This window comes from Pantherophis guttatus, chromosome 14 (genome assembly GCF_059756535.1).
Source record: "Pantherophis guttatus breed Tessera chromosome 14, ASM5975653v1, whole genome shotgun sequence".
Taxonomy (NCBI): Eukaryota; Metazoa; Chordata; class Lepidosauria; order Squamata; family Colubridae; genus Pantherophis; species Pantherophis guttatus.
Genome location: NC_142076.1, coordinates 4,736,986 through 4,803,100, shown reverse-complemented (window position 1 = coordinate 4,803,100; position 66,115 = coordinate 4,736,986). Strand labels below are relative to the sequence as shown.

At 44.7% G+C, this 66,115-nt stretch overlaps 1 long non-coding RNA gene across 1 annotated transcript; it reads right to left on the bottom strand.

The window, feature by feature from the left end:
- Positions 1 to 9,152: 9,152 nt before the first annotated feature.
- LOC148112088 (uncharacterized) lies at positions 9,153 to 12,877 on the bottom strand. The gene is made up of 3 exons (XR_015729874.1): positions 12,677 to 12,877; positions 10,459 to 10,723; positions 9,153 to 9,479 (listed from the first exon to the last, which is right to left on the bottom strand). It is a non-coding gene; the product is annotated as an uncharacterized LOC148112088 (long non-coding RNA).
- Positions 12,878 to 66,115: the final 53,238 nt, after the last annotated feature.

Sequence of the window (66,115 nt, the reverse complement as noted above, 5' to 3'; positions counted from 1 at the left end):
GAGGGAATGAGGATTTTGCAGTATCCTTCCCCTGCCACACCCACCAAGCCACACCATGCCCACCAAGCCATGCCCACAGAACCGGTAGTAAAAAAATATTGAATTTTGCCACTGGGCTTCAGGTAGGGTTGTATCAAGTGAGGGTTTTGTAATTGGTCTTGTGATGGGTCAGGTGTGAGTCATCAGTGAGATAATAATTTCAATATTACAATTCAACAAAATATTTACCATGTGAGATACAGTGATACTTGGTACTCACTGCTTTGAAATTCATTGAATTTGTTACTCAGTGCATTTTGACATGGAAATCTTGACCCCATATTCATCATTGGTTTGGTACTCAATGCACAAGCTAGAACTTATTGGTGTCAGCTGCCTTGGGACTCACTACATTATTTCTTATGGGAAAAATATTGTACTCATCGTTTTTGGTACTCATTGCTCCTCCTCCCCCGGAACCAATTAACGTTGAGGTGCCACTGTAGAGTAAATAGGATTTGTCTCTATCACTTGGTTAGCCTGCGAAGTGTTTGGTAAACACCCATTATTTCAAAGGCTATGCCCTGTGGCTAGGAATAAATACATAAATAAATCAACCTGGACTTGGAACATTAGCAAAGTGCATGCAAATTATGGTTGGCTTTTAATTTCACCCTCATGGTGAAGAATTCCTACATCGGAGAGAAATGGGGGATAGTTCTAATTCATTTCTTGTTGCTCAGGGTAGACATGAAAAGAAGCTTCATGTCTTAATTTTGGAGTAAAATCCGAAATTAATTTACTAGGACTACATAAGAGGGTGCAAAAAGGCCCTTTTAGTAACTTCAGAGAAATAAAGACACTCCAGATGGGCCTTTTAATGTACAATGCAAATAATTAATTGTAGAAATCTTACAGAACTTCAAATCATTCCATCTCCAACAATAAAGAGGACATATTCAAGCTTCAATCCAGCCATGTTGCCAACTCGCAAAGCATCCCTTGCCTGCTCTCGAGTTGCAATAGGCCAGGGGGGGATGGGAAACCGGCGAAACGGCACAGCAGCCAAAGACAGATGCACCTTCCACGCTTATCTCTCTCAAGGCTGTATCTCAGGGTTACCTACAGCAGCCGAGGGGAGTAACTTCTACAACCCTTGAAATTGCTCCATTGGCGAATGTGATTGATGACACACCCTGGGGGAGGGGGGAAACACGGTCATAATTGGAGTGTAAATTACGTAGGGTAAGAACTGGCTACACTTGGGAACATGCTGACCTGAAACTCCTAATAAATAACTGGATTTCTTTTGAAGCTTGCCTCCAGACTCATGATTTAATTAGAGCATCCATCGGAACCTTGGCACATGTTTTATCTGAATGGAGAACTTCCTCTGAAAGCGAAGCATCATTCATGATAGTTATGGGTGATCTAGGAGCCTCCACATTGTATGAGGTGTGGTAGAGGTATTTCCACATCCAAAGAGATCAACATTCCTCAGTCTCTCACCTATCCTTCCATATTGCTCATAACCATGCACAAACGTTTTGCATACATTGAACATTTCACAAAATTTCTGAGTTCCAAGAACCCAGGTAAAAAGCAAAGAAGTGAAATAACATAAACCAACCAATTAGCTGTTGCCTGTTAAACTGCTAAAAGATCAAGGAAAGGAGAATGAGCAGTATTCAGAATGGAAATTATTTGTTAAAGGTCTACTTATTTGGGAAGGAAGGAAGGCTATATGGTCCCGGGCATGGCTGCCATTTTGTCCTGCCCTGCCCATTTGTGGATGGGGACAAAATGGTGGCCATCAGACAAATGCTTTTGGTTTGTTGGCTTAAGGAGGTCTGCACAACGCTGCACCTGTTTGAAAAGCACCTTTGGGACAACCATGACCTGGATGATGGAGAATCTCCATAGACAATCAGAGATGTCACGAGTGTTTCCAGGATTGCTGTGGCTATCTGCCTACTCACAAACAGTATGGTTTTAATCAAGCCATCTGCTGTTGGCAATTACCTGCAAGCCTTCCCCGCCCTAGTTAATTGCAGGTTGACTCCCTATATAAGCAAGGACCTTTTGCTTGCTACTCGGGCCTAGTCTGATCTAGGCCTAAATGCACAGCTCCTGCAGGAAGCTTGTGGCAACGCCGCAGATGGGAGAAGAATGCAGATAAGGACTCCAGACGCCGCTACAGAGAGACTCCCACGGATGCTTGCCTTTTGCTGTTTTGTAGCATGCAAGCTATCATCGGGACTGCTGTTGCTGGACCTTCTTCCCCCCACAAGCTTCAAGCAATGTTTGCTGTTTGAACTGTTTTTACTTCAGGTGACTTTCAGCTGTGAAGCTCGTGCTGCTCCCATTATGATTGCCTTGATGATGTATCGACGCCGAAGCTGCTTACCTTCATGCTAGCTTTATTCTTTCGTGAACTTTTGGTATTGTGGAGAGGGATCTAGGGAGATAGCCTTGTTTCACATACCCAGATAAGACTTTGTTTTTAATGTGTTTTCTTAAAGACATAGTGCTTTTTAAATGTTTTAAAGTAAATTATATTTTTACACAAGATGCCTCTGTCAGAATCATTTCAGTCTCAGTGTGTTTACTCATGAGCTGGTTCACGGTCCGGGGTACCCCTCAACCCCATTTCGTCACAGTTGGTATCAGAGGATGGTTTAACGAACTTACGCTCATGTGGTAACGCGCTAGACTGAATGTCTGCAGTTGAATAGATGTTGACTAGGGCAGCAGCAGCAGCACAAAGTATGAAGTCACAAACTGGACTGTCTGGGGCTCAGGCCAAAAATGTTTTGGCTGAAAAACCCCAAACTCTAATTGACTTAGAGAATAGTGGAGCTATAAGTTTTGGAGCAGAGGCCTCAACTCCTGAAGGGCCTAAGATAGTGAATAAACCATCATCACCAAAAGAGGTAGAGACTGGAAGAACGCCACTTCAGATCTTGAAAACAAATACAGAGGTGGATGATGAGTTTAGGAAGGCAATCCTTCAGTTTTTAGGTTTGCCCACAGTAAGTCAGAACCCGACTGCTGATTCTAGTGAATTATTAAAGAATTCAGCCGTGAAAGGAAAGAAGATCGAAGTCCTACAAAACACCGGATCGGTAAGAGACTTTCAATCTTTTCCTAAAACCCCCACCTCAGACCATAAGTGGGTAATGGGGGATAACAGACTGCCTGATTCAAATGTTCCTGCTTCTTTGTTAAACCAGCATGGCCAAGTTGACATTGCGCCACCTGCTGTTGAAGCCATCATAGATCAGGCTATAAAGACTTTAGCTCCCTTGATGACATCAGTGACTTCTGCTAAAAATTTAAGAGACTCTCATGTTGAGCGTAAGGTTGCAAGTGTGATAGAGACTTTGGCAACCATTTTAGGCGATGGTTTGCAGGCACCATCGGCTCAACAAATAGGAGCTGCGCATCTCAAAGCCCCCCTGATGTCTGCGACTAATTCAGCGCACGCCACGAGTGGGATATATCCATCCGTGACGACATCGACATCCAGGACGGTTCCGGAGGCTACCTCAACTGAAGATAGGAATTTGGGAGCGCGTCCAAAAATTCTTAGAGATGTGCACCAGAGAGGACCCTCGAGTTTTTGTGATCAAGCCAGGATGAGTTTTGCATCCGCACAACGTGAAGTTTTAATCCCTCCCATTGGGGAGGAACGATCGTCAGAATGCCAGATGGAAGACACTGTGCTGTGTGCTTCCATTCCAATGCCTTATTGCCCGTTCCAGGACGGACCACATTTTGAACATCAATTAATGTCTATTTCCATGTTTAATAATGTACAGGTCCTTCCTCCTAATTTTAAAAGTTTAAGTGTGGGTGGAGGAAATTTTAAGGAATGGGTTAAAAGTATTCAAGTAATTTTAATGAAAGAAAATGTTTTATCGTTGCTGTTAAAACCCCCACCTAGACCATGGTCCTTAGAAGTTGATATTTTACACCATAAGGCCTTTTGTATTTTATTGATGTCCATTAACCCTGCACTATATCCCAGTATACCTAGTAACCTGACCGTAACAGAAGTTTGGGTGAAACTACATAAGCTATTTTGTTCAAAAAGCTCCCATGTTACAAACAGAGTTTATAGGGAGTTCTATTCCGCAAAATTGAAGGCGGGAGTAGATATTAATGAACACTTATGTGAGTTAAACAGGTTAAGGCAGGAATTGATGTTGAGGGGGGAAACAGTGTCTGAACAAACCCTCATTACTGTTATACTCAATTCCCTTGACCCTAGCTGGGATAATTTTATATCGCAACTGGATAATGTTAGTTGTAATAACTTATCTTTAGAAGTGTTATCTGGCAGACTGATTGCTGAAGATAACTTGCGAAAATGCAGGGCGGCTTTTCACAAAAAGGAAAAACCTTTAAGAAGGCCCGATAGTTCAGATAGAGCATATACTATCGGAGAATGCTTCAATTGTGGTTCAAGAGAACATTATAGAAGGGATTGCCCACAAAATGTGATTGCTAGGGCATGTTCAAAGGCACCTTCTGATAATAAATGTAAAAGGAGGCCATTGCCTCCTGGTAGAAAGCCAAGTATAGATGTTCCTAACCACAGAAGGGGTAAAAAGCCAAATGGAGGCAACAAAGGGAACAATCCCAGGTTTAATGATAGCTCTGTAGGTATAGTGGAAACTACTGAGTCAGAGCTTACAAGGGAACAGCGAGAGCAACTATGGTTAATGGACAGTGGAGCCAGTAACCATGTTGTCAGTGACCGAAGGTTGTTTGCTAATATGAGAAGGCATCAATCCATGGTCAAAGTTGCAAACGGTAAAAAGGTGAATGTTGTTGGCATTGGAGATGTTTATATCCCTGGGATAGGGAAGATTCACGGAGCATTGTATGTACCAGAGATAGATCATAATCTGCTAAGCCTGATGAGGATATGCGAGAACCCTAGAGTGGAGATCCTGTTCTCAGGTGGAACAGCTGTGATCAAAAACAACAAATGTGTGATTGGGGAGGTTTTGAAGATAGGTGGCTTGCCTTATTATTCCCCCAATACGAATGCTGAGTCCTGCAGCGATAGCAATTATACTATCTCGTTTGGTAGTAACAATGAATCACAGTTAGAACTAGGTGATGAGGATCAAGACTTTCACCAGAGGAAGCCTTGTAAAGACAAATGTAAAGTTAATAAAAAGTTTTTAAATTTTAACTTAGAGTCAGATAGTAGGAAACCTGAAAATGCTAATGCAATTGCTACAGGTGAGCCGTTGCACAATGAATGTGCTCACTTGATGCATCGTAGATTAGGTCACGTGAGTTTTCCTATAGTAAAGAAGGTAACCGAACACTCAAGGGGAACCAAGATCAATGACTGTAACACATTCCTAGACTGTTCAATTTGTAGGAGTGCAAAGTTGAAGGTGAAATCTGCGCCCAAGAAGTCTCAGAGGTACTCTGAACACCCGTTTCAGCTCGTCCACATGGATTTGGTGGGTCCATTTGCACCTTCCGTGGGTAAGAGACGGTACTTTCTTACCATAGTAGACGACCATAGCAGATTTGGATTCGTTTTTCCCCTAATGTCCAAGAGTGTAACGTTGACTAAGTTTAAGGAATTTTGTAACTTAGTCCAGAACCAGCACCAGGTCAGAGTTAAGAAGATCTTAACTGACAGGGGGACTGAATTTAATTCCAATCAGTTCTCCAGCTGGTTAAGGAGTAAGGGTATAGTCCACTTACGCACCGCGCCTTACTCTGCATTTCAAAATGGCGTCGTAGAACGACGCAATGGCATGTTACAAACTATGATGCGGTGCGCCCTAGAGGATTCCGGATTAAACTTCGCGTATTGGGTAGAAGCAGTTAGATACGCGAATTACACCTTGAACCGATTGTGGTCTAGTGTAGTGCAGAAGACCCCATACGAGGTGCTATACGGCCATAAGCCTAGCTTGGCACACCTCCACGTTTTCGGGGTGATGGCCGATGTTCATGTCCCGAAGGAGCTCAGGAGAAAGGGAGACCCAATCTCTGTTAAACTGAGATTTGTTGGTTATGAGCAGGGCTCCAAGGCATTTAGGTTTGCCTACCCTAACGGGAAATTAATGATATCAAGGTCTGCCACTTTTTACGAAGGGGCCAACTGGAGTAAGATCCATGCCAATGAGATTCTTACTCGGAACCCTTCCCGTAGTCGTCATAGGCAATCGGAGGATGTATCGGAAAACCTACCCGAGGATAGGGATACATCTGGTTCTGGGAAGCGTGCATCCCAGGCACCCTTGAAAGGGGTATTGAAGCGCAAGATGGGGGTAGCCAGGAAGGATAGGCGCCCAGCTTCTGAGACGCATAGTGATAGTCACGAGGTAGATGACTCATCGGATGACTCTGATGTAAGTGACTCCCCTAAAGGCAGACCAGTTAGGGTTACCAGGGGCAATAAGCCTAAGAGGTACGACGACTTTGTTACCTCAGTCGACCAGGTTTTGGCCACCCCTCAGAGATATGAGGATGTGTTGGCCTTACCTGACCATGAACGACAGAAGTGGCTGGCCGCCATGGATACAGAATTAGACAGCCTGAGAAGGCTCGATGTATTCATGCCAACAAGATTGCCCAAGGACAAGAGGGTGATCGGCACCAGGTGGCTTTTCAAGCAAAAGCCCATTGAAGGTGGGGGCTTTATAAGGCGAGACTAGTGGCGCAGGGATTTTCGCAGAGATTCCCTGACGATTCTGAGGACACCTTCTCGCCCACGGTGCGCCCTGAGAGCGTGAGAACAGCTCTCACCATCGCTACCATGCGAGGCGAACATGTATATCAGTTCGATATTCAGACCGCGTACCTGCACGCCCAGTTAGACAAAGAGCTGTACGTGAGGATTCCTCAGGGAGTAAGCCATCGGGAAGACGATGTGTGGTTGTTGAACAAGAGCCTATATGGCTTAAAACAATCTGGTAAGCAATGGTACGAGTGTCTCACAAAAAGCCTGAGAGAGATGGGCTTTTTACCATCGTCGGCTGATGAGTGTGTTTTTGTCAAGGAAGATCAGGGCATTAGGGAAACAGTACTGTTGTACGTCGATGACATACTATATATTTGTAGATCAGAGAACAGGCTTAAGAAGTTCTCTGAGGACCTAAGTAAGGGTTTCGCCCTAAAACCATTAGGTCACATTAGCAAATTTTTAGGGGTGCAATTCGTAAAAACCGAGAAGGGGTTTCGGCTCTCTCAGGAAGATAAGATTCAGGAATTGCTTAAAAAGTGTAGCATGGTAGAGGCGAAGCCATGCGATACCCCTATGGCAACAGACTTCCTTAAGAATATGTACACTGAGAGTACGGAGTTTGAGGATAAGACCCTTTACAAGTCCGTGATTGGGTCGTTGTTGTACATTGCAAATTGGACTAGACCGGACATCAGTCTAAGTGTAAATGTGTTATCTAGACATTCTGAACATCCCACACAGTACCATTGGAGCGGAATCAAACGACTCCTGAGATATTTAAAAGGTACTGTGAACTATTCATTGTTATTGGAACCAGAAGCAACTAGAGAATTAAGATTGAGTTGTTTTTCGGATGCCGATTGGGCAGGGGATGTTAGATCTAGAAAAAGTACCTCGGGGTACATTGTATATCTAAATAGTAGCCCCGTGTATTGGTACTCTGGGAAGCAGAAGTTAATTGCAACCTCCACAGCGGAAGCTGAGTATGTGAGTTTGTCCAAAGCTTCCAATAACCTAGTTTGGTTTGATGATCTTCTGGTAAGCTTATGGAGGCAGCCCATGCAACCTATAAAAGTCTATGAGGATAACATGGCTGCCATTAACATATCGGAAGCCGATGCTGTAGGCCAGAGATCGCGCCATATTGATATACAAAACAAACATGTGAAGCAATTGGTGAAAATAGGTTTCATTAAGACTGTGTATTGTGAAACCAAGGAACAGGTAGCGGACGTGTTTACCAAACCGCTGCCCCGTGACCAACACCTCTATCTTCTGGGAAAAATGTCGATGGCTATGTGAATGTACTTACCATTGATGTATATATGTACCCAATGTAGAATGTATGTTTGTTAACCAGTCAAATAGCCGCAGAGAAGGGGATTGTCACGAGTGTTTCCAGGATTGCTGTGGCTATCTGCCTACTCACAAACAGTATGGTTTTAATCAAGCCATCTGCTGTTGCCAATTACCTGCAAGCCTTCCCCGCCCTAGTTAATTGCAGGTTGACTCCCTATATAAGCAAGGACCTTTTGCTTGCTACTCGGGCCTAGTCTGATCTAGGCCTAAATGCACAGCTCCTGCAGGAAGCTTGTGGCAACGCCGCAGATGGGAGAAGAATGCAGATAAGGACTCCAGACGCCGCTACAGAGAGACTCCCACGGATGCTTGCCTTTTGCTGTTTTGTAGCACGCAAGCTATCATCGGGACTGCTGTTGCTGGACCTTCTTCCCCCCACAAGCTTCAAGCAATGTTTGCTGTTTGAACTGTTTTTACTTCAGGTGACTTTCAGCTGTGAAGCTCGTGCTGCTCCCATTATGATTGCCTTGATGATGTATCGACGCCGAAGCTGCTTACCTTCATGCTAGCTTTATTCTTTTGTGAACTGTTTTGGTATTGTGGAGAGGGATCTAGGGAGATAGCCTTGTTTCACATACCCAGATAAGACTTTGTTTTTAATGTGTTTTCTTAAAGACATAGTGCTTTTTAAATGTTTTAAAGTAAATTATATTTTTACACAAGACGCCTCTGTCAGAATCATTTCAGTCTCAGTGTGTTTACTCATGAGCTGGTTCACGGTCCGGGGTACCCCTCAACCCCATTTCGTCACAAGAGAAAGCATTGGAATGTTGTAGCTACAGTAGTGGAACAGGAAACTACTAATCAGCACCCAATAAATGAAAGCCAGAAGGTAAGATATTATGTGGGTTTGGCCTGGGAAATAGTACTAGTATTAGCAACTATTTCTTCTATGCCATTCTTGATTCTCAAATCTTTAGTACTTTCTTTCTGGATTAGTGCAAGACAATCATTCCCTGTTAGGCCACAGGTAGATTTCTATGTGATGGTTTCACAAAGTGCATGATTAGAACAGTGTCAGGGCTCAGACAGATGCCCTAATTAAATCATGAGCCTCAAGCCAAGCTTCAAAAGGAATCCAGTTATTTATTAGAAGCTTCATGTCAGCACGTTCCCAAATAAAGCCAACTCTGACCCTATGTAATTTACTGCCCCAATCATGACCTTGTTCCCCCCCCCAGGGTGTGTCATCAATCACATTCACCAACAGAGCAATTTCGCGGGTTGTAGAGATCACTCCCCTCCAGCCGCTGTGGGTAACCCTGAGAGGCAGCCTTGAGAAAGTTATGTCTGGAATGTGCTCCTGTCTTTGGCTGCCATGCTGTTTTGTCGGTTTGCCATCCCCCTTGCGTATGGCAAATCAAGACCAGAGATGCTTTGGGAGTTGACACAATGTTTTATTCTCCAAGAAGTGCCACTGAAAAAAAAAAGGGAGCCGATATTTCAGGATGCAAAACCCAGGACTATTGCAGAGTTCATGAAATAAAATTGCATCCTCAACTCATTTTTGCCTCTTTCTAAACAAAAAACAAAAAACAGCTGCAGCTTATTGATTTCAAGCCTTTAAGTTCCCAAGAACTTTTTGTCATCCAAAATGGTTAAAATTTAAGAACAGGAAAAACCTGGTAAACCTTCTTAAATAGAGTAACATCTGGAATGTATATTTCCTAAACTGAATGGGGGGGCATATATCTATGTTTGTATGTTTCTTCTTCCCAGAAGGCTTGGGAACAGTTCCTCGTGTAACATGACACCTCTCTGCATCCAATAAGGCACAGTTTGCCTAAGAGCAGAGACTTCCAACTAAGAATGTAACTTGGAACTGGGGTAGTTCCCAGTTCAGCCATAATGCTCCTCCCTGCCCTTTGCTAGAAAGCATGCTGGAGTCTGGGACTGTTTAGCTTAGATTTAAAGTGGGAAAGATAATGATAATGGCACATGCAATTAAACACAGGATAACATAAAGGACCAGGAGTGAAATTTAAAATTTGTTACTACCAGTTCTGTGGGCGTGGCTTGGTGGTGGTGGCATAATGTGACTGGCTGGGTGTGGCCAACTTTAAAAAAAAACTTTTTTAAAGCATTTTTTTACAATCTATTCGGGTGAATAGATTGTAAAAAATGCTTTTAAAAGGTAAAAAAAGGCTCTAACGATCACAGCTGTGGCGCGCAATCGTCAGAGCCTTTTTTTTAAAAGCAGGAAGTAATGACACCCGGGTGGGTGGGCGGAGCCTCGGCCACCATCGCTACCTGTTCTCCAAACCCCCTGCCACAATCGCTACCGGATTGCCCGAACCGGGAGCATTTCACCCCTGTAAAGGGCCATAAATGCACAGGGATAGAAAAAGGGAGAGAGTGAGGACAAAGATATTTGTCACAAATGAAGGCAAATATACCTGTCCCAGGTACCAAAGGTGCTTTTTCAGGAGGCAACTGGACTTTCTTGTTTTTTCTTTTGAAGACGTTTCGCTTCTCATCCAAGAAGCTTCTTCAGCTCTGACAGGATACTGAGGAATGGAAGGATTTATGTTCCTTGCAGACAGCTGGTCATTTGCATCCTTTTAGAGGGTTGTTGAGGCTACTTGGAGGTTTATCTGAGTCCTCAGGGTCACCTGAGTAGTTCAAACGGTTCCTGTAGTCTGCAGTTGTCCTCAGGGTCATCTTCAAAAGAAAAAACAAGGAAGTCCAGTTGCCTCTTAAAAAAGCACCTTTGGGACAACCATGACCTGGATGACTGAGAATCTCTACAGACTTTTACCTGTCCCAGGATAATGTTGCAGGATCCAATCTGGGTCCATCACTAGAACGTCATCTAAGCATTTGGACTCGTGCTCACAGGGAACTTCTCTCTACCAGAATCAGGGGTGGGTTCTAAAATTTTTTACTACTGGTTCTGTGGGCGTGGCTTATTTTGTGGGCGTGGCTTGATGGTCATGTGACAATTATTTAGGATTTAGCAGAGGTACTGGTCTACCAGGCTTTTAACTGCTTGCAGAGCTGTACCGGTCTACTCATTTATTTTTGCAGGCACTGATCTACTCATGTATTTTTGCAGGCACCGGTCTACTCATTTGTTTTCTTTTAACACTGATCAGCTGTAGGGTGGCCCTTTGAAGCCCCGTGGCAAGAGTTTAAACAGTTTTTTTTCCCTCTAGCCATCAGCTGGGACTCAGGAGGCAGCAAAAGATTGGGGGTGGGGCCAAATAAAAGGTAAGAATAATGTGGGGGGTGGGGGGGCGGGGGGGGCGGGGGGGCAGAACCAATTCAGTGATGTCATATCGTCACCGCTACCGGCTCGGTGGAACCGGGCGAAACCCTCCACTGACCAGAATGCGTCCTTTGAGCTACTCTGTATGTTACCAGATTGCAAGAACATAAGCAAGTGGTCAGATGAGGAGACCCAAACTCATTGGTAGCTCCACATTGCAGTGAACAAGGACATACATTCTATTTCGTAGCTATTAAGATTGTTGGTTGAGCAGATGCAAAAACAGCCAGGGAAATGATTGAAGCCTGGGAAACGGGCCCTTTGTCAGTCAACAGCAGTGCTGATTTACCTCCAGCTTATCAAATACTTAGGAGCCAAAGACTTGGCAGCACAAGGAAACAACAGTCAATGACTTAATAGTCATCCATCAACACCCCAATCAACATCTAAAAGGCCACACACAACCAGGCACCACATAAATACAATGCATAGGATATCTCAAAGCACACATTCCAGTTGAGAGAAGTTCCCTGAGGATGGGCTCCAGCATGAATCCGAAAGCTCGGAAGATTAAACCCATAATCCCGGTAACCAACCCAGATTGGATCCTCCAAAGGTATTTTTCCTCTCTTGCAGAGTTAAAGTTAGGAATTGGCCGCTAAAATTAAATACAAGGACATTTGAGATCAGTTGCAAGTATCATCATCATCATCATCATCATCATCATCTTATTGGCCAGTTGTCACTAGACATTGCAATGTTGGAGAAGAATGAACGACTGAGGGAGCACCTTGTAACAATACAGTGAAGCTGTTGTGCCTTTTCTGACTGGCCTGTCATGTGATTCCCAAGAAGAGTTGCAGACGATGATGAGTTGCTAAGTCTGCCTCCTGGCGTCTCCAAACACCTTTGGTCACAGGTAGCACTGCAGGACTTCCAGACTATTCCTTGTTGCCAGGGGAGGGATTGAAAAATCTTAGCAACCAGTTCTCTGCCCAGTTGCTGGGTGGGCGTGGCCATGAAGTCATGGCCTACTTGGCTTCCTGCACCACGACGGGGGGGGGGGGGCATTTTCACACTCCCCAGGCTCTGGAGGCTTTTCTCGAGCCTCCAGGAGGGTAAAAACAGCCTCCCCTGGGCTCCGGAGGCCCTCTGGTGGCTGGAAACAAGCCAATTTCCAGACTTCCAGTACTTCCGGTAGGCCCATTTTTCACCCTCCCAGAGCTTCTGCATGGGCCCTGCACTTACCTTGCATCCAAAACAGGCTGCATGGAGATTTCTGGGAGGGGGTGGGAGGGGTCAGCCAGTCCTTGAAACTACCGGTTCGGCGAACCAGATTAAAATTAACATCCGGTTTTCCCGAACCGGTCCGAACCTGATGAATCCCACCCCTGCTTGTTACTCACTGTTTGATCCAAGGACCAGGGCTCCTCAGGAATACAAGGTCAAGATGGCAGGCTTCAGTCTCTGAGTTGCATCTGCCAACTTGCTCTTTGGGATCACCCTGTGGTGCCCCTCTCAAGGGGGCTCTTCCTGGGTGCTGAAGTTCCCCGCTTTTGGGGTTTGAACTGCGTTTAATTTGCCCGTAATAATCCAATCTTCTGCACAGCATGAGTAACCAGAAGATCTGGGCTGTTTGTTTAATTCCAAAAGGAATGATGAGTTACTTACAAGCCATTAGGGCTTTTGCCAAAATCTTAATTCAAACCGCCTGGTTTTTCCATATTTCCCCAACAACTCATCACTTTTTATTGATTTGCCTTTAAAAGGGGTTTTGGCTTACTTAATGGGAAATCATCCCGTTCATTAATTCCTAGGAAAAAAGACAGAAACCATGGGGGGAGGGAAGCAAAACCCTGGACTTACGAAACCTAAGTGGTGGCTCTGGCTCTAAAGTTACACACACACACACACACACACACGCACGCGCGCACACACACACACGCACACACACACACAAATGGCAGGTTCAAAAAACATCTGTTAAGGTTATATAGGGAAAGAAAACGATGGTAAACCAAACCATTTCTGCCATCAGCTTGAAGACAGTATTCAAGATGTAAGTTTATTAATGATTTGCCCAGGCCTTTTCCAAGGGGAAAAAGAGAAAGGGGTTTTATATCAACAGTGGCAGACTTGATACAAAAACCTCAGCTCTCAGGCCACTTACTGTCAGGGTTCCAAGTAATACACCCATAACGAACAGAACTCCGAGGCAGGTAGATTCCTCAAAGAACAGCTTTATTGGATGTATCATATTGGCACAGGCGGGTAAAAACCGACTCTGAAGGTTCCTGCAGTTTTCACCTAATTAAAAGTAAATGTTTTCTTCCTTCTCCAAACAATCACTCACATGGTCCAATCAAGGGCCGTCCGGTTGCCTGGTAACTTCACTCCTCCCCTCTCCAACCACCTGTGGGAATGTCCTTGGTTCCCAGGAAAACATATTTTGTTTTGGCTACAAAACCCCAGCTATGTCTATTCTCCCCTCCTGATCCCTCGGCTCCAATGTGGTAACACTGAAGCATCCAAATGGCCTTGGTCAGGTCAGCTTCAGGGTTGACACTTATTGCTTTGCTGAAATCCCATCTGAAGCAGGGGTGAAATCCAGCAGGTTCTGACAGGTTCTGGAGAATCAGTAGCAGAAATTTTAAGCAGTTCAGAGAACCAGCAAATACCACCTCTGGCTAGCCCCAGAGTGGGGTCGGAATGGAGATTTTGCAATATCCTTCCCCCTGGAGTGGGGTAGGAATGGAGATTTTGCACTATCCTTCCCCTGCCACGCCCACCAAGCCACACCCAAAGAACCAGTAGTAAAAAAATTTGGATTTCACCACTGATCTGAAGCCTTCACTTATGTTAGCATGAGAAGCTCGGCCTTCCATTCCTTGTGGGAGAAGCCAGTTTTCCCTTCTGCTTTGCTCTGGAAAAACCACAGGGAAGGGTCAGTTCCTTTATATTGAGGGGGGGAGACTTGCAATGGATGCAGGAAAAACTGCAGGAAGGAGTTAAAACAGACGATGGTTGCACCTGGGCAATTAAAGCCCCACCTTTTAGCGTGTGTGCTTTATTTGAAACAGATGAAAAGAAGGGAGAGGGTTGACTGCACCGTATCCAGCTTCCAGCTTCACTTTGTGCCCTCTGCAGACATCCCATCCCTGAAGGAAGGGCCTAAAGATGTCCCCGAGGCTGTGAGACCCCAACCTTGAAAGCACTTCATGTAAAAAATGGAACATTTTCTTTCTGATTCTTTTCAATCTGCTTTCGTCTTGTCTACATAGAAACTCAGAATGGGCAGCCGCCAGCAACTGAGCTAGATCAGAACAAAAGATCTGCATGCTGAAAGCAAACCCTACAGAGGCTAGATGCACATTTATGTCATTAGAACAGTACTTAGAAGCTGGTTGCAGCTTGGGTTGAGGGGCAAGAAAGAGTCTAGGTGGTATAGCTCATGCGAAGAACACCTGAACAGCATGGCATTTGTAGAAAGTCAGCACCAGGGGTGGGTTCTACTTATCTTTACTACCGGTTCGCAATGGGATCGCGCGTGTGAGTGCTTTGCTTGTGCACGTGCCTCGCTTCTGCGCATGCGCAGATCGCCGATGACGACATCCGGGGCAGTGGGTGGAGCCTCGCGCCGGTTTTACTACCAGTTCTTGGGAACCGGTCTGAACCGGGGGCAACCCACCCATCCTCCTAGAGAATGAAATATTTGGGGGAATATTAAAAAAGGCAGGATAGAATATTTCCCCTAAAAGAGAAATGGGGGAGAAAAAAATCTTAAAACTAGCCCCAGTCTCCCTGCCCCAAGCCGAAACTGAGCAATCAGCCAATGGAATGGCTTTGCATTCATGAAATGTAGATGCTCCATCATCAAGAGCATCTCTTCAAAAAGGGATTGGACAGTCACTTGTCTGGAATGTTATAGGGCCATGATGGCGAACCTATGACACGCATGCCAGAAGTGGCACGCAGAGACCTCTCTGCTGGCACACGCGCCATCGCCCCAGGTCAGATCTCCGTGGCGTTTCTTTCATGAGCTTCTGTTTCCCTGCAAACGACGAAACAGAAGCTCACGAAAGAAAAAGGTCTTACTACTTACTGCACTGCCAGCGTTGGGATGCCCTGCCGGCCAGCTGGTCTTCATATCTCTGCTGTGCATGCACACATGTCTGTGCATGCACATGTGTGCGCATGTCCATGCATGTCCACACATGCATCCCTGTTTGCGCGCATGTGTACCAGTGGTGAAATGTAAAATTTGTTACTACTGGTTCTATGGGTGTGGCTTGGTGGGGGGGGGTAATGTGAGTGGGTGGGCATGGCCAACTTTTTTTTTTTAACTTTTAAAAGCATTTTTTCTACAACCTCTTCGGCTGAGCTAGAGTTATAAACTAAGGAGTTGCAGCAGAGGTGGGATTCACTTACATTCCCTACTGGTTTGCAAATGTGAGCGCTGCGCATGCGCACGGCCTTCTGCACATGCGCAGTAGTCGCGCATTACATCCAGGCGGGTGGGCAGCTACCAGTTCGCATGATCCGGACAGAACCGGCTGAATCCCACCACTGGTTGTTGCACGATATGTAGGAAAACAGGAAGAGGTTAATAATGATCCAGCCCCCCCCCATCCCCACAGGAATGGCAGTATCACGAGCTGTTTGGGGAATAACGTCCTGACCTAGCCCCAAAACTGGTAGATGCTTCAAGGAGAAACAAGACGGTGAGGTCTTGAGAACTGAGAAACTGCAGTAATGTAATTTGCCTGAGTGCCAAGGCAAAGAAAGTTCATCCAATGTGATTGTAGCCTCTCAGAAGGAAGGATGTATTGATTTCCCCCCTCTCTAATGCCAGGATGTGGCTAGCCTCAGATGCCTTTTATCTGGCCATTGTCGTGGTTGTGTGTTTCTTCTTACTCAAGGTTATTCCTCCTGCCCATTATGTGGGTTGATGCAGTAATTGGTTTAGGCAATTCGAGCAAAGATATCAATTTGTGTTCAGCAACGAGAAAGCAAAGTGGATACATTTTTAGTTTTGCGTTTACATGGAGACAATATCATCCAACTTTCAAAGGTTATATAGATCAGGGGTCCCCAACTCCTGGGCCGTGGACTGGCATGCCAGAAACCGGGCCAGGCAAACAAGAGAAGCCCCCTCTGTGGGATGCAGGCAGCATGCGAAACCACACACCGTCCGGTCCACAGAAAAGTCTCTCTCCACGGAAGCGGTCCCTGGTGCCCAAAAAGTTAGGGGCCTCTGGTATAGAGAACAGAAGAGGAGGTATTAAATGCAAGAACTCCTTGGAATAAACTAGCTGAAAAGGCTGCTAATTTTCATGCTCATTCTTGGAAAACCACCCCCAAACCACCCTCAAAATATGTGACAGAGACTCTGATCTGCAGTCCTATATTTTGACAAAGCAGAGCAAAATGAGATGATGTTTGAAGAAGTGTTGACCAGAGGTGGGTTTCAGCAGGTTCTGACCAGTTCTGGAAATTTTGAGTAGTTTGGAGAACCGGTAGTAAAAATTCTGACTACCCCCCCCTCTATTCTTTGCCTCCCAAGTCCCAGCTGATTGGGAGGAAATGGGGATTTTGCAGTAACCTTCCCTGGATTGGGTGGGAATGGAGATTTTACAGTATCCTTCCCCTGCCACGCCTACCAAGCCACACCCACAGAACCGGTAGTAAAAAAATTTGAAACCCACCACTGGTTCACAGATACTGTACTTGTGATGTGTGACTTAACATAGTCTGGTAAATAATAATAAATAAATAATAAATAATAAAATAAAATAAAATAAAAGTAGGACAGAAGCATCTACTTCTGTCCTACTATCGCAGCACCATTGAGAGTGTCCTGACATACGGCATTCTTGCATGGTATGGGAGCAGCTCTGTAGCGGACAAAAAAGCTCTACAGAGAATCATTAAAAGTGCCCAGAATATCATCGGGCTCCAGCTACCAACCCTGGATGACATCTTCGAATCTCGCTGTTTGAGGAAGTTGCATAACATTCTCAGAGACTCCTCCCATCCTGCTTACAATCTTTTTGGACTGTTGCCTTCTGGCAGAAGATACAGGACAATTTAAAACTCAGACCACACATTTTCTGAATAGTTTTTATCCCAATTAAATCAGGAAGGTGAACTCATCTCAAGACAGCAACTCCAAAATTCTGGCATAAACATCGATTGATGGCCCTATACCGAAATACACTCAAGACACATAGCAGACAAAAAACAATATGGAATCTCGAATAATTTGAATGAATTGGACAAGATTTTACAAGGGCCAGAACAAAAGATGATAACCAAAATATATAACTATCTTCTTAGATATAAATTACTAGAAGAAACAGTAAAAGAAAACATGATAAGGTGGGCTAGGGACATAGGGCACAACATTCAATTGGCAAACTGGGAGAAATTGTGGAAACAAAATATTAAAATGACAAGAGCCACATCCTATAAAGAAAACCTTATAAAAATGTTTTACAGATGGCACTTAGCACCAGCCAGACTCGCCAAAATATACACTGTTGGAAGTGTAAAACAAAAAAGGGGACATATTACCATGCTTGGTGGAAATGTACAAAGGCCCAACAATATTGGCAAGACATAAAGGAAACTATTGAGGAAATAATAAATCAACAAGTAGAAAACACTCCAGAATTCTTTTTATTTGGAATGATAACAACACAACACAACAAAAAAGACAAAATATCTTATCTGACAGCAGCACGATTACTGTTCGCCCAAAATTGGAAATCAGATCAACTCCCAACCAAAGATAAAATAATCTCAAAGATAACAGAATGTGCCGAAATGGATAGATTGACGCTGGAACTCCAGGATAAGGAAGAAAGTGAATACTATCTTGTGTGGCACCGATGGTATCAATGGCTGGAAAGGAAAATCAGTACGAATCTAGATGACAGAAAATAGGGTGAAAAATTAAAAATAGGAAATGAATAAAGAGAAGATGCAAGACTATTTTTAATTTAAAACACTTGAACCAAGAACATATCACTTATTTACTAATTTACAAAGTAATATAATATATATCCTGAAGATGACTAAAATATGTATGTAAAATGTGGTGTGGGTATGTAGGTGGTGGGATTTTGTTTGTCTTTGTATTGTCTTTCTATTATTGTTTAAAATCCAATAAAAAATATTTTTTAAAGAAATGAATAGTTTTTATCCCAGAGCTATCATTGCACTCAACCATGAACCATTGGTGAACTGTTGGACAGCATTACTTGGTCTGTTGTGTGGATGTTTGGGTGGTTTAGGGTCGGGGAATTATGGTGGGTGGGGGTGTGTTTGGGAATTGTTATGTGTGTTGGATCTGGTCTTTGGGTGTTAAGTGAATTTCGTTGTATACACGTATGTATACACTGTGTATACACGTACAAAGACAATAAAGTTATTATTATTATTAAAATAATATTTTAATTTTATTTTATAGAACATAGAATAATAGAGTTGGAAAGGACCTCAGAGGTCTTCTAGTCCAACCCCCCGCTTGAGCAGGAGGCCCGACAAATGGTTGCCCAGTCTCGTTTTGAAAGCCTGCAGTGATGGAGCAGCCACAACTTCTGAAGGCAACTTCTGTTCCACTGGTTGACTGCTCTCACTGTAAGGAAATGTCTCTTTAGTTTCTCTCCCTGATTAGTTTCCATCCACTGCTTCTTATCAGGTGCTTTGGAAAATAGTTTGACTCCCTCGTCTTTGTAGCAGCTCTTCAAATATTGGAACAGTGATATCATATCAATTATATATATATAATTATATATATATAATTATATCCAATATATTTGGATCCAGAGGTGGTATTCAGCCGGTTTAGGCAAACTGGTAGCGGTGATTGCGGATGGGCCCACCCACCTGCCCCGGCTCCAAGTTGTGCTATTTAGGCAGGTGTTTGAGACTGGGCGCATGCGTGGACAGCGCACATGTAAGCAAAGCGAGCGTGTGTGTGCAACGGTGTACCAGTGGTAAAGGTAAGTGAAAGACACCCCTGCTTGGATCCCACTTGATAAAAAGTGTCCATGAAAGAGACCTAGAACAAGATGGATTGACGACATCAGCAAGCATGATGAGCCCAATTGGCAAAGGAAAGCTCAGAACTGTACGGGGTTGGAAACATGCGGAAGAGGTCTTCATCCTGCAGTGGATAGACAATGGCTAGGATGATGATGATGGTTAAATGTATTATATACCGTATTTTTCGGAGTATAAAATGCACCAGACTATAAAATGCACCTACCTTTTTTGGTGAGGAAAACAAGAAAAAGAAATCTGCCGCCCAGCAATTTTGCCTCATTGCAGCAAACAGCCTGCTTTACTTTCATTTTCGTTTTCAGCATAGCTTGATTAGCACAAGGAAAAAAAAATCTCCAGTAAATTGCTCCAGCAATTTACCTCCTTGCAGCAAGCAGCAGAGCCCTGCGCAAAACAGCTGAGAGCAAAACAGCTGTGAGCCGGGAGGCAGATTCAATCAACTCGTGCTAATTAGGCTGTGCTGAAGCTAAAAGGAGCTGCTTTTTCTTGCTGTTTGCTTCAAGGAGGTAAACTGCTGGGAGGCAGAGGCCAAAGGGTGGGGGCCAGTAGGTGGGTGGGGCTACATTCGGTGTATAAGATGCACCTAAATTTTCACCCCTTTTAGGAGGGAAAAAGGTGCGTCTTATACGCCGAAAAATACGGTATGTATATGTATATAGATGTGTGTGTGTGTGCATGTGCATATGTATATGTTTTTGTGTATGTATATAATTAATTATATTTATATAATTAATATTGGAGGGGTATCAATACTGTACTTTTGGCTGCGTCTGTATGCCCACAAATTTGCAGCACATTTGTCCTATGAGTCAGAAGTCAACACCAGTGCTGGGTTTCAAATATTTTTACTACCGGTTCTGTGGGGGTGGCTTGGTGGAGGTGGCTTGGTAGGGCGTGGCAGGGGAAGTATACAGTAAAATCCCCATTTCCTCCCAATCAGCTGGGACTTGGGAGGCAGAGAATAGATGGGGGCGGGGCCAGTCCGAATTTTTACTACCGGTTCTCCAAACTACTCAAAATTTCTGCTACTGGTTCTCCAGAACTGGTCAGAACTTGCCGAAACCCACCTCTGCTGTGAACGGTGGAATCCAGAAGATTGGGTGCCATTTAGTTGTGTCCCCAACTTAGTTGACAGCAAATTGGGATTCTTTGGAGAAAAGTTGAAGGATACCTATATTTTTTGTCATATCTGTAGAGGATTTCTTTTCATCCTCCTCCCTCAATGTGTTTTATTACGCTCCTTAAAAGCCCTGACAGTCAGAAAAACAGTCAAACAGAAGCTTGATAAGAGTAAACCACGAGGATTATAGAATAAAGGCATTTGCAGATGATCTGGTGGTTACCCTATCACAACCAATGGAATCAACAATCCTGATGAATGACATTATACAAGACTATGGTAGAGTTTCAGGTTTTAGACTGAATTCAAAAAAGACTAAAATGATAGTCAAAAATATGACACAAGATCGTAAACATGAGCTTGAAAGGAGGGCAGGTTTTGAAATTGTACCTAAGGTAAAATATCTTGGAGTTCAGGTTGCAGAATCAAACATGAAATTGTTTCAAAATAACTATGAGGTGTTGTGGCGAGAGGTTCAGAAAGACATGGAGACTTGGAAAAAGCTGCAACTGTCTTTACTTGGAAGAATAGCAGCAGTTAAGATGAACATTTTGCCAAGATTTCTGTTTTTGTTTCAAATGATTCCGGTGCTTAAAAGTGATAAACAACTGAAAGTTTGGCAAACTGGACTTAATAAGTTCGTCTGGAACGAGAAAAAGCCGAGAGTGAAATTGAAAATTATGCAAGATGTTCCAGAAAGAGGAGGCCTTAAACTTCCAAACCTACAGTTATATTATGATGCAGCAGCTTTAACTTTAACAAGTGATTGGTTTGGGGGTAAAAAGGCTGGAATATTGAATGCAGAAAGTTTTGATCTTGAATTTGGATGGCATGCTTACCTATTTTATGATGACAAAGTTGATAAAGTATTTAAAAGTCATATACTTAGAGACTCTTTGATGAGAGTTTGGAAGAAGCACCGACTCAAATGGGATTATAAAATACCGCTATGGCTGGATCTTGGTCATACCTTGTGGAATACAAATATAATGTCACTCGGGGGGTTTTTATACAAAGAGGTTCTTTTTACAGATGCGGGCAGATGGCAGCTGAAGACATTGCAGACACTGTTGGATGAAGGGATTAATTTAACCTGGTTACAATATAATCAATTACAATTGAGATGGAAAGAGGACCAAAAAACTGGTATTATGTTGCATGAGGAAGAATTGGTTAGACATATAAGAGAGAAAGGTCCAATGCATATTAAAAGGCTTTATAATGTTTTGCTAGAAAGGGATTCAGAAACGGAATTAGTTAAAGATTGCATGATTAAGTGGGCACAAAATTTTGAAGAACCAGTGATGTTGGAAACATGGGAAAAAATTTGGGTTCAGAATGTTAAATTTACACAGTCGCAGAATCTGAGGGAAAATTTTTATAAAATGTTTTATAGATGGCATTTAGATCCTAAAAAGTTGTCATGTATGTACCCTAATGTTCAGCCAAAATGTTGGAGATGTGAATGTTTGGATGCTACGTATTATCATGTTTGGTGGACCTGTAGGAAAGTTAAGGCTTTTTGGATAAAAATATGGTGGGTCATGCAGAATGTTTTGAAGAAAAAAATTCAATTCTCTCCACAATTGTTTTTATTGGGCATAGTTAAGGGTTTTACACGGGATGAAACAAAATTAATATTGTATATGATAACAGCAGCAAGATTGTTGATAGGTAAATATTGGAAGAATGAAGCTTTGCCTACTATCGAGGAATGGACTTCGAAGATGGCCAGTTTTGCAGAGATGGCGAAGATTTCAGCATATTTAAAAGATTGTTCACAAGAGACTTATGAATGGGAATGGAAAAGGTGGATAGAATATGTTCAGAACAAATACCAAATTAGAAAGTATCAAATAGCTTTTATTTGAAAACAATGTATTAGAAATATTTTAATATAAAGAGACAAAGAGGGAAAATTATGTAGGGGGAGGGATGGGTTCAGGTATATATATCAGTGTTATTAGTTATGAGTACATAATAGGGAAGTCTGGGGGGGGAGGGTTAGGGAGGGTTAGGGAGGACGGGAAGTTTGGGGAGGGAGGTGGGGGGGTGAAAAAAGGGGTGAAAATGTAATTGTAAAACTTTTGCAATAAAAAAAAAAAAAAAAGAGTAAACCACAATTGGCTACTTCACTCTCCTTAGGAAATCAAGAGAATATTTCAGGCAGAGACCCAAATCTTCTTGTCTGATTCGTGGTATCTCAGGGTTTTTAAAACTCTCCTTGATAGCTACTGTAAAGATAAATGGATAAATTACCAGGAAATGCAGCCATTCTAATGTTTCTGCTGAGGGGTTTTTTCCCCAACTCTCTGGAGATTTGGTGGAAATTATTATTTTAGCTGAAGCATTTACATTTTGCCTTTTGCTTTTGTTCGTTTTTTTTCTTTCTCTCTCTCTTTCCAACTCTATACCTTCGGAGTGCATTAACACACAAATTTATATTCTGCAAGAAACGAAACAATCCAGATGAAGTAGAAACAGCCTTTCAGAGTCCTATCTAATCTTCATGGGACTGAGATCACTGAGGGCAGATAACTTAGAATCAGGGGAGTCTCGGGCTAAATCTTCAGTCAAGGTTAAATTTGACAATAGGCCAATTTGGGTTTTTTTTTCTATCCCTTTTTTCCTTTGACCCAGATTCCCTACACTCTGAAGCCAAGTTCACGCAACATGTTTCACTGCTGACAAGTCGTTTTCTTGGTTTGCCCAATACATTTGTCAAGCCGTGCATAACAGGGGCCCAATCAGGGAAGGAAAGATGGTGCAGATGGGTTATTTGTACTTACAATATAAGTATTACACAATACTTGTAATGTATTTTCATGCAAAGTTTAGGAGTAAAGTACAGAATCTCAGAAGCTGCATCCTGCGTCCTCTTGTCTTATGTTCGTGCAAGTGGAGTCCTACAGACACGGATTAACAGAGTTGGAAGGGACCTTGTAGGTCATCTAGTCCAAACCCCCCAAGCAGGAGACCCTACACCATTTCTGACAAATGGCAGTCCAGTCTCTTCTTGAAAGCTCCAGTGATGAAGCTCCCACAACTTCTGAAGGCAACTTCTGTTCCATTGGTTAATTGTTCTCATTGTCAGAAAATTTCTCCTTATTTCCAGGTTGAATCTCTTCTTGTTCAGTTTCCATTCCTTATTCCTTGTCTGGCCTTTGGGTGCTTTGGAAAATAGCTTTACCCCCTCCTCTCTGAGGCAGCCCCTCAAATATTGGAAGACTGCTATCATATCTCCCTTGGTCTTTCTCTTCACTAGACTAGCCATGCCCAGTTCCTGCAACTGTTCTTTGTATGTTTTAGCCTTCACTCCCTTAATCATCCTGGTTGCTCTTCTCTGCACTTTTTCTACAGTCTCAACATCTTTTTTATAGTGTGGTGACCAAAACTGGATGCAGTATTTTAAGTATGGTCTTACTAAGGCTTTATACAATGGTATGAATACCTCACTTGATCTTGATTGCATCCCTCTGTTAATGCAACTTATGATTGTGTTGGCTTTTTTGGCTGCTGCCGCACACTACTGGCTCTTCTCAAGAGACTTTCCAGAGTCTCCACATCAAAAAAAAAATGTTGAGACTTTGGAAAGAGTGCAGAGAAGAGCAACCAAAATGATTAGGGGGCTGGAGGCTAAAACTTATGAAGAATGGTTTCAGGAATTGGGTTTCTCTAGTCTAGTGAAAAGAAGGGGGTACATGATAGTACTGTTCCAATATTTGAGGAACTCCTACAAAGATCAGTGGCTCAACTTATTTTCCAAAGCATCAGAAAGCAAGACAAGAAACAATGGATGGAAACTAACCAAGGAGAGAAGAAACCTAGAACTATGGAGAAATTTCCTAACAGTAACAGCAATCAACCAATGGAATAACTTGCCTTCAGAAGTTGTAGGTGCTCTATCACTGAAGGCTTTCAAAAAGATACTGGACAGCCACTTGTCTGAAATGGTATAGTGTTGAGCAGGGGGTTGGACTAGAAGACCTCCAAGGTCCCTTCCAACTCCATTATTCTATGTTTTTCCTGAGTTTTATACAGCCCAGGTTGAGCTGCTGTCTGTGAGATAAGCTACCAATAATTCCTCTGATTTTTACCTGATTAGAACCAGTGTTGCTCTATTTCTTTCTTTCACAAGACTGAACCCTAAACTTTTCAAAGTGATGAGTTAGCATGAAAAGCCTACCCAAGGTTGAAACTAACCAAGTTTAGCAAGTTGGTGAATGGAGATATACCTTAAATGTCTCTGATGAGTATGCTATACTAATGAGTACAGTAGTGGCCAAAATTGTGGAAACCTTTTGGGAAAAGTGTATTTTCTAAAACTAGCTAATAACACCACTTTTTTTTTTTGAGTAGTACCATAAAATTATATATCAATGGAAAGATAATTTAATCAAGAATGTAATGCAATAACTTTTGTGAAGAATTTGCTATTAGAATAGCAGTTACAGTATAAAGAAGAAAAGTGAAACACGTAGAAAAAACGAGATATACAAAAATTATCACCATGTCAGTAAATCCTTAGTTGGGGAACCTTTAGCATGAATGACGGTCTTACAACGTCTTCCCATGGAGTGAACCAAGTCTTTTAGTTCTGCAGCTATTATCATGTGAAACCAAGATTGAAGGGTTGCTTCTATTAACTGGGTTTTATTGCTGGGTCGCTTCTGACTAATCAGTTTCTTTAGTCAGCTCCATAGATTTTCAATTGAGTTAAGATCTGGGCTATTCCCAGGCCATTCCAGCAGTGGAATAGGATTATCTTGAAACTCCACAAAAAAGTGGTGTTATTAGTGGCGCGATCCCATTGCGAACCGGTAGTAAAGGTAAGTAGAACCCACCCCTGGGTGAGGTCAACAGTAGACAGTCTAAGGTTAAAGTTTTGGGGGTTTGGGGAAGTAACCACAGAGTCGGGTAGTGCATTCCAGGCATTGACCTCGCTGTTGCTGAAGTCGTATTTTCTGCAATCGAGTTTGGAGCTTGAGTTGTATATTTAGTTTATATCTAGATATAACTTCATATCTTATATAAGTATATATCTAGTTTATATCTAGATATGAGTTTGTATCTATTGTTTGCTCGTGTATTATTGCAGTTGAAGCTGAAGAAGTCATTGACAGGTAGGATGCTGTGGCAGATAATTTTGTGTACTCCGCTTAGGTCAGACTGAAGGCAGCGTAGTTCTAAGTTGTCTAAGCCCAAAATTTCAAGCCTGGCAGCATAAGGGATTCTGTTGTGAGCAGGAGTGAAGGACTCTTCTTGTAGAATACATTCTTCTTTATGCCTGGAAGCCATCTAAACTAAGGGCCTACGTGTTGGTGGTGTGAAAAAGAAGTGCAAATGTGAAGAGAGACGGAGAGCCTGGATTTATTTCCAGTTCAGTTTTTGGGCAACCTGCGCAGAACAGATGCTGTACATGCTTCCCATCACCTTCACAGCCTTTAACATCCCAAAATATCCCTCAAGACATGATTACCCCAACCTCAGTATTAGCAGGACATGGGTTCGCTGACATTTTTTTAAAAAATGATTTTATTAATGGAGCTGACCATTAGTAAAACAGGGAAGCTGTGTTAAGGCTAAACTTGAAACCCAGCATACAGAAAAACTCTGATCTGTAGCATTATCTATACAGAGATGATGTCACAGGCCTCCCATATGCTCTCCTGGTGTTCTTCCAACCTAAAACAGATGATTGGCTACAGACCAATAGTTTGATTTAAGGGACCTATCTGGCCACTTAAAAAGGCAAATGTAAACTGGCCTACTAGAGAGAATTTGGGAGAAGATTAACAGAGATGGTAGGATTGATTTTAACTCTTTGCCTTCTGGAAGGAAGGATCAAAAAGTCACGTTGACTGCCTAGTCATGGTCACCACCTTGACTCCCATTCAAACACCACTGCATATTATGGATACACCTATGCCTGGCTATATCTCCGATGGTAGACATTTGTGACTGTGTGCAAGACTCATTTTGTGAGAGTGCCATTTGTCCCCTCATGCTATCACTCAGCTGAACTCCTACTTCCCACAGCACTGCCTTAGGTCTAAGGATGTTTATCCATGTAGTAGGGCATTATTATTATTATTATTATTATTATTATTATTATTATTATTATTATTATTATTATTGTCATCATCATTGTCGTCGTCATTATCTTTCCTATTGGTATCTTATGATTATATTATTTTGTGAGAGCTTATGCACCAGAGACAAATTTCTTCTGTCTAATCACATTTGGCCAATAAAGAATTCTCTTCTTCCCTTCCCTTCCCTTCCCTTCCCTTCCCTTCCCTTCCCTTCCCTTCCCTTCCCTTCCCTTCCTTTCCCTTCCCTTCCCTTCCCTTCCCTTCCCTTCTCTTCTCTTCTCTTTTTCCTCTCTCCACTCCACTCCACTCCAATGTTTTGTTCTGTCCCGTCCCATCCCGTCCCGACCCATCCCATCCCATCCCATCCCATCCCATCCCATCCCATCCCATCCCATCCCATCCCATCCCATCCCATATGTTTGCAATATTTCCCGTATACCTACCACCACCTTCAAAACATACTGGCTACCTGGTGTTTTGGTCCACCAGCAGCCTGCGGAGCTGGCAACAGAGTTGGACAGTGAGGAGGCTGGGGAGAACAATGGGCCAGTCTTGGAGTCAGGGGAAGGCTCGGATGAGGGCTCTGCGTCAGAGGCAGAGATGGGGCCAGGGCCATCTGGGAGCGATGTGCGGACTCTGGAGCCTCCAGAGGCGGACAGCAGAGAGGCAGAGGAACAGGAGGAGCCTGTTCCTAGTGCGCACATGCGCAGAGCTGCCAGAAGGCAAGAGCAGCTAAAGCAAAAAAGACGACTCGGGAGTAAGGCCAGGAGATGATTGGCCCTTCCCATAAGGCTTAAAAGAGCAGCAACGGTTCTTGGGCTCTTTGTAGGAAAGCAACGTTGCTACATTTGTTTCTTGTCGGCGTCTCTGGTTTCTGAACTTCGTGGGGCTTTGCCAAGAAAAGCCTTTGGCAGGGTGCCAAAGAAGACAAAGGTTTGTGATAAGGCTGAAGGACTGTTTATGAAGAATTTGTTTTGGAATTTTTTTGGACTAAGTTGAGAATGAAGTAATTCTCAGCTGTTCTAATAAAATATGTTTGTTTAGGACTGATTGTGTCTGGTAATAACAACTTGGGCCTAGGTCGCAACACCTGGCACAAGACTAAATGAAAGCCACCAAGTCTCCCAGGAGTAGTGAAGCACGTCCACGAAAAGCTGAGAGCAAAATAATGAAAAAATTCAAACGTTCCTTGTACCTTCAGGAAAGTAAAGCAAGTTTTGCTATCAAGAAAAAACAACAACAACAACTAAGAGAGATAATCTCACCTTACAACTGCTTGTCCTACAGTAGGCAAAAATGGGTTGACCGACAGTAGGAGTGCTTTTGTAAGAAGCCAAATTCAACCCCAGACAATTTACTAGGATATATGTAAAAGAACAAAAGGGATGGAAGCCATCTCTAATTGGGTAAAGCCAATTAGCAAACATTAAGGTGTCATTTGTCCTAAGAATTTAAGGCCCAAGAGGAGGGATTTCATTGAGTTGCCTGCAGGCCAGTGGTGGGTTGCCCCCAGTTCGAACCGGTTTGCAAGAACCGGAAGTAAAACCAGCGGGAGACCCCGCCCACTGCCCCGGATGTCATCATCGGCGATCTGCGCAAGCGCAGAAGCGCGATCCCGTTGCAAACTGGTAGTAAAGGTAAGTAGAACCCACCCCTGATGCAGGCCATTCTCTAACATGGAAACTTTTGCATAATGACACAAGCATATGCACATGGAAAACACACTCAGTTCCCCAGTCGGGAATCATCTGTTGGGAAATTATTGTCATTGCTCCGCTTTGTATGAAGATGAAGGGCCCAGCCTGTTCTTCTCTCTCCTGTTTTTAATTGCTGTCGGTTTGAGAGGGATATTTTTTAAATTAAATCCAGGTCCAAAGCTTACACTCATGACATCTGCTACGATCAAAAAACATTCCACATTGTTTAATAGACCCAGCAGAAGACATGGTCTTGTTTCATAACTCTGCGGCCATGGAATAGCTCCAAGCAAGAATCGGAGTTTTATCATCCATTGTAGAAAGGAGGTTGGCCGGAGGCAGAGGAAGAGAAAACCCACAGTGTTCAACCGAAAATACTTTTGAGCAGAAGCGTTGGACAAAGAACCAAAGCTTGCAATTTTGAATCTGTGCTTGTGTTCACACATTGCTCTGATTATGGTTTTTGGGGTTTTTTTAACAATGGATCTTTATTTATTTATTTTTTGCACCAGAATGGCTGCTGGTTCCATCCTAAGCAAACCTCACTGGTCACCACACTATAAAAAAAGATGTTGAGACTGTAGAAAGAGTGCAGAGAAGAGCAACCAGGAAGATTAGGGGACTGGAGGCTAAAACATACGAAGAACGGTTGCAGGAACTGGGCATGGCTAGTCTAGTGAAGAGAAGGACCGGGGGAGACAGGATACCAGTCTTCCAATATTTGAGGGGCTGCCACAGAGAGGAGAGGGTCAAGCTATTTTCCAAAGCACCAGAAGGCCAGACAAGGAATAATGGATGGAAACTGATCAAGGAGAGATTCAACCTGGAAATAAGGAGGAATTTTCTGACAGTGAGAACAATCAACCAATGGAACAGAAGTTGCCTTCAGAAGTTGTGGGAGCTTCATCACTGGAAGTTTTCAAGAAGAGACTGGACAGCCACTTGTCTAGAATGGTATAGGGTGGTTGGATTAGAAGACCTCCAAGGTCCCTTCCAAGTTTATTATTCTGTGTTCTAACATCTGATACAGAGCCATAATTTATGCCATTTGCATGCTGATGTCACCACGAACATGTTGTCATTTGTTTCCTGTAGATACCCAAGAGAGCAGAGCATGTACCAGGCCTACTTGGCTATGCAGGGTTGACCCTTGGTCCTTCTTGCTACTAAGCGGGTTATCAGATAACTGAGTTATCAGATTTAGGAAACAACTCGAGGGATTGTTGTGTTCAGCGCCAAAACTTTGCTGCTTTTAACTTTGACCAACTGCCCTTCCCCTTCTCAATCCATTGACTGTGATCTCCATCATTCCTCAGGGAAGCAAGACCATTAAGAGATTATGGTCTGAGACAGTGTTGGCAAACCTTTTTGGCACCGTGTGCTGGGAAGATGATCTTTCAGTTTCCGGCACAAGTATGTGCACCGGCCACCTGGTCTTCCGGTTTCTGCCACGCATGCACAAGCGAAGACCAGCTGGCAACTGCACACGCGGGCACTGGAAACCAGAAGTTCATCTTCCTAGCAGGCGCATGCACATCCGGTAACTGCTGTTCCGGTTTCCGGCACTCCTACATGTGTGAAGACCGGCTGGCCGGTGCACCAGAACCCAGAAGAGCAATGGGAGATGGCTTGCATGCCCGGAGAAATGGCTCTGTGTGCCACTTCTGACACGCGTGCCATAGGTTCATGGGTCTAAGAGAGTTGGAGTCACTAGATCAGTGACTCCAACTGGGCCGCTAGGATGGAAGTTCAGCAGAAAATGCCAGTGAGCGAAGTCTACCTCTGACAAACAAACCTCTGAAATTTTTGTCTCTTTCCCTTTCCTGTGACTGTGGCTAGCTGCTCCCAATTTTTTTTTCCTGCTGTTTCTTGTACTGGATGCTTGGAAAGGGCAGCAAAAGAACTTGGGTGAGTATTTCCTTTGAAGAATTCTTTGGTTTCCTGTAGTTGATTCATGGAATAACAGAGTGGAAGGGATTTTGAAGGTCTTCTAGTCCAGCAGTCACCAACTGGTGCTCTGTGGACCACTGGTGGTCCATGAGAAAATTTTAGTGGTCCACAGAAAAATTATTTGCATTTTTTATATTGCACTAAATCAGGGGTCCTCAAACTACGGCCCCTGGGGCGGATACATGCAATGAACGTTTGTGTTGCTGCAGAGAGTCTCCCCCTTCGGGGTCTTTTTGTGTAGGTTAGAGGGGGGTAGAAATTCCGACTTGGGGTCTGCTTCAGCCTCCTGGTGCAGGTCTTTGGGCAAAGGCTGGAGGGAAGCACTGCTGTTGGCGAAGAGCCAGAGGGCCTTTGTTGTGACCCAGGCCCAAGTAGTTAGTATTAAATACAAACAGTTTGAAAACAAACAGACTTTATTAGAACAGCTGAGAATTAACTCATTCTCAGCTTAGTCCAAACTAAATTAAAGCAAATTCTTCAAAACACCATTCCTCAGTTTATCACCGACCTTGAGATAATTAGACAAACTGCCAAAGGCTTTTCTTGGCAAAAGTTCAGAAGCAGAAGACGCCAACAAGAAATGAATACAGTGAAACAAAAAGCAATTCTCTCAACGTTGTTTTCCAGCAAAGAGGCCAAGAGCTGTTGTTGGTCTTTTAAGCCTTATGGGAGGGGCCAATCATCTCTTGGTCATCCTCTCTGCTTTATCTGCTCTTGCCTTCTGGCAGCTCTTCTCATACGTGCACTTAGAACAGGTTCCTCCTATTCCTCTGCCTCTCTACTGTCAGCCTCTGGAGGCTCAGAAGTCCACATATCACTCCCCGATGGCCCTGGCCCCATCTCTGCCTCCGACACAGAGCCCTCAACCGGGCCTTCCCCAGCCTCCAGGACTGGCCGATGTTCTTCCTTAGCCTCATCGCTGTCCGACTCCACTGCCAGCTCGACAGGCTGCTGCTGGACCACAACAGCCTTTTTCCAGTGGGACCGCATCATGGCCTGGAACTGGCTGACATTGAGTTGGCCACACCCACCCAGTCACATGACCACCTAGCCACGCCCACCCATCCGGTCATTAGGCAGAGCATATTAGTGGTCCGCGGGATTTAAAATTATGAATTTAGTGGTCCCTGAGTTCTGAAAGATTGGGGACCCCTGTTCTAGTCCAACCCCCTGCATTAGCAGGAGTTCCTATTTCATTTCATTTCAGATAAATGGTTGTCCAGTCTCTTTTTAAAAGCCTCCAGTGATGGAGCAGCCACAACTTCTGAAGGCAACTCCTGTTCCACTGGTTGATTGCCCTCACTGTAAGGAAGTTTCTCCTTAGTTCTAGATTGTTCTTCTCCTTGGTTAATTTCCATTCATTGGTTCATGTCTTGACTTCTGATGCTTCGGTTGTTTGCTTTGCACTGGCCTGGTGCTCATTGTTTTAAATGAACTCCCTGAACCTCACACAAAGATTGTCTCCTGATTTCATCTCCCCATGGCTGAGCTCACCGGAAGCATTTTAGGCTTGGGACAGTTTCTATCAGGAAACAAACTTTGTCCCTTTCCACTCAATTCTGCCCATTGTCTCTTTTCTGAAGTCCAAAGAGAGCATCAACAAAGCATTGCCGAGGAGGAGAGAGGACATAAAAAGACAAAGCAGAGAAACAAACAAACAAACAAACAAAAAAAAACAAAGCAGAGAAACATGAACACTGAAGCAATTAAAAAGAATCTGCTTCCGATCAATCCAGCTCCTTCTCTGTGGCTTGACTCATCCCGGTGGTTAACCCAGATCCAAGCTCTAAATGCTTTTAAGAGGAACTTGGGTTTGTTTTAAAAGCTTTTTTAATTTTTATTTCTTATAAACATACCCAAATGTACAATCTCTTAGCCATTATTAATCATACATATTATCTTTTGACTTTCATATTTCTTCGGTCTTCCTCCTCAAATTTTAAAGTATACTCAGATTGCTCTTCTACCATTCCATGTCTTCCTTATTTCACAACAAACCCTTCCTCTCCTTCTCACCTTCTTTCCCTTCCCTCCCTTCTTCTATTCTTTTCCACTTTCTTCTTTCCTCCTCTCCAGTGGTGAAATGCAATTTTTTTTATTACCGGTTCTGTGGGTGTGGTTTGGTGGGCGTGGCAGGGGAAGGATACTGCAAAATCCCCATTCCCACCCCACTCCTGGGGGAAGGATACTGCAAAATCCTCATTCCCTCCCCACTCCTGGGGGAAGGATACTGCAAAATCCCCATTCCCACCCCACTCCAGAGGAAGGATACTGTAAAATCCTCATTCCTTCCCTGCTCCTGGAGGAAGGATACTGCAAAATCCTCATTCCCTCCCCACTCCTGGGGGAAGGATACTGCAAAATCCCCATTCCCTCCCCATTCCTGGGGGAAGGATACTGCAAAATCCTCATTCCCTCCCCACTCCTGGGGGAAGGATACTGCAAAATCCTCATTCCCTCCCCACTCCAGGGGAAGGATACTGCAAAATCCTCATTCCCTCCCCACTCCTGGGGGAAGGATACTTCAAAATCCTCATTCCCTCCCCACTCCTGGGGGAAGGATACTGCAGAATCCCCATTCCCTCCCCACTCCTGGGGGAAGGATACTGCAAAATCCTCATTCCCTCCCCACTCCTGGGGGAAGGATACTGCAGAATCCCCATTCCCTCCCCACTCCTGGGGGAAGGATACTGCAAAATCCTCATTCCCTCCCCACTCCTGGGGGAAGGATACTGCAGAATCCCCATTCCCTCCCCACTCCTGGGGGAAGGATATTGCAAAATCTCCATTCCCACCCCACTTTGCGGCCAGCCAAAGGTGGTATTTGCTAGTTCTCCAAACTACTCAAAATATCTGCTACCGGTTCTCCAGAACCTGTCAGAACCTGTTGGATTTCACCACTGCTCCTCTCCTTTGCCTTCCCTCCTTCCCCTTCCTTTCCCCCACTCCTCCCCTCTTCCTCCCTTTCTAACCTTCTCTCCTACTCTTGTTTCCCCTCCCTTTCTTCCTCTCCTTTTCCCTTTCTTCTGTCCAAGAGGAACTTGGTTTGAGGGTGAAGTGCAAAGGAGCCATTCACATTCGCTCGGATTTCCGTAGCTCTCCTAAATTCATACCATCAACATTCGGATACTTAAAAGCTAGATGCTTAAGCACCAGAGCCCTGCAGAGATTGATAATGGGGATCATGTAAAAGATTAATCTCTGATCTATAAAAGGAAAAAGGGGGCTGGAGAAAAAACATTCAATTCAATTCAGAAGAGAGCTGGAAGGGACCTTGGAGGTCTTCTAGTCCAACCCCCTGCTCAAACCCAATACCATTTCAGACAAGTGGCTGTCCAGTCTCTTCTTAAAAACCTCCAGTGATGAACTTTTTCAAGAGGCCACTGGACTTTCTGGTTTTTCTTTGAAGACGTTTCCCTTCTCATCCAAGAAGCTGCTTCACTCTGGAGATGAGATGGATGAGAAGTGAAACGTCTTCGAAGAAAAACCATAAAGTCCAGTGGCCTCTTGAAAAAGCACCTTTACGACAACCAGGAGCTGGATGACTGAGAATCTCCATAGACCTCCAGAGATGAAACACCATTTCTGAAGGAAACTTCTGAAGGAAAACCATTTCATTGATTAATTGTTCTCACTGTTAGGAAGTTTCTCCTTAATTCTAGGTTGGTTCTCTCCTTGGTTAGTTTCCATCCATTCTTCCTTGTCCTGCCCTCTGGTGCTTTTGAGAATAAGTTGACCCCCTTTTCTTTGTGGCTGTCCTTCAAATACTGGAATACTGCTATCATGTCACCCTAAAGGTAAAGGTAAAGGTTCCCCTCGCACATTCATGCTAGTCATTCCCGACTCTAGGGGGCAGGTGCTCATCTACGTTTCAAAGCCGAGGAGCCAGCGCTGTCTGAAGATGTCTCCATGGTCATGTGGCCGGCATGACTCAACACCAAAGGCGCACGGAATGCTGTGCCCTTCCCACCAAAGGTGGTCCCTATTTTTCTACTTGCATTTTTTACCTGCTTTCAAACTGCTAGGTTGGCAGAAGCTGGGACAAGTAACGGGAGCTCACCCCATTACGCGTCACTAGGGATTCGAACCACTGAACTGCTGACCTTTTGATTGACAAGCTCAGCATCTTAGCCACTGAGCCACCGCATGTTTTCACTACTTGTTTTCTCTAGATTAGCCAAACCCAAATCCTGCAACCATTCGTCATTTAGTCTCCAGGCCTTTAATCGTCCTAGTTGCTCTTCTCTGTGCTTTTTGCACCTTCTGGAGAAGGCTATGACTTCTGCCCAGAAATCTCCATTGAGGGAAATTAATGCCATACAGATTGTCCTTAAATATCTGCCCAGGGTTTGTGCTGCTCACGTGCAAGAGCTGTTGGCTTTGAAGTCTATTTTTTAGAGGAAAAGCTGGATGTTCTTTTGTTGTCAAGTGAAACATGATAAGACATGAAACCAAGAGGTGGAACTGCAATGAATCACTACGGTTTTACAAGCAACAAATCACAGATTTCAAGAGGACAACTTTCCAGTGGACAACTTAAAAGGGTTTTTTTTCCCAGTCTCCTTCCATCTTTTGTGCAGCATCCCCAAAAGTCTCTGTGTGTGTGTGTTTGTGAGGAGGGTCAGTGGTGGGTTCCTCCCGATTCAGCCCGATTCGGCCGAGCCGGTAGCGGTGACGATATGATGTCACCGAACCGGTTCTCTTTGTTTGGAAGCTGGGGCCCCCGCCCCCGCACATTCTTCTTACCTTTTATTTGGCCCCACCCCCAATCTATTGCTGCCTCCCGAGTCCCAGCTGATCGTCTAGAAGGAAAAAAACTGTTTAAACTCTTGCGGGGCTTCAAAGGGCCGCCCTACAGCTGATCAGTGTTAAAAGGCAGTGTGGTGGTAAACCAATGTGCTCAAAAAACAAATGGGTAAACCGGAATGCTCCAAGAACAAATGGATAGAGCGGTACAGCTCTGCAAGCAGTTAAAAGCCTGGTAGACCAGTACCTCTGCTAAATCCTAAAGAATTGTCACATGATCATCAAGCCATGCCCACAAAATAAGCCACGCCCACAGAACCGGTAGTAAAAAAATTTAGAACCCACCCCTGAGGAGGGTGTTATATAAGAAAGTCAAGGAAAGGCTGGGATACACATGAAAACCTAACTCTTGCAAATTGATGCTAAGTTAATATATTTATCTGAGTACTGAAGGAAAAAAAAGATGTCTCCAGCACGAATCCGATCTAAGTGCCGGATTCAACTCCATCTTCCCCAGTTGTTTGCATAATTCCAGCAGAGGAAGTCTTTCTGGAAGGAAACCCCCAAACCAGGGGTGAAATCTTCTTACCTTCCTTACCAGTTCGCTCACGTGTGTGCACGCAGACCTTCTGCGCATGCGCAGAGGGTAAAAAACACATTACTTCTTGGTTAAAACCAGGAAGTAATGACACCCAGGCAGGTGGGCAGAGCTTTGTTCCACCATCGCTAACGGATCACCGAACCACCGGCCAAGATCACTACCGGATCGGGTGATCCAGTCCGATCTGGGAGCATTTCACCCTGCCCCTAACAGCTAGGACAATTAACCAGTGAAACAGCTTGCCTTTGGAAATCATGGGCGCTCCATCATTGGAGGTTTTTAAGAAGAGACTGGACAGTCACTTGTCTGAAATGATATAGGTTCTCCTGCTTGAACAAGGGGCTGGATTAGAAGACCTCCAAGGTCCCTTCCAGCTCTGTTCTGTTCTAATCTGTTCTGTTCTGCTCTGCTCTGCTCTAACATTATCTGTATTCTACACTTTGTTTTTGTCATCCGTCCCAACTTGTTGAGTTAAAAAAGAAAGACTCACAGGTCCTTGTTTAGCCAAAGGTATACTTTACTAAAGCCAAGTAGTTACTGAACAAGCAAAGCTGGATCTGGAGTTTTTGTGCCCAAAACATATGGTTAAGTTTCCCTTGTTCCCATCCACCTTCCTGGTTATTGAAGAGCATCCCATTAGATGCTACAAATTGTTTGGGTAACAGTCCCTGTCTTTGCGAGCTGGATGGTTCTGCATTTGTTTGCTTGACCTTGGAACGGTGCATCTTATACTCTGAAAAATATGGGTAATCTCACCAGTGCTAGAAGGGAGGGGGAGTTACAGAAAGGAGGAGGAGGAGGAGGAGGAGGAAGAGGAGGAGGAGGAGGAGGATCACTGTGGGGTCCTTGAGCTTGCTTGTTTCATTACCCAACTAGATAACATCATCAGTGCTACTAAGGAGTGCTGTTTGCTGTCATTTTATATTCTGGTGTCTTGCCTGTCTGTGTGAGTGGGGGGCGGTCTTAGAGATTCTTTGGTTGGGCTGTTTGCTTGGCAGTTTCTTAATTGGGGTATTGTTTACTTGATTGTTGGTCTAGAGCAGGGGTGTCAAACTTGATTTCATTGCGGTTCGCATCAGGGTTGTGTTTGACCTTGGGGTGGGGGGGGCGCAGTGGGTGTGGCCAAGGTGGGCACAGCCAACTCGACATCACTTGTGTTGGGGGGCACCTGTGGTGGCTAGAGCACTCTGTCAGTGAAAACGTGCTCCCAAGGATAGCCGAGACAAGGGTGTAGTGTTAGATGAGAAATATATACGTTATGACAGATAAATATGTATGTAAATTGCATAAATAGGTACAGGTATAGATTAATAGACAAGTATGTATAATTGTGCAGAAATATAATATAGATTGTTAGTATGATGTTATGTATAAATAATGTATAAGGTTAAAGAATTATATTATAATATTAACTTTAACATAATTTGTATTAGTTTAAATTGTTGGAAGATATTCAGAACCAGTGATGTCATAACTATGTCTGTTCTGCCCCAGCTACAGACCCCAAAGAACGCAGCACACACAAACTCTATACAAAGTTTATTTTACTCAAATAACTCAGTCTTTATCAACCAAAGGCTGTTAATAAACTGTCTTAACAGCCTACAAGAATTCTGAGATAAGGTAATCACAGTCTTACTAGAGTTGGCAGAAAGCCCAGAAGCAATTTGCAGAGAATCCAGATGCGAAGGAGAGTGAACTAAAGTTGTTCTCTACAGCTTGTTGCAAGCAGCGTTCCTCTTTAAATAGGCTAAGGGAGTGGCCAATTAGCCCCAAGCCTTACTCTCGAGGAGACCTCCTCCTGAGGAGCCACTCCTGCCTTTTGGCAGCTCTGCGTGCCCGTGCATTGAGAAGAGGCTCCTCCTCTTCGTCCTCTTCACTTAAAGGAGCTTCTGGAGGTTCTGAAGGCCCTGGCTGAATCCCCGCCTCTGGCACCACATGTCCAGCCTCCTCACTGTCCGACTCGAGCGCCAGCTGCACAGGCTACTGGCGCAGCACCACACCAGCCTCCTCGCTGTCGGAATCAGCTACAATCTGCACAGGCCACTGACAGGCCACAACAATGTCCGATGTTTTGAATGATTAATAAAATAATTAATAAAAAACTTTTTAAAAAGAAAAAAAAGAAGAAGAAAAAGAAAATGGGCTCCCAAGCTCCATTATCGCTGGCAGAGGGACTGTGGGCTTGTCCTTCGCTGTTTCCAGGGCGGCCCCGTGAGCCACATCTAAGCACTCCGTGTGCCGGATCTGGCCCCCGGGCCTTAAATTTGACACCCCTAGTCTAGAGTTAATCTATGCTGATCTGGGTGCTGATTTACTGGCGCTTGGGACTTTTTGTTCCTTTTTGGGCTGGTTGATTGTCTCTTTTGCAGGGGTGAAATTCAATTCCTTTTACTACCGGTTCTGTGGACGTGGCTTGGTGGGTGTGGCAGGGGAAGGATACTGCAAAATCCCCATTCCCTCCCCTCTCTCGAGCCAGCCAGAGATGGTATTTGCCGGTTCTCTGAACTGCTCAAAATTTCCGCTGCTGGTTCTCCAGAACCTGTCAGAACCTGCTGGATTTTGTTATGTCCTTATATGGGCACCTGCCGGGGATTGGCTAATCCTCCGGCGGGAAATTCAAATAACTGTCAGTGGGCGGCTGAGTCTGCCGGAGCGTATAAAAGGAGCTCCGGCAGCCCAGCCGCTCGTCTTTTTCCTGTGCTTGAATAAAGTACTGAACTGGACCAGAGCTGGTCGCGTCTTGCTTTCCCTGCGCCGATCTAACACTGGCGACGAAGGAACTGAACCAAGCGACGAACCTCGTGGCACAAGCCAACCTCAGAGAGCTAAGTCACTGAGAACTGAGTCACTTCGTAGGGATTTCCAGAGGCATGGCATCAGCTGAAGTCACTTTGCCAGCCCTTGCTCCATTCCGCCCAGGGAAGGACAAGTGGAAATCCTACGTGGTCAAATTTCGGCAATACCTGAGAGGAAACAACATCAGGGAAGCCGATGATGACCGGAAAAAGGGCATCTTCTTGGCTAACTGCGGATCCGAAGTCCTCGATATGGCAATCGATCTCGTAGCACCACGAGACATCGAAGAAGTGCCATGGACGGACCTGCTACAGATCCTGGAAGAACACTATGCCCCAACTGGAACACCAGTGGCGAACCATTTCACCTTCCATCAGAGGGATCAAAAGGAAGGTGAGACCATCAAAGAATTCGTGGCCGCCCTGCGCCAAATCGCAGCCAGCTGTGAGTTCGATCACGTGGACAACGCCATCGCTGACTGCGTGGTTTTCGGCATGAGGGACAGAGGCCTGCAGAAGAAATTCCTGAGCAGGAAGAAACTCGTGCTCAAGGATGTGGTGGAGGAAGCCACCGCATCCGAAATCTCGGAGAGAGCGGCTGCCGCAGTAAGCAGAGCAAAGGGAATCCACAAGATTCGCTCCACAACGCAATCATCAACTGAGGATTCCACAGCTGGATCAGAGTCGGAGGAGGAATCCACCGTACACAAGGTATCCAGACCCCCAAGGCGGGAAACCGCCCAAAAAAGTTACAAGGGGGAGCGCTGTGCCAGCTGCAGAGGGGACCACGCCAGAGCCAGCTGCAAATGGAGAGACGCAACCTGCCGGCGTTGCAACAGGAGAGGACACATTGCAGAGGCATGCAGAGCTGAGGAACCAGCCCCAGAGCCCTCCAGCCACCGCCCTCGCGAAAACCGGGAGGACAACGCGAGGGCATCCAAACGGTCCTCCTACCAATCCAGACGGGGTGAGAGCGACGGGAACCGGAGGAGAGCAGTACACCAAACCACAATACACCTCTCCGACGACGACGCCACCGCCACCAAGTGCCACGCGACCGTGCTGCTCGAAGGGACCCCATGCTCCATGGAAGTAGACTCTCGCTCCATCTACTCAATCATGGATTGGAAAAACTTAAAACGCATCAAGCCAGACATCCGCAAGAGGGACCTGAGACCCCTGCGCTCCAGGCTGGTGGATTTCGGAGGAAACCACATCGGAGTCCTGGGAAGAGCCTCGCTCCACGTGTCTTACCAAGAATTCCAAGGCAACCTCCCCATCACCATCGTCGAGCACGACCACCCAACCCTGCTAGGCATGGAGTGGTTCAAGCCACTAGGGCTCGGAATAGTAGGGGTTAACCAAATTCGTCAGGACGAACTCGACACCCTCCTCGAAGAGTTCAAGGAAGTCTTCGACGGTAAGCTGGGGAAATTTGTGGGGAAGCCCATTTCCTTTAATCTTGATAAGACAATTACCCCCATTAGGCTTAAGCCCCGCAGGGTTCCGTTTGCCCTGAGGCCCAAAGTAGATGCTCAGCTAGATAAGCTGATAGCCCAGGGCGTGTTGGAACCGATCGATCATGCAGCATGGGAGACACCCATTGTGACCCCCATGAAGCATGATGGATCTGTGCGCATCTGCGCCGACTATAAATGTTCGATTAATAAGGCCCTATCGCAGAGCGCATACCCAGTCCCAGTGGTGCAACATCTGCTGCATTCACTTGGGAGTGGGACAATATTTGCAAAACTGGACCTGGCCCAGGCTTACCAGCAATTGCCAGTGGATGAAAAAACTGCGGAGGCGCAAACGATTGTCACCCATAGGGGCGCATTTAAGTGCAACCGCCTCCAATTCGGAGCCAGCGCAGCCCCAGGCATTTTTCAATCAATGATGGAACGCCTTCTCCAAGGCATTCCAGGGGTGGTGCCGTACTTTGATGACGTGTTGATCTCCGGGCACTCTAAAACCCAGCTGCTTGAGCGACTTAAACAAGTTTTGCAGCACTTTAAGGAGAAAGGTTTGAGAGTGAGGAGGGACAAATGCATCTTTGGAGTCCAGAAGGTCGAGTTCCTGGGCTATCTCATAGATGGCACCGGCATCCACCCCACCAAAGCTAAAGTCAGGGCAATCCACGAAGCTCCAGCCCCCAAAAACAAAGCCGAGCTTCAGGCATTTTTGGGATTGCTAAATTTTTATGCGGTGTTCCTTAAACAGCCGCTGAGCCACTCCATCGATTGCTGGGAAAGCGGTCCCGTGGAGATGGGGGACAGAGGAAGAAAACGCCTTCAAGACCATCAAGGGGCTCCTATCCTCCGACAGCGTGCTGATCCAGTACCACGAGACGCTTCCTCTGCTGCTGACTTGCGACGCTTCACCATATGGGATTGGCGCAGTCCTCAGCCACCAGCTCCCCAACGGATCAGAGGCACCCATCGCCTACTTCTCTAAAACGATGTCCAGCACCGAGAGGAATTACAGCCAGCTGGACAAGGAAGCCTTGGCCATTGTGGCTGGAGTCAGACGTTTCCATGAGTACCTATATGGCCGGAACTTCACGGTCATCACTGACCATAAGCCACTCTTGGGACTATTAGTGGGTGACAAACCCACACCCGGCTACATGTCGCCCAGGATGACACGCTGGGCCATCTTCCTTGCCGGGTATTCATACAGACTCATTCATAAGCCCGGCAAAACCATCGGGAACGCAGATGCCCTGAGTAGGTGCCCATCCAAAGAGCCAGTAGAAGACCCTGCACCCACCATAAGCCTCCTCCACATCGATGCCGACAGAGACTGCCCAGTGACGTCAGCAGATGTGGCCACCCATACCCAGAGGGACCCCATACTCAGGCAAGTGAGATCCTGGGTCCTGCGAGGCTGGCCAGCAGAGAAACCGGCAGAAAAGTTCAGCCCTTTCGCACGGAAGCAACAGGAGCTGTCCACCATGAAAGGCTGTATCCTATGGGGAGACCGGGTGCTGATTCCCAGCGCTTTACAGAAGAAGACGCTCGAGACGCTCCACAACGGACACCCGGGCATCGTAAGGATGAAAGGACTGGCACGGAGTTACGTCTGGTGGCCATCCCTGGACAAGGACATTGAAGAGTGGGTCGCCAGATGTGACCCGTGCCAAGAGATACGTCCCGCCCCCGCCCAAGCCCCAGTGTCAGAGTGGGAGTTGCCCAGCAGCCCATGGGCACGGATCCATATTGACTTCGCGGGTCCAATGCAGGGGCACTACCTCTTGATTGTTGTGGACGCTTTCTCCAAGTGGCTAGAGGTCATCCCCATGGCATCTACCACTTCCGAAGCCACCATCAGGGCACTCAGGCGCCTATTCACAACACACGGGCTGCCGGATGTCCTAGTCTCAGACAATGGCCCACAGTTAACATCCAAGGCCATGGAAGAGTTCCTGGCGGGACAGGGCATCCGCCACGCCCTCACCGCATTTTACAGGCCAGCCGGAAACGGTCGAGCGGAACGCATGGTGAGACTCACCAAGGAGACGCTCACCAAGATGGGTCCGGGCGACTGGCAAGAGAGGATCGACAACTTCCTCCTTACACAACACATCACCCCGCATGCCACCACCAAGAAGAGCCCAGCTGAGCTACTGATGGGCAGACGCCTGAGGTTACCCCTGGACCGGCTGCACCCCCAGTACAACCCCGAAGTGACAGCAACGGCCAGCCGGCCGCTCCGCGCCTTTGCCATAGGAGACCCGGTGTTTGCGCTTAACTTCAACGGCTCTCCGAAGTGGCTAAAGGGGAGAATAGAAAGCACAACCGGCCCGAAGTCCTACCGAGTCGAGCTGGAAGATGGAAAGGTCTGTAGACGGCACATCGACCAGCTCCGGAAAAGGTGGAGGGGATCGGAAGGAAACCAGCCTGACGAGGTAGGCCTACCACACCCCGACGAGGTAGGCCTACAACACCCCGATGAGGTAGGCCTGCAACACCCCGGCAGGGCAGGCCTACAGCACCCCGGCGAGGTAGGCCTACAACACCCCGACGGGGCAGGCCTACAACACCCAGGCGAGGCAGGCCACCGACACCCCGACGAGCCCGGCCAAGCACATTCCCATGCACTCACCCATCGGCGATCCAGAGCGGTAGACCGGGACCTGTCACAAGAGGGATGGCATCCCCAACCCGGCAAGGTGGGCATCCGCCACTCCATGGAGAGGGACCGCCACAACAGTCAAGGGGTAGACCGGGACCCACCCAGGGAGGGAGAATCGCACCCCTCCAGTGACGAGTACCAACAACGGCCCTGCCAGGGAGACCGACGCTCCAGGCAAGTAGACCGGGGACAACCACACGGGGGAGGCGCACAACACGCAACCCAAGCCGGCCAGCGACCGACCGGCAAGGGAGACCCCAACCAGCATCCAGACCGGGTCGACCAACACCAACCCTGTAAGGTCGACCAGCACCAGTCCAGCAAGGAAGGCGCACACCACCCAGACCAGGTCGAACAGCACCACCCCAGCGAGGTCGGCCAGCACCAACCCTGCGAAGCCAACCAGCTCCAACCCAGCCGCGGAGATGAACACCACCCCGGCGAGGTTGACCACACTGGACAGCGACAGCGACGGGAGCCACGGAAGCCCAACGAGACACCAACGGACTTACCGGGTTTCGGACGGCACCCACCGGACAGCAGCGATGTCCCGCTGCGAGGTTCCAGATTCTCCAGGCGAGGGAAGGACCAGCGACTCCAGCGCGAACTTCCAGATGTTGCGGCCGGAGGTGCTGGGACGGATCCCGCACACTCGACGGCCGGAGCCCCGGCCACCCCCACCGGGGAGCCGGGAAGGACAGGAGCTTCGCCTGCACAGGCCGGCGGCGAACCTCAGACTGAACTGCACAGGTCATCTCGGGCAAGCAGGCGCCCCGCCTACTTGCGTGACTTTGTCACGTATATTAACTGTGATGGACATTTTTCAGACTAAGGGAGGAGGAGTGTTATGTCCTTATATGGGCACCCGCCGGGGATTGGCTAATCCTCCGGCGGGAAATTCAAATAACTGTCAGTGGGCGGCTGAGTCTGCCGGAGCGTATAAAAGGAGCTCCGGCAGCCCAGCCGCTCGTCTTTTTCCTGTGCTTGAATAAAGTACTGAACTGGACCAGAGCTGGTCGCGTCTTGCTTTCCCTGCGCCGATCTAACAGATTTCACCCCTGGTCTATAGATGTTGTTAATGTCTGTGTCTATTGATAGCTAATTTGTCAGAATGCCAGGCTTCTTGAAATTCTCTGGTATTTTTGGACTTGGCTGGGAATTCTGGGAGTTGAAGTCCACACATTGTCCAGCGCCCAAGGTTGAGAAACACTGAGTTAAAGGATTTTCATCGTGTCTTTTGATTGCAGTTGGTGTTCATAGATACGTTCGGCCAGACTTCTGCTTGTTTCTCCTACATAGCGGTTGTTGCAATCCTTACATTGTATGTTGTAGACAACTCCTGTTTCTTCTTTTGGGGTTGTTGGGTCTTTTGGTCTGCTTAGGATGTTTTGAAGTCTTTAGTTGGCTTCTGTGCTACACTATTCCATGTGGTTGTAGTAGTCTGTTGGTGGTTTCTGAGATATTCTTGATGTAAAGATAAAGGTTCCCCTCACACATACGTGCTAGTCGTTCCCGACTCTATGGGGAGGTGCTCATTTCCATTTCTAAGCCAAGGAGCCAGCGCTGTCCGAAGACATCTCCGTGGTCATGTGGCCAGCATGACTCAACGCCAAAGGCGCACGGAATGCTGTTACCTTCCCACCAAAGGTGCTCCCTTTTTTATGTGCTTTCGAACTGCTAGGTTGGCAGAAGCTGGAACAAGGAACGGGAGCTCACCCCATTATGTGGCACTAGGAATTCGAACTGCTGAACTGCTAACCTTTCGATTGGCAAGCTCAGTGTCTTAGCCACTGAGCCACCACATCTCCCATACATTCCCATACATTCTTGATGTATGACAGTGTAATTCTTTTTAGGGTTTGTGTTGGTTGTGTGGTATTGGGTTGATTGGTCAGGGGCTTTTTGATAAAGTTGCATGGGTATCCATTTTGTTGGAGACTGTCTGTGACTCAGCAGACCTTGGTCTGGATCAGAGGGGACATAGTACAATAGATGCGGCTCAATTAATGCACGGATTCTGAATGAGGTAGCTTCAACTCTTCCAGATATTTACTCTTCAAGAAAACATCCATGGCCTGAGTTAAATTCTGCAGCTGGGATCATCAGCTAACTATCCACCTGAAGTCTTTTTTTTTTAAGTATGACAGATGAACAAATACATTTTTCTAACGATCTCATAAAGTCAAATCTCTGCAGCCCCCCAGGGCCAGGTGAAAAACGCCACTGATCCACTCAGGCAAATATTTTTTTCAAGCAGGCCTGGGCTCGTTGGAACCACGCTAGTCATTATCTCCCTAATTAACACGCACAGTGTGGGATAAAAACAAATCTCACTGCCTTGAACACCACTTCAAGTAGGTTTTTCTCTGATTAAGCGAAACTCTGGTGAGATGGACCAGCCATTCAGCCCCGTTTGGTGAGGCAAATCCTTTTGGGTGTGCTTGAGCTTGGAAACAAGATAGATGAAGTTATTAAAGAGAGTATGCAGAGACAAGCAGAGATGTTAAAGTCATCCAGATGTTTGGGGGCTTTCCTGATCCACTCTTGACAGGTGGGAGCTCAGGGGGAGAGGAGGAAAGTACTAATGGAAGGACGATTTTTGCTTTAATTGTCCTTTTCAGTCCATCAGTCAGGCTACGTGATGATTTTATGGCGGTATTGATAAATGGACTGCCAGTTGCTTCAGACACCACTGAAATTGGTGGTCTTCCCAGGAAAATACAGGAGAAGAGCTGTTGTTGTGTTTGGGGTTGTTTCTTTGGGGTCCTTCAGGCAGTTGGGAGTGACTTACTATATTTTTGGGCATATAAGACACATCCTTCCCCCCTCCCCTAAAAGTGGGTGAAAATTTAGGTGCATTTTATAGACCGAATAAAGTCATTTTTGGGCTCCCAAGCCCTCTACGCATCATGTTTTCACTCTCCCAGGTCCCCAGAAGCACTCTGCAGTATGCTGCACCGCCTGCTTTTCCCAAAAATGGTCCTGTTTTTGGGTTCCCAAGGCCTCCATGCATTGCATTTTCGGCCTCCCCAGCCTTCAGAAGCACTCTGCAGGCCAAAAACAGGTGCATTTTTTGTAAAAACGGCCCATTTTTGGCAAAACAGGCCAAGTGGAGTACTGCAGAGTTCTTCTGGGTGCCTGGGAGGGCAAAAATCCAATGCACGGAGGCCAAAAACTATTTTTTTCTTGTTTTCCTCCTGTAAATTTAGGTGCTTCTTATAGTCCGAAAAATACGGTACTTCATTCTGCTCAAATCTCCCTGTCCCCCCCGCCCCCTCCTCCAGAAGACCCCTGTGCAATTGTTCTCTTTCGTCCTCTGGGGATAAAACTGAATTCATGTACAAAATAGAGAAGAGGACACATCTCTATTCTTAATATATTTTGAGTAATGGAAAAAAACCCACAGAGTTGAGGAGGAGTAGAAGTGCTGCTTCTGTGTGGTGGCAACCCAAAAAAAAGCCAACACAATCCTAGCTTGCATTAACAGGGATAGAATCAAGATCACGTGAAGGACTAATACCGCTCTACAAAGCCTTGGTAGGACCACACTTGGAATGCTTCATCCAGCTTTGGTCACCACGATATAAAAAAAGATATTGAGACCCTGAAAAGAGTGAGGAGGACTGTAACAGCGGTGGGCTCTACTTATCTTTACTACCGGTTTGCAATGGGGTTGCGTGCGCATGCTTGCTTTTCTCGTGCATGCGCGCACTCTTCTGCGCATGTGCAGAAGCGTTTTGATGACATCGGGGTTGGTGGGCGGAGCCTCCAGCCAGTTTTACTACCGGTTCTATAGAACCAGTGCGAATCGGGGGCAACCCACCACTGGACTGTAAGCTGCCCAAGAGTTTCTTTATGGTAAGATGGGCAGTCAATAAATTCACTCATTCAATCAATCAATCAATCAATCGATCAATCAATCTCTCCTCTCTTGATCACCGTGGTCCTCCAGAATATTTACCCATCTGTCTGGGTTAAGGTGGATTGTAATTAAGCCTCCCAGACGTCTCCTGTCTGGAAGTTCTAGCAATGAATGAATGAATGAATGAATGAATTATATTAGGGCTAAGTTGTCAATTAAAGAAAGAATGAGCCGTGGTGGCGCAGTGGTTAGAGTGCAGTACTGCAGGTTACTTCTGCTGACTGACTGCTGCCAGCAGTTTGGCAGATCGAATCTCACTGGGCTCAAGGTTGACTCAGCCTTCCATCCTTCTGAGGTGGGTAAAATGAGGACCCAGATTGTTGGGGATAAGAGGCCGACTCTGTAAACCACCTACAGAGGGCTGTAAAAGCACTGTGAAGCAGTATATAAGTGCTATTGCTAGTGCTAGTGCTATCTTTGATCTAGGTCAGGGAGATAATGGGAAGCTACCAGTGTTCCTCAGAGTGGCTCAAATATTTAGTGGCTCCTGAGAAGGATTTGGAAACATCAAGACACCGAAAAGCTTTTAGTCTGCTGGGTGCCGAACACCATCCTATCTTGTGCCAAGGGGCAAGTATAAAAGGCAGCCGATGGCTTTGCCCCTGTGATACAGGAGAGATAGAAACACGTCATCTTCCCCTGCCTATCCTATAGAGGCCTGAGGTCTAGGCTTAGTTTTCCCCGATCGATGGGTGCTGTCATGGAACTGATTACGGACAGGGTCTATTCACGGATGATGGTCCCTGCATCACAGCTAATGTGGAAAGATTTTGTGCAGCTGCTTGTAAACTTCAACAGGCATGTTCTGACCATTGCGGTTGTTGTTAGTTGCGAAGCTGTGTCTGACCCATCATGATTCCATGGATCCCATTCCTCCAGGCCTTCCTGTCCTCTACCATGCTCTGGAGTCCATTTAAGCTCACGCCAACTGCTTCAGTGACTCCATCCAGCCACCTCGTTCTCTGTCGTCCCGTTCTTCTTTTGCCTTCAGTTGTTCCCAGCATTAGGCTCTTCTCCAGGGAGTCCTTCCTCCTCATTAGGTGGCCAAAGGATTTGAGTTTCCTCTTCAGGATCTGGCCTTCTAAAGAGCCGTCAGGGTTGATCTCTTCTAAGACTGACCGGTTGGATCGCCTTGCCGTCCAAAGGACTCGCAGGAGTTCTTCTCCAGCACCAGAGTTCAAAGGCCTCCGTTCTTTGGCCTTCTCAGCCTTTCTTATGGTCCAACTTTCACAGCCATACATTGCATCTGGGAAAACCATAGCCTTGACTATACGCGCTTTTGTTGGCAGGGTGATGTCTCTGCTTTTTAGTATGCTGTCTAGATTTGCCATAGCTTTCCTCCCCAGGAGCAAGCGTCTTTTAATTTCTAGTCCCCATCTGCGGTGATCTTGAAGCCCAAGAAAATAAAATATGGTTCTGACCATAGCACCAGTTAAATAGAGTACATTAATTTGATGTTTGCTTTTCTTTTATGGACTGCATCAGTTTTAACCTTGTTATTTTGTTTTTAAACTTTGATAGAACCCATCCAATTCGGATTTTATTTTTATTGCTATTTGTATTTTGGTCCACAATTGGGTACACATGCCTGCTACTTTGAACCCATTTTAACTCTGCACGGATGGGCAAATTGGAGCCATCATTCTGATTGTTTTGACTGTTTCTATTGCTTTTACTGTCCATTTGTACTGGTTGATGACCATAATCATTAATTTTGGACTATCTTGTAAAGTTAAGTAGTTTTCTAGTTCTGCTGGTTTACCTCTGTGAAGTGACGAATAATTTCTGAAAGAAATTAGAGAGAAAGAAAGGGCGGCATTTGTGAGAGCAGGGTGTTCTTTCGAAATATTTCAAAGTAATGACAGTCAGGCCATTTACTGCATCTCTTGCCATAATCAAAAGCTTCAACGTGTGCAAATTCCTGTCAGCAGTCAGAAGTCTTAGCAAAAAGATGTCAGCATTTAGTATCAAAGATGGCTTTGATTTTCCTGCCCCTAACATGTATAAATTCTATGAAATCAACTGTGGCATACAATGTAGGCTGAATTTGCAAAAAAAACTCCATAGGTGTCAGACCTGCCCCAGTTTAATCCCGTAGGGAAGAAAAACCCTCAACTCCATTCGGTTGAAATGAAAGGCACTGTTACTAAGAGAGGCTTGTGGTAGTAAAATCAGATGGAATCTGAGTTCCCGTGCTAAAAGACAAAAACTATTCCCTACAGTTTTGTCCTCCCCCCACCCCCTTTGACCAGTCCAAAGCCAGCCAATGTAATGTCACCTGGATGTTTCGGGAACTCCAAGGCGTTTCAACTGGTAACTTTCCACACTCAGGCCTTGAAGATGCATTGGTATGAACCAGTCTCATGGTGATCTGCCTTTCCTCAGCTATCCTCCCCCTTCCCAAATTCCCACACAAGAATGCATGCGAGTTTATTGCTGCCCACTTGGTTCTCCTTCATGTTTCCTCCCCGCCCAGCCTTTTGATGGCAGAACGCCAGTGTGGCGCCAAACCGAAGATGATGGATGTGTCAATCGGTTACTAGCCTCAGGGTGTCCAATTTTTACCAGGTGGGAAATGTAGATACCAGAACTTATTTAAAACCGGTTTATCAGCCAGTGCTATGACTGTGTGCTAGCCCGTACAGGTAGTCCTTGATTTACAACAATTCATTTAGTCATGGTGCAAAGTTACAACGGCATTGGAAAAAGTGATTTATGACCGTTTTTCGCACTTACAACCATTGCAGCAACCCCATGGTCATCTGACCCAAATTCAGACATTCAGGCAACTGGCTCGGATTTATGACGGTTGCTGTGTTCCTGGGGTCACATGATTCCCTTTTGCAACCTTCTGACAAGCAAAGTCAATGGGGAAGCCAGATTACTCATTACAGTTTAACAGAGTTGGAAGGGACCTTGTAGTCCCTTCCCTCATCTAGTCTAACCCCCCACCTAAGCAACAAACCCTACACAATTTCTGACAGATGGCAGTCCAGGCTCTTCTTGAAAGCTTCCAGGGATGAAGCTCCCACAACTTCTGCAGGCAACTTCTGTTCCATCGGTTGATTGTTCTCACTGTCAGAAAATTTCTCCTTATTTCCAGATTGAATCTCTCCTTGGTCAGTTTCCACCCATTATTCCTTGTCTGGCATTCAGCTGCCTTGGAGAATAGCTCGACCCCTCCTCTCTGTGGCAGCCCCTCAAATATTGGAAGACTGCTATCATATCAGAGGTGGGTTTCATCAGGTTCTGACCAGTTCTGGAGAACCAGTAGTGGAAATTTTGAGTAGTTCGGAGAACCAGTAGTAAAAATTCTGACTGGCCCCGCCCCCATCTATTCTCTGCCTCCCAAATCCCAGCTGATCAGGAGGAAATGGGGATTTTGCAGTATTCTTCCCCTACCACACCAGTGGTGGGTTGCCCCCAGTTCGGACCAGTTCTATAGAACCGGTAGTAAAACCGGAGGGAGGCTCCGCCCACCGACCCTGATGTCATCAGAATGCTTCTGCGCATGCACGCGGCCCCCTTGTGAACTGATAGTAAAGGTAAGAAGAACCCACCCACCCCTGTGCCCTGCCCACCAAGCCATGCCCCGTCCACCAAGCCATGCCCACAGAACCAGTAGTAAAAAAATTTGAAACCCACCACTGCTTCAGGTGCCTTGGAAAATAGCTTGACCCCTTCGTCTCTGTGATTCTAAATGATTTGCTTAACAAATGTCTCACTTAGCAACAGAAATTTGGGGCTCAACTGGGGTCATACATCGAGGAGTACCTGTCTTGACTGCAAGCTCTTCCTTTGTCGTAACCAATTTCAGTGCCCACCTTGCTGGGGGTCACCCAAGCCTTTGCTTCAAAGAGCCTCATTTCCTTCGTGATAAGAGCAAACATCTGCCAACCCCAGGACTGAACAAGTCTTAGCAGCCCCAGAGATGGAGGTTTATCTGTTGAATGATGGCCTTTATTTAAGAGATCTCCCTGAGCACCTGGAGACTGAGAAGGACTTGGCTACGGAAGCAGGTGAAGATTGAAGAGAGGAGCTTTGATCTCTCCCACAGGTGCATGAAGGGGAGGAGGGAGAGGTGAGTCAGGGAGCAACTCCTCAAGAGCAGAATTTCCCAAACTTTGGAGACAAACTTTCAATGGGACGCATAGCGACAGCAACAGCACTTAGACTTATATACCACATCACAGCCCTCTCGAAGCAGTTTACAGAGTCAACCGCCCACCTGGATCCTCATTTTTCCGACCTCGGAACGTTGGAAGGCTGAGTCAACCCCAAGTTGGTCAGGATTGAACTCCTGGCAGTGAGCTGGATTAGACTGCAATACTACATCCTAACCACTGGGAAGGAAGGAAGGAAGGGGAAGGAAGGAGAAGGAAGGAAGAAGGAAAGAAGGAAGGAAGGAAGGAAGGGGAAGGGAAGGGAAGGAAAAGGAGAAGGAGAAGGAAGGAAGGGAGGGAGGGAAGGGAAGGAGAAGGAGAAGGAGAAGGAGAAGGAGAAGGAGAAGGAGAAGGAAGGAAGGGAAGGGAAGGGAAGGGAAGGGAAGGAGAAGGAGAAGGAAGGAAGGAAGGAAGGAAGGAAGGAAAGGGAAGGAAGGAAGGAGAAGGAAGGAAGAAGGAAAGAAGGAAGGAAGGAAGGAAGGGGAAGGGAAGGGAAGGAGAAGGAGAAGGAGAAGGAGAAGGAGAAGGAGAAGGAGAAGGAAGGAAGGGAAGGGAAGGGAAGGGAAGGAGAAGGAGAAGGAAGGAAGGAAGGAAGGAAGGAAGGAAGGAAGGAAGGAAGGAAGGAAGGAAGGAAGGAAGGAAGGAAGGAAAGAAAGGGAAGGGAAGGGAAGGGAAGGGAAGGAGAAGGAGAAGGAGAAGGAGAAGGAGAAGGAGAAGGAGAAAGAAGGAAGGAAGGAAGGAAGGAAGGAAGGAAGGAAGGAAGGAAGGAAGGAAGGAAGGAAGGAAGGGCAATAGTAATGGCATTTAGACTTATATACCGCTTCACAGTGCTTTACTCTCTAACCTCTCTAAGAGGTTTACAGAGTCAGCCTCTTGCCCCCAACTATCTGGGTCCTCATTTTACCCACCTCGGAAGGATGAAAGGCTGAGTCATCCTTGAGTCAATCCTTGAGCCGGTCAGGATTGAACTCCTGACAGTGGGCAGTGAGTTAGGTTGCAAGTACTGCTTTCTAGTTTATTTTAAATTTTGTAGAAAATTTAAAGGTGGGCAAATCAACTAAGATCTGATTCACATCACCATTGTGATTTGGTTTGAACAGCCAATTGCCTTTGATCAATAGGTGTGTAGAGAGGCATAAAAAAAGCCCCTCAGATTTTTGGATCAATTTAAAGACACCTGGTTCAATTAAAGAATGCAATGGAAGCAGCAATTTGGATCAAATCACTTTAAATTAAAGCTTTGCACAGCTCCGGTAAAGACAAACCACTTTTATAAGCACCAATTTGGTGACTCTTCCAGGGTGAATCTTTGAAACGAAGAGCTGAGCAGCTTCTCTTATAAAAGTGCTTGATTCCATTTTTGGCTTAAAAAAACCCAAAGAAATTTAATAGAGTTGGAAGGGACCTTGGAAGTCTTCTAGTCCAACCTCCCACTTATGCAGGAGACTATGCCCGTGAGGGTGAACCTATGGCACGTGTGCCACCAGTGGCATGCAGCGCCCTCTCTGTGGGCATGCAAGCCGTCGCCCCAGTTCAGTTTCGCCATGCCCGCATGTGCGCCTCCCGCCAACCATTTGGTCATCGGCTCTCTGTCATGCATGCATGAGGGAGTGGGGTGCATATGCACGCGCATTGCATTTTGGGGGTTTGGTCGTGCATGCGCTTGCTTGCTTTGGGCACTTGGTCTGGAAAACTTTAGCCATCACTGCCCTATGCCATTTCAGATAAATTTATTTATTTATTTTATTTTATTAAAATTTATATGCCACCCTTTTCCCGAAGGACTCGGGGCGGCTCACAAGTATAAAATGACAATAAAAACAATATCACTAAATAGCATTAAAAGTCCAATTTAAAATCCCATAGTTAACTAAAAAATCCAACCAGATCAGGTGATTTGAGTAAAAAGCCAGGTCTTAAGATCTTTGCGGAAGGAACGGAGGTCAGGGACTGTCTGGAGCTCGGTGGGTAATTCATTCCAGAGGGTCGGCGCGGCCACCGAGAACGCCCTCAATCTGGTGGCCACCAGCCAACATTGTCTGGCTGATGGCACCCGGAGGAGGGCAGCCCTATGTGGCCGCACTGGATGGTGGGAGGCCGGTAGGAGGTGGTCCCGCAAGTACCCCGTGCCCGTGCCATGTAGGGCTTTATAGGCAAGAGCCAGCACCTTGAAGCAGATCCAAAAAGCCACCGGCAGCCAGTGCAGCTCGCGCAGGAGAGGTGTTACACGGGAGTAACGAGAAGCTCCCGTAACAACCCGCGCGGCCGCATTCTGGATCAGCTGGAGCCTCCGAATGCACCCCAAGGGCAGCCCCATGTAGAGGGCATTACAGTAATCCAAACGAGAGATAATGAGAGCTTGAGTGACTGTATGGAGGGCATCCCTGTCTAGGAAAGGGCGCAATTGGCGCACCAGGCGAACCTGTGCAAAAGCCCCCCTTGTCACGGCAGTCAGATTTTTTTTTTTACATTTATATACCGCCCTTCTCCCTGAGGACTCAGGGCGGTGTACAGCCAGAATTAAAAAACATGGAATACAAATATTAAAAAACAATTAAAATATATATAAATTTGGCCCAAAATTAAAAATACAAACCAATTAAAACATTTAAAATTTCTTCTTAAGCCAGCCCGGCTTGCTGGAAAAAGTAGGTTTTAAGGGCACAGCGGAAGGCACTAAGGTCTTGGATTCTCCTTATCTCTGGGGGCAACTGATTCCAGAGGGTAGGTGCCCCCACAGAGAAGGCCCTCCCCCTGGGGGTCACCAGCCTACATTGATTGGCTGATGGCACCTTGAGGAGGCCCTCTCTGTGGGAGTGCACGGGACGATGGGAGGTCGTCGGTAGCAGCAGGCAGTCTCGAAGATAGCTAGGCCTGATGCTATGGTAGATAATCTACCAAGGACAGCTGGGAATCAAGGAGGACGCCAAGATTGAGAACCCTTTCAGAGGGAGTCAGCAACTCCCCTCCCATCTGCAGAGATGGGGATACTAGATCAGGGGTTGCCGGTATCCACAGCCACTCAGTCTTGGAGGGGTTGAGTCTGAGCCTGTTCCGACCCATCCAGACCCGTACCGCCTCCAGGCACTGGGACATCATGGAAAGGGCATCCCTGGATTGGTTCAGGGTAGAGATGTAAAGCTGAGTATCATCAGAGTACTGATGATATCCCATCCCGAAACTCCGAATGATCTCACCCAGCGGCTTCATATTGATGTTAAAATGGTTGTCCAGTCTCTTTTTGAAAGCCTCCAGTGATGGAGCTCCCACAACTTCTGAAGGCAAGAAGCCCCACTGGTTTATTGTTCTCACCATCAGGAAATTTCTCCATAGTTCTAGGTTGCTTCTCTCCTTGGTTAGTTTCCATCCATTGTTTCTTGTCTTGCCTTTTGATGCTTTGGAAAATAGTTTGATCCCCTTGTCTTTGTAGGAGCCCAAATATTGGAACACTGCTATCATGTCATGCACCAAGACAAATTCCTTGTGTGTCCAATTACACTTGGCCAATAAAAAAAAATTCTATTCTATTCTATTCTATTCTATTCTATTCTATTCTATTCTATTCTATTCTATTCTATTCTATTTTTTTAATATAATTTTTATTAATATATTCTATACACCAATACACAAATAAAATATACAATCCTGCCACCATGGTATGATATGATTACATTGTCCATAAGTATAAAGTCATTCCTTTATACATACATATTTGCCATCATATATATACATCATCATATATCTATTCTATCCCACCTTTTCTGGACCCAATCGTACCATACTTTCCAACTGTTATAAAATTCTGAATCTTTTTTACCATTGATCAATCTAGTTAATCTATCTGATTCTGCACACTCATTAATTTTATATATTATTTTCAAATCTATCGGTAAGTATTGATTTTTCCACTCCTGCGCATACGCTAATCTTTCTGCAGTGATAATGTGAATCAACAAGAACCATATATCTGATTTAACATTCAAAGGTTTTGCCCCCAATAGGAAAATCTCAGGTCTTAATTCCAAATTAATCTGTGTAATTTCCAAAATCCATTGCCGTATTTTTTTCCAATATTTAACCGCCTGCGGGCAGGTCCACCATTGGTGAAAATAGGTTCCATTACTGTAACTGCACTTCCAACAGCAGGCAGATGTCCCGGGAAACATTTTAGCTAATATCGCCGGGGGGAGATGCCACCGGTAGACCATTTTATATATGTTTTCTTTATATGAGGAGGCCATGGTTAATTTCATATTTTTCAACCAAATCTGTTCCCATTGCTGGAAGTCAAGGGGATATCCAAAATTTCACCCCCATGCTATCATACAATCTTTCACTATATCGTGTCCTATCTGCAGAGACAATAAATATGCATAACATTTAGATAATATCCCTTTCCCTCCTTCTAATAAGATCTTATCCAATTCTTGTCTTTTACGGTAGATTCCTTCACTATATAAATCTTTTTTATACCTGGAGTGCACTTGAGAATAAAACCACCAGTCTATCTTATATCCTTGAAGAGTTAATAATTCTCGTGACTTCGGATTACTCTGAACATCCAAGAAACCTTCATACGTCAAGGTTTTCTCCCCTTTATACAATGTCGGGTAAATCTGAGCTTCCTGCGCCGAAATCCAACATGGAACTTTTGAATATACTCTTCTTCTAACCTTTGCCCAAGTGAACCCAAGCGCCCTACATAAATAGTGATCATCAAAGTGTCTAGGACGGCCGGATGCTCCCGGCCATAGAAAATAGTGCCAGCCATGTTGAAGACCGGCTCCCTCAAATGTCAAAAGTCGTCTCTTTTGTAAGACCATCCATTCTTTCACCCAAATCAAGTTCGCTGCTTGGTGATAGAGCTCCCAATTTGGGAGTCCAAATCCTCCTCTATTTTTGGGTTCTTGTAACATTTTAAGTCTAATCCGCGGCCTCTTTCCCTGCCAGATAAATTTAGATATACTCCTATCCAAATTTGTAAAAAAAACTCTTTATTCAACTTTACCTTACTTATTCTATTCTATTCATGTCTCCCTTAGTCCTTCTTTCAATTAGACTCAGGGCACATTCTAAAAATCTGGTTGAAGAAGCAGGAATTCAGGCTGAGCTTGAATTAAGTGAGCAAATAAGGACTAACCTTGAATGAGTTCAGCTTTCCAAGGATTGATGAAACTCCATCCTGAAATTCTGATCAAATCTGATGATGTTCAGGCTGAATTTTGGTATTTCGTTGTTGAGTGGTCCTGTTGTTTCAGATAGTGGAAGAAGGAAAATATTTTCAAATATGATGTTGAGACTCTAGAAAGAGTGCAGAGAAGGGCAACCAAGATGATTAGGGGACTGGAGGCTAAAACATACAAAGAACAGTTGAGGGAACTGGGCATGGCTAGTCTTGTGAAGAGAAGGGCCAGGGGAGACATGATAGCAGTCTTCCAATATTTGAGGGGCTGCCACAGAGAGGAAGGGGTCAAGCTATTTTCCAAAGCACCAGAAGGCCAGAAGGAATAATGGATGGAAACTGAACAAGGAGAGATTCAACCTGAAAATAAAGAGAAATTTCCTGACAGTGAGAATGATCAACCAGTGGAAAGGAGCTTCATCACTTGAGACTTTCAAGAAGAGACTGGGCTGCCATTTGTCAGAAATGGTGTAGGGTCTCCTGCTTGTGGGAGGGGGGGCGTTGGACTAGATGACCTACAAGGTCCCTTCCAATTCTATTCATCTGTAAAGAAAGAATGGAGTGAACACAGAATTCCAGGTCAGTGAGACGGATAACTGGGAAGGGAATAGAGCTGATCATAAAGTGATCGATACTCACTCCTTGAAAACATTGGATCAATGACCTGAAATCAGCATGGATTTGTCAAGAAGTCCTACTTGATTAAACTTGATTGTGTTTAAGAAAAACCCATCCCTAGTCTCATGTTAGATGTTATTCCTGATGATACCTGCATCATCACGGAGTTTGCAGAAGCCTGAATGCACGTATCCTTAACTGACAACATTTTGAGGTAGAGTAGACCAAGGAAGAGACTGCACAATAACTATCATAATTCCGCTTTGTTGTGTTGGGTTTAATAATAGAACCTTGAAACTGTGTCAGAGATTCTCTTCCTTCACTCTTAAATGAAAAAGAATTGAGGTGGGGCTGTCTGAACTCTTTCTTATTCCTCCCTTTCAGATCTAAGCTGGTGTTTACTTAATGGCTGTTGAATTCCTACTTCAAAGCTATCTCCATCCCCCTCTGCATTATCGCTGCATACAAGCCCAGTCTTACAATTTGATTCAGATGGAAGCCTCATGACAGGCCAAGACAGGTAGCAAGATACGGGCAACTGCCTTTGAAAAAAAAAAAGAAGAAGAAGAAGAAGAAGAAGAAGAAAACCAAACTTTACTACAGATCTGTTGCAAAAAATGAAAAAGCAGCTGAGAGATAGTCACACACACACACACTGTTGTGCAGCTGTTAAAACCTTGCTGGTGGTGACAACGGAATGGAAGCACCGATTGTTCAGGGTTGTTATTCATTCTGTCACTGTGTGCGTGTTTATGAAAAAATGTAGCAGAACTGGAGAATTTAAATTGATGGTAAGAATGCAATTCCTTACATCCTGGAAGGATTGCTACATATAATATCAAAAACAAGGTTCCCCTTTCTACAGTGGTGAAATCTAAAATTTGTGACTACCGGTTCTGTGGGCGTGGCTTGGTGGCGGGGGGGAGGTAATGTGACTGGGTAGGCGTGGCCATTAAAAAAAAACTTTTAAAAAGCATTTTTTCTACAACCTCTTCGGTGAAGAGGTTGTAAAAAAAATGCTTTCAAAAGGCTCTGACGATCCCAGCTGAGTTGTCTGATCGGCAGAAGCTTTTTTTTTCTTTTAAATGCCTCTGACGATCAGGCAACTCAGCTTGGATCGTCAGAGGCATTTAAAAGAAAAAAAGGGTTCTTTTTTTTAAAAAGCCTTTGATGGTCCCAGCTGAGCCACACGATCATCAGAGGCTATTTTTTTTAACTTTTAAAAGCATTTTTTCGGCCGAAGAGGTTGTAGAAAAAATGCTTTTAAAAGTAAAAAAAGAAGCCTCTGATGATTGTGCGGCTCAGCTGGGCAATGGGTGGGGGGGGGGTTGCAGGGATTTTTGCTACCGGTTCTCCGAACTACCCGCCTCCATCGCTACTGGATTGGGCGATCCGGTCCGAACCAGGAGCATTCCACCCCTGCCTTTCTATGATAAGATGATGCAGGTGGAAAGGTTTTGAGAGATCATATAATCGGTGTAGAATCTATAATATTTAAGAATAATAACAGAGTTGGAAGGGACCTTCGAGGTCTTTTAGTCCAACCCCCTGCTCAAGCCAGATACCAGGGCTGTCAAACTCCCAGCCCACAGGCCAGATGCGTCACGTGCTGGCCACACTCATGCCCGGTGTAGCGAAGAGGAAAAAAGTCCCAATATATCATGTGACACTGCTGTGACAACATGAGTTTGACACACCTCCCCATACCATTCCAGAATAACAGAGTAAAAGAGTTGGAAGGAACCTTGGAGGTCTTCTAGTCCAACCTCATGCTCAAGCAGTAGACCCTATACCATTCCAGACAAGTGGCTGTCCAGTCTCTTCTTGAAAGCCTCCAGTGATGGAGCATCCATAACTTCTTAAAGCAAGCCGTTCCGCTGGTTAATTGTTCTCACCATAACGAAACTTCTGGTTGATGTCTGTTAATGCCAGGAAGTTTCTTAATATTTAGTCTGAATCTACTTCCCTATAGTTTCAGCCCTTTGATTCCAATGTTCCCCTCTGTTGAAAGAATGGACAAGTTCCACTTCTATTTGATAACGACCTGAAGATGTTCTCCTATTTCCCCAAGTTCCTTCCCCTGCACTCACATGTCCATCACATGGTCCAATTAAAGCACCGTCCCAACTGGAGATGACAGTTCCAGTCCTCCAGGTGCAGGGTAAGATGTCCTTGACTCTGTGAGAAAGGAATGTTGTTATGACTATATATCACCCTGGTGTTGTGATCTAGGCTTCCTGAGTCATTAAAACACACAAGTAGTCCCAAAAACCTCTTTTATTGCAACAGCTCTGAATTACGTTCATTCACAGCTGAGTCCCAATTAGTTGCAAAAAGTCCTTCGGGATAATCACCAACCTTTATCTCCCTTGACACTCTGCCAAAGACCTATTTGGCAAAGCCACACAGATTCCAGAATCAAACAGAGATGCCGACTGGGAACAGAATTAACAACGTTGTTTTCCTGCTTTCTACCCATTTCTCATCCAGGGAAATATAATATTCTGACTTTTTAATATTTCTTAGAATATTTCATTCTTCTAGGAGAGGGGTGTGTGCTAACATCCTACATCATTTAGCAAGATAAATTTTGAGTTCAGTTGTGGTCGTACGTTGAGGACTATCTGTATTGAGAAGCTGGATCAATGGGTAGAAACAAGGCAAATGAATTTCAACTGGACAAATTCAAACTTCTGGTTTGGATAGGAAAAATCCAACCACACCCAGAATATTACATCCAGCTCTCAGCAGGCATTTTAGCAACGGCATTGACCTGATGGAAAGTCTCATGAGCTGAGCTGCCCAGATGGGAGGAAAAATGAACAAATATCAGATGGAGGGAACTGCGTTTGTTTAGCCTGGAGAAGACTGTAGGGAGACATGGTAGCTCTCTCCAAATATCTGAAGGGCTATTGACGGGCCAGAGTTGTTCAAGACTGTTCCCAAAAAGGAAAATAATAATGGATTTAGAACGCTAGGACAGAGTGCCAGGAAGGAAATTTTGGCAGGACTCTATGAAGAATCTCCTAATGATAAAAGCTGTTCAGCAGTGAAACCGGCTGCCTTGGGAGAGGGTGGACTCTTCTTCCCCAGCGATGTTTCAAGATAGGATTACAGATTACAGTTTGGATTACAGATTAGGAAGGGATCTTGTAGTCCAACCCCCCACCCAAGCAGACCCTACGCCATTTTTGACAAATGGCTGTCCAGTCTCTTCTTGAAAGCTTCCAGTGATGAAGCTCCCACATTCCAAAGGCAACTTCTGTTCCATGGGTTGACTGTTCTCCCTGTCAGAAAATTTCTCCTCATTTCCAGGTTGAATCTCTCCTTGTTCAGTTTCCATCCATTATTCCTTGTCTGGCCTTCAGGGGCTTTGGAAAATAGCTTGACCCCCTCCTGTCTGTGGAAGCCCCCCAAATATTGGAAGACTGCTATCCTGTCTCCCCTGGTCCTTCTCTTCTCTTCTCTTCTCTTCTCTTCTCTTCTCTTCTCTTCTCTTCTCTTCTCTTTTCTTCTCTTCACTAGAATAGAATAGAATAGAATAGAATAGAATAGAATAGAATAGAATAGAATAGAACAGAACAGAACAGAACAGAACAGAACAGAACAGAACAGAATAGAATAGAATAGAATAGAATAGAATTTTTTATTGGCCAAGTGTGATTGGACACACAAGGGATTTGTTTTGGTGCATATGCTCTCAATGTACATAAAAGAAAAGATACGTTCATCAAGAATCATAAGGTACAACACTTAATGATAGTCATAGGGTAGAAATAAGCAATCAGGAAACAATATCAATATAAATTGTAAGGATACAAGCAACAAAATTACAGTCATACAGTCATAAGTGGAAGGAGATGGGTGGTAGGAACAATGAGAAGATTAATAGTAGTGCTTAGTAAATAGTTTGACAGTGTTGAGGGAATTATTTGTTTAGCAGAGTAATGGCGTTCAGAAAAAAACTGTCCTTGTGTCTAGTTGTTCTGGTGTGCAGTGCTCTATAATGTCATTTTGAGGGTGGGAGTTGAAACAATTTATGTCCAGGATGTGAGGGGTCTGTAGACAAGCCATGCCCAGTTCCTGCAACAGTTCATTCTATGTTTTAATCTCCAGTCCCCTAATCCTCTCGGTTGCTCTTCTCTGCACTCTTTCTAGAGTCTCAACATCTTTTTTTATAGTTTGGTGACCAAAACTGGATGCAGCATTCTAGGTATAGTCTTTTAATAATAATAATAATAATAATAATAATAATAATAATAATAATAATAATAATAATAATAATAATAACAACAACAACAACAACAACAACAACAACAACAACAACAACTTTATTGAGTCACAGTGAATTTCTATATATATATATTTCTACAGTGTAATGCCAGTTACTTAAGAGATGATTGAATATATGAAAATATAGTTGAGGCAAAGTATTGGTTTATATTATCTTGAGGAGGGTGACAGATCTCTGCAGTGCTGTACTTTTGGGATGTGGAAGATGGCCTTAAATTGAGTGGATTGGAACTTTCTATTTTGGACTCTTTGACAAATGGATTACGTTTATGTTGAGCTACAAGGCAAGAGAATTATGGGATTGGGGCATGCAGAGGATCTGGTTGTTACCCTAACATGGTGGTTGGAATGAATAATTTAGAAGAAAGACATTACAAAAGATACTATATGGAATACAAATATAAAGTCACTCGGGTGGTTTTTTGCTATATGAAAATACTTACTATTGATGGGGGCAGATGGTAACTGAAGATACCGAACATACTGTTGGAATTTGGATGTGATGTTACCCTAACATGGGTAATGGAATTAACAATCCAGTTGAGAGACATTACAGAAGATATCATATGGATTACAAATTTAAAGTCATTTGAGGATTTTATATATATATGTAAATACTTTTTTTAGTGGTGTGGGCAGAAGAATAAAGATATTGAAAATATTATGTATGTAGACCTGTAGGAAAGTGGGTGGAGATAGGCTAGCTTATTGATTGTTTAATTTAGGAAAAGGGATGTTATGTTATATCAATATACGTAAAAGATTTGAATTAAGAAATATATGTATGGGGGAGGAGGAAATGGATAGATTATGAGTTGAAATTGCTAAATTAGGATTTATTATATAATTTTACAGCTGAATGTTGCTTTGAAATGTATAGTATAAGGGGGATATAATAATATTGTTAGAAGGGTGGAGATAGGTTAGCTTTTAGTTTAGGAAAAGGGATGTTATGCTATAGATTATGAGCTGAATAGATGAAATTGCTAAATTAGGATTTATTATATAATTTTACAGTTGAATGTTGCTTAGAAATGTATAGTATAAGGGGGATATAATAATATTGTTAGAAAGATAGGTTCAGTATATGGGGGGTGGAGTAAAAGGATGGTAAAGTATTATATAATCTGTTATTAATTTGGGTTTATTTTGGAGAAGCCACAGGGGGAGGGGAGGGGGAGGGGGGGTTAGAGAGGAGGGGGGGAAAAGGGGGGAAAAATTTGTATTTGAAAAACTTTTTCAATAAAAAAAAAGAGATTGGACTGGATGTCTTGAACATCATTTCCAATTCTTGTGTTCCGTGATTCAGATTCTGTAATAAATGCATTGTAGACCATTCTGCGTATCAACATGGATAAGGCCTTGAATTTTATTCCAAAAGGACATTGGGGTCTCTGCCAGCAGAACCAGTTTGGCATTCTAGTTTTATTATAGAATGCTGGACATATTAGCAGCAATAATTTGACCAGGGAAAAGAGAAAAATGCAGGGCAGGGTTGTCTTAAGGTGTAGCTAAAAGTGGATTAAGTTCTGGTAACATCCAAGACAAGGAAGGATAGCAAGTTTGGAGACGGGGTTTAGGAGGAACTATGAGAATCTGGGATCAATTAAAGCATCGCTCCATACGAAGTTGCCAAAACAGAAAAATGACTTGGAGTCAAAAATGAAGATGGATGCAAAACCACTTAACTGCAATTCTTTTTACAGGGGAAAGCAATACTGGAGCTGCTTGGATAGGTCTTGCATTTGGGGGTTTCTTTGGAAGATTTTTTTGCAATGGTTTTTGCTAATCGTTTAGAATGTAGAATGGGGGCAGGGGGGAATCTCTAGCCCAACTCTGCAGGAAGAAACAACAAACCTTATGTCCTGCTCACTGAGCCGAATCCAAAAAGAAAAAGAAAAAGAAAACTTTCTGTGTTTGAAGGCCGGCTCCAACATTGACTATAAAATTTACAGATTACAGATTAACATAGTTGGAAGGGACCTTGTATTATAGGTCATCTAGTCCAACCCCCCGTCCAAGCAGGAGACCCTACACCATTTCTGACAGATGGCAGTCGTCTCTTCTTGAAAGCTTCCAGTGATGAAGCTCCCACAACTTCTGAAGGCAACTTCTGTTCCATGGGTTGATTGCTCTCACTGAAAATTCTTCCTTATTTCCAGATTGAATCTCTCCTTGATCAGTTTCCATCCCTTATTCCTTGTCTGGCCTTCAGGTGCTTTGGAAAATAGCTTGACCCCTCCTCTCTGTGGCAGCCCCTCAAATATTGGAACACTGCTATCCTGTCTCCCCTGGTCCTTCCCTTCACTAGACTAGCCAGGCCCAGTTCCTGCAACCGTTCTTCGTATGTTTTAGTCTCCAGTCCCCTCATCATCCTGGTTGCTCTCCTCTGCACTTTTTCTAGAGTCTCAACATCTTTTTTATAGTGTGGTGACCAAAACTGGATGCAGTACTCTAGGTGGGGTCTTACTAAGGCTTTATAGAGTGGTAATAGTACCTCCCTTGATCTTGATTGTATCCCTCTGTTAATGCAGTTTAGGATTGCATTGGCTTTTTTGGCTGCCACCGCACACTGCTGGCTCATATTTAACTGGTTGTCCACTAAGACTCCAAGATTCCTCTCTCACAGTCACTGCTATTCAGCCTGGTTTCACCCAGTCTATATGTGTAGTTTTGGTTTTTCTTGCCTAAGTGTAAGACTTTACTTTTCTCTACATTGAATTTCATTTTGTTAGATAGGGCCCAGTGTTCAAGTCTGTCAACATCCATCTGGATCTTGAGCCTATCTTCTAGGCAGTTAGCTATTCCTGCCAGTTTAGTATCATCTGCAAATTTGGTAAGTTCCCCTTCTATCTAAGTCATTTATGAAGATATTGAAGAGTACTGGGCCTAAGACGGAACCTTGTGGTACCCCATTGCTTACTTCCCTCCATGTACTCATAGACCCATTAAGGACTACTTGTTGGTTATGGTCTGTCAGCCAGTTACATACCCCACAGGTCAGAACAGGGAAATCCACAACATATATTCACACATTTATACACAGACATGCATGATACCAAAGTACTGATGCTAGTATCCCAAACAAGCTAACATCCCCCTCTAGTGGAGATTTTGATTCAATTCTTGTTAAACTGTCTTTACTTGGCTTCTTTCTGGACAAACTGTTTCTTGGGGACGGGCGCTGGTGATGCATAATCAGCAACCGACACACAATTGACTGTGGAAAATGAATAATAGAAAAGAGTGGTAGAAATTCTCTCTGTGTGGATACAAGCTTGTATTGAGGATGGGGTAGCAAATGGTAGCATAAATGCTTCAGTTCTACTCTTGATAAAACCAGAAACTTAAATTTTATATCTTTTTTTGGGGGGCAATTGTAAAAAAAAAGGAAAGGAAAGGAAAAAAGGGAAGGGAAGGGAAGGGAAGGGAAGGGAAGGGAAGGAAAGGAAAGGAAAGGAAAGGAAAGGAAAGGAAAGGAAAGGAAAGGAAAGGAGAAAGAAAGACAGAAGGACAGAAGGACAGTAAGACAGAAAGAAAGACAGAAAGACAGAAAGACAGAAAGAAAGAAGAAAGAAAGAAAGAAAGAAAGAAAGAAAGAAAGGCAGAAGGAAAGACAGAAAGAAGAGAGAAAGAGAGAGAGAGAGAGACAGACAGACAGAGAAAGTGAGAGCCAAGCATTCTTCAAAAGGGAAGGTAAAAGGGTTTCTCCCAGCTTATTACATTTTTTATTCTGTTTTAATAAGCAAAGTTGCACATAAACATCAGGGGTGGGTTCTACTTACTTCTGCTACCAGTTCGCAACGGAAGAACGTGCGCTTTTGCGCATGCACAGATCGTTCATGATGACGTCTGGGTGGGTGGGTGGGTGGAGCCTCCCGCCACCATTACTACCAGTTTGCAAGAATCGGACATTACAGACACTGTTGGACGAAGGGATTAATTTAACTTGGTTTCAATATAATCAATTACAATTGAGATGGAAAGAGGACCAAAAAATTGGTATTATGTTGCATGAGGAAGAACTGGTTAGACATATAAAAGAGAAAGGTCCAATGCATATTAAAAGATTATATAATGTTTTGTTAGAAAGGGACTCAGAAACTGAATTAGTTAAAGACTGTATGATTAAGTGGGCACAAAATTTTGAAGAACCAGTGATGTTGGAAACATGGGAAAAAATTTGGGTTCAGAATGTTAAATTTACACAGTCGCAGAATTTGAGGGAAAATTTTTACAAAATGTTTTATAGATGGCATCTAGACCCTAAGAAACTGTCGTGTATGTACCCTAATGTTCAGCCAAAATGTTGGAGGTGTGATTGTACAGATGCTACATATTATCATATTTGGTGGACCTGTAAGAAAGTTAAGGCTTTTTGGATAAAAATTTGGTGGGTCATGCAGAATGTTTTGAAGAAAAAAATTCAATTTTCTCCACAATTGTTTTTATTGGGTATAGCTAAGGGTTTTACAGTGGACGAAACAAAGTTGATTTTGTATATGATTACAGCAGCGAGATTGTTGATAGGTAAATATTGGAAAAATGAAGCTTTGCCTACCGTTCAAGAATGGATTTTGAAGATGGCCAGTTTCGCTGAGATGGCGAAGATTTCAGCATATTTAAAAGACCGCTCACAAGAGACTTATGAATGTGAATGGAAAAAATGGATAGATTATGTGCAGAACAAATATCAAACTAGGAAGTATCAAATAGCTTTTTATTGATAGTATTATATTATATTAAGATAGAAATATTTGAACTATGTGAAGATGAAAAATGATATGGGGGTTGGGGGGGTTTAAAGCTCAAGGTTTTTTTTTATATAAAGGGGATAATGATGGGGTATACTCTATGGAAGTCCGGGGGGGAGGGGAGGGTTAGGGGGGGTTAGGGAGGGTGGGTTGGGGAGTTCGGGGTGGGTTAGGGGGGCGAAAATGGGGTGAAAATGTAATTGTAAAACTTTTACAATAAAAAAAAAAAAAAAAGAATCGGACCGAACCGGGAGCAGCCCACCACTGATAAGCATGCACTCACTATTACAGAAAGATGTAAAGAAGACAGAATCATAGGGCTGGAAGGGACCTTGGAGGTCTTCTAGTCCAACCCCCTGCTTAGGCAGGAAGCCCTACACCACTTCAGACAAATGGTTATCCAATATCTTCTTAAAAACTTCCAGTGTTGGAGCATCCACAACTTCTGGAGGCAAGTTGTTCCACTTATTAATTGTTCTAACAATTTCTCCTTAGTTCTAGGTTGCTTCTCTCCCTGATTAGTTTCCACCCATTGTTTCTTGTCCTGCCCTCAGGTGCTTTGGAGAATAGCTTGACTCCCTCTTCTTTGTGGCAGCCCCTGAGATATTGGAGCACTGCTATCATGTCTCCCCTGGTCCTTCTTTTCATTAGACTAGCCATGCCCAGTTCCTGCAACCGTTCTTCATATGTGCCCTGCTCTTTTTA